The sequence below is a fragment of the Pelobates fuscus genome, chromosome 5 (assembly GCF_036172605.1).
Source record: "Pelobates fuscus isolate aPelFus1 chromosome 5, aPelFus1.pri, whole genome shotgun sequence".
In the NCBI taxonomy this organism is placed as follows: domain Eukaryota; kingdom Metazoa; phylum Chordata; class Amphibia; order Anura; family Pelobatidae; genus Pelobates; species Pelobates fuscus.
In genome coordinates this window covers 181852610-181924698 of record NC_086321.1, presented here as the reverse complement: position 1 = coordinate 181924698, position 72089 = coordinate 181852610, and the positions used below count along the sequence as shown (strand labels likewise).

The 72089-nt window shown below is 43.8% G+C and overlaps 2 protein-coding genes and 1 pseudogene across 2 annotated transcripts; all 3 read left to right on the top strand.

The window, feature by feature from the left end:
• The first annotated feature begins 6525 nt into the window (after positions 1–6525).
• Positions 6526–7464, top strand: LOC134612096 (olfactory receptor 2D3-like). The gene has a single exon (XM_063456473.1). The coding sequence runs from the start codon at positions 6526–6528 to the stop codon at positions 7462–7464; it is 939 nt and encodes a 312-aa protein (XP_063312543.1).
• Positions 7465–29734: 22270 nt separating this feature from the next.
• Positions 29735–30529, top strand: LOC134612095 (olfactory receptor 2D3-like). Its single transcript, XM_063456472.1, has one exon. It carries the CDS (start codon positions 29735–29737, stop codon positions 30527–30529), a length of 795 nt encoding a protein of 264 aa, XP_063312542.1.
• Positions 30530–56922: 26393 nt separating this feature from the next.
• On the top strand, positions 56923–57757 carry LOC134612094 (olfactory receptor 6Y1-like; annotated as a pseudogene).
• Positions 57758–72089: the final 14332 nt, after the last annotated feature.

The window sequence follows — 72089 nt, the reverse complement described above, 5'->3', positions numbered from 1 at the left end:
GAATATCACATTCATTTATTTATTTTAATTTATTTTATTTTATGTTGGGCTTACTGTTCAGCCCCCCCCCTCCCCCCCCCCCCCCCCCCCCGTCGGGGGTCTTTTCTACTGGGTTTTCCTGGTTTCCTCTGGGCATGTTTAGGGTTCTATGCCCCTGCCTGCAGCCTGTTTCTTTAATGCATGTTATAAATTTGCATGTCTTTGCTGTGGTCACCCTTACTGCATGTCCCCTGGGATATAAGTGGCTATAGTCGTTCCACTACAAACTTCCTGCATGGGACCCGCTTAACATCACTGTGCTGTCATTACACCCGGTTGCAGCCCTACACGCACTGTATGTCAAGATATACCCGCACGTCTGCCACAGAGACCTACGCTTCTGCTTCACATACCACTGGGCCAGTGATGCCCGTGCCAATTTAATGGCCTGCTTTTTCTGTGCCCTTATGATTGGCCTGCTTTGTCTGTGCCCCTTGATTGGCCTGCTTCGTCAGTGCCCCGTGATTGGCCTGCTTTGTCTGTGCCATATTACGCATGCTATTCACCTGACGGCTCCTTCCCCTGGAACAAGATTTGTTAAGCCTGCATGCCCCTACTGCCTGCTACTGATACCTGTTCTCTGTCTCCTTAGATGTCACATACCGTATCTCAGGCGTCATGGAAGCCGCTGCACAGGAGCAAAACTTGCAGGCATTGATTAATGCAGCTGTGGCCGCCTCTGTGGAGAAAGCCCTGGCGAGGGCTCTGCCTCAACCTCATACTGACAGGGGTGCAAGAGGAACCCCCCTTTTGGCAGACGACTCGGCTGAGTCAGACTCTCAGGAAAGAGAGCAGGCAAGTGCGCAAATGCGCTATTGGAAGGGTGAAGGCCCTAAACCACGCTCCCAGAAGGGCAAGACTCCGGCGAAGCGACATGGTTCGAGGTTATCAACCTCGCCGGCCAGGCGCCATCGTATATCGGGCGTAGGGGAGGAGGCCTCCTTACCCTCCCTACTATGGCCATGTTGGATGAGTGGCGGGCAGACCAGTCCCCTTCAGATGAAGATGGAGATTGGGACGAGGACCATGGGGATGGCCCCAGTTGGCGCTGGGAGGAAGAAGATGCGCCAGGGACAGAGGCCCCCTCGGCGGTGCCGGGAGACGACACTTTTCTGGATGCTACCGGAGAACTCCTGTTTGACCCTTGGTCTATCCGACACCCCAGGTCCTCAGAATGGTCGTTGCCCGACCACTTGGCACAGTTCGTTCACTACTGGGTACGCAGACCCCTTGAAGGGGAGGCCCGCAAGAAACTGAGGGCAGAATGCCCCAGGCCTGTCCTGCCGGACAAGGTGGCAGCGACCCCGGAGTTTGACCCATTGGTGGCCACGTATTTGACCCGTACGGGTCAGGACCCCAAGAAGGGGGTGGAGGGTAGCCTCCGGTCAGCGCAAGATAAGCAGCTGGATGTGCTGGGACCTTTATGCAGGATGTTGGCCTTAGCAGACAAGGCCTACACAGAAGGTACGAGCCTGGATCCGGCCACCATGCAGGACTGGGCACTACGTTCCATTTGCCTACTAGGCAATGCCAATGTGGCCCTCTGCACTGAGCGCAGGAAGACGGCTCTGTTCCGTATGGACAATAAACTATCAGAACTGGGCTCCAAAGAATTGGGCCCCATGGCTAAGGGCCTACTGCTCGGGGAACCCTTCATTAAGGAGCTACAGAAGCATGTCAACCTGTTTACCTCCCTGGATAAAGCTCAATCTTCAATTAAGAAGGTTTTTCGGCCACAAACATCCCGGGTTTTTGGACGGGCTGGACGACAGCGGGGTCGTGTCTCCAGCCACGGCTGGTCCTCGGGCCGCCACAGATCCCGTGGTCCGTCCTTCTTTCCGTCGTACCACTCCAGAACCCCCTACGCTCAGAGGACGGATAGAGGTCGCGGATACCGCGCCAGAAGACGGGCGAGATTTCCTGCAGGTGAGTGCACCTCCTACCACTTTCGTTCACCCTACTTTGCATGCGGGCAGACTGTTTCACTGCAGAGACAGGTGGCGGGAGGTGTCTTCAGATGTATGGGTCCTTCAGACGGTACGGGGTTATGTCATAGATTTCCATTCCCCTCCAACACAGGTTGGACCCCCAAGGGTCCCCATCATTGCAAGGGAACAACAGTCCTTGATAGATACGGAAGTTCGGGCACTGTTCGCCAAAGGCGCGGTTCAAAGAGCCCCGGATTTGGGGGGGTTTCTTCAGCTCGATTTTCCTAGTGAAGAAAAAGTCTGGGGAATTCCACCCAGTGATCAATTTACGAGAACTTCAAGATGGAGGGCATTCATCTTCTGCGTGACCTTCTCCGGCCGGGAGACTGGTTCACGAGACTGGACCTGAAGGACGCCTACCACTCCGTCCCGGTTATATTGTATTGACAATTCCTTTGCTTCCGATGGAAGGGCATTCCATGCCAATTTGCATGCCTCCCCTTTGGCCTCAGCTCAGCTCCTTGGTGCTTCACCAAGCTCCTAAACCCGGTGGTCGCCCGATTCAGGTCGGAGGGTGTCCGCTGCATAATATATCTGGACGACTTGCTGATCTTTTGCGAGGACCCCTTCAGGCTCAGATATCAAACTCGCTCTGCGATCTCCTTGTTGGAACACCTGGGGAACACCCAACATCACCTTACAAGCGGAATATCTTCCGGGGGAGTCGAATTTGACGGCGGACTGGTTCTCCAGACATTGGAGGGATGCCAGCGACTGGAAACTCATGCGATCCATCTTCCTCGAACTCGAGTATCAGAGGGGCCCGTTCACGTTGGATCTATTCGCCTCCAGGACGAATCACCAGACCCAGAGATACTTCAGTTGGCTCCCGGATCCGGCGTGCACAGCGGTGGATGCTTTTCTCCAGGTGTGGCATTCGCAGGGAGCATATGCGTTTCCTCCATTCGCTATGATTCCCAGGGTATTGCTACAAATTCAACGTCAGCGTGTGTCCTTGGTGTTGCTGACTCCGCTATGGCAGAGTCAAGCCTGGTTTCCAGAGCTCCTGGATCTCTCCTGTCGGGATCCTCTTCTTTTACCGTCCTCTCAAATGCTCCTCTCAGACTCCCGGGGCAACCCTTATCCCCTAGTGGGAGATGGCCACCTACTCCTGGTGGCCTGGACTCTTTCAGGGGTACCTGGAATGTCGAGGCGTTATCGCAATCGGTTAGAGACCTTCTCTGGGATTCCTGGGCTCCCGGGACGAGGAGGTGCTATCTCTCAGCATTGGGTTCCTGGTGTCGCTGGTGTTTGGAACGGGATACCGATCCCTTTACAGGTCCTGTATCTAGCGTGCTGAATTTCTTGTCTCATCTCTTTGACCTGGGTCGGTCATACCGCTCGGTTAACGTGGCTAGGTCAGCTATCTTGGCGGCGCATGTCCCGCTTAGAGGTTTTACCATCGGCCAGGATCCGCTAGTCTGCAGGCTCCTGCGTGGAATGAGGCTGGCGCACCCTACGGCGCCCAAGTACTCTTCCCTATGGGACGTATGTTTTTGGCGTAAGGTTTTGGCGTTCCTTTGGGATTGGCCTGATAACCAGGACCTTTCTCTTCGCCAGCTTTCAGCAAAATTTGCCCTCTTGTTGTGTCTGGTCTCGTTCAGACGTGTTTCGGATGACCGGGCCTTCGATGTCTACGCTTTCTCATTTTCTCCAGAGGGGTTCTCCTTAAAGGTGGTTAGACGTACCAAGTCGGATTCGACGGTTGTATCATAACCTTACTTCAAGGATTCGCCTAAGCTTTGCGTAGCGAAGGCACTGGCTCGTTATGTTGCGGTTACCGCTCCTTTGCGCTCTTATCATTCTGGACAGTTGTTGATTTCGTATGTCAGACCCCACAAGCCGGTCTCGCCCCCTACCCTGGCTCGATGGATAAGATGGCTTTTGGCTCTGGCGGGCGTGAATGCGACCTTCAGAGCGCATTCGGTTAGGGGCGCCGCAGCTTCCGGAGCCTTTATGGCGGGCGCTTCCCTTCAGGACATTTTGCATTTGGCGAACTGGTCCCGTGAAGAGACTTTTTGCCAATTCTACTTTAGACCGTCGGACCATGCTTCTTTTGCTTTGTTGTCGGAGCGTTAAAACAGCAAATATGAATCCTCCTGTCATGCTATAAAATTGTAGATTATACTAGCTTTAGTGTAACTATAATCTTAATTTTATTAATGACAGGAGGCGAATATTTCCCACCCAGTTTAGTTTCTTCCCCCCCCCCCCCCTTGTTTGGATGGATTGCATTGATTGTATTTCTGTTGAATTGTCTGGTTACCTGGGCTATGTCTGGTAGTCTGGGGTGATGTTTGGGGGAAGTTGGGGGAAGTGTCTGTTATATTGTATTGACGGTAATTAGTGATGGATTTCATGTCTTTTATTCTATCAGTACTGGATTGTGGGATTTATGTTTTATCAGTACTTTTCGTTCACTAATCAGTGTTTTTCGACTCTGTTTATTTCATTTCAGTTTAATGGTTCGACTTCAGTTCATAGAATCGGCTGTTTGGCAGGATGAAGATCAAGATCATCCGTTATCCGAAGTTTTTCCAGATGGCATTCATTGTTACGTTATATTTTTCCTTTATTTAGTTATTGTCATTGTTGTGTACGTTACGTTGTCGCAGCATGAAAGAGGAAATGGTGGCTTAGGAGGAGCCTTATATAGCTACCTTATGTTTTTGACTTTGGTGTTTATCTCTCTATGTTAATGTGCTGCTGTGGAAAATTAAGATTATAGTTACACTAAAGCTAGTATAATCTACAATTCACACACACAAAACATACACATTCATAGATTACAAAACTATGTGCAATATTACAGTCCAGCCACAATCTCAATTTACATTTTCTAAGTAAACTTCTCACAAATTGTATCACAGTTTTGCAAAAATGTATCATCCTACTTGTTGTGCTAATTATTCCCTGACTTCAGGTCATATTTTTCCTACGTGTTAAAATAAAATGCTGTTAGGTGCTATATGTATTGGGAATTAATTAATATAACAGGAAATATCTCAGGAGGTTTAGCATATGAACCACAGAGACAGGGGCATAGAATATATAAGCTTCTTTTAAACTAATCTTGTATCAATGGTGAATGACACTGAATGTAATTACATTTTATAATTTTTATAATTAGTTTTAAATGGACGCTTTTAGTGTACTTTGACTAACGTATTGCATTTTGTTCTGCAAATGAATAATAGCTATTATCTACCCTGAGGTAAGATTTGATTCTGTAGAATCACTGAATGCTGATGGTAAAGGCATCGGCATCTAGATGTTAAACACGTAACACTGCACATTTAAAACTAAATTGGTACTGAGGTTAGAGATATGCTAATAACATATTACTGATGTAACACGCACAGAGAGCTAAAACAATACTAGATGGACTAGCATAATATATATCATTATTAAATTATGATGTACTAAATTAATGAGGCAAAACAAGTTGGAAAATATGTATTCTTTACAGTCTTCTCACAAACAACCCACTTTAAAGGGACACTATAGTCACCAGAACAACTACAGCTTATTGAATTTGTTCTGGTGAGTAGAATCATTACCTTCAGGCTTTTTGCTGTAAACACTGTCTTTTCAGAGAAAATGCAGTGTTTACATTACAGCCTAGTGAAAACTTCACTGGCCACTCATCAGATGGCTGTTAGAGATCCTTCCTGGGTCATGGCTGCCTAAAAGGCATCCAAACATTCAGTATCTCCACCCTCTGCATGCAGACACTGAACTTTCCTCATAGAGATTCATTGATTCAATTAATCTCTGCGGAGATGCTGATTGGCCAGGGCTGTGTTTGAACCATGCTGGCTCTGCCCCTGATCTGCCTCTTTGTCAGTCTCAGCCAATCCTATGGTGAAGCATTGTGATTGGATCAGGCTACCACTTCTGTTGATGTCAGCAGACAACTTGCTATTCTGAGGCAAAGAGCATGCATATCTACAGCCTCAGGCTTGAATACAGTAAGATTTTGCTATATTTATGGAGGCATGAGGGGCCCAGGGGTGCTATATGCTGGTGTTAACACTAATGGGTAAGGAATACATGTTTGTGTTCCTGACCCTATAGTGATCCTTTAACATCTGTAATTGAAGAAAGAAACATGTGTTTGGTTAACCATTGTTTAATTTGGAAACAGTGTTATATTTTAGAAAGTATTAACAGATTTACTCTTTTTCATATATTAAAAATAGACTCTTCTTTACACACAATTATTTAACTTTTTTATTTGGTATAAGCAGATTTTTTTCATAGATTTGAAAAGCATGCAATCTCATGTTATATTTCTACTGGGTGCCTTTGCATACCTCGAGATTTATCAAAAAACATATACATCACAATAATATCATGTAATTATTTAATTTTATTTTAATACACATCTATCCAATGTCTATAGTGCTTGTAATCTTGATTCATAAATCAATGCTTGCATGGATATTTGAGTGCAGCCATATTTTTCTATATTTCCATATTTGAGTCTTAAATAAAAATGAGCAATCTCACCAATGTCGATGGGTTCATCCTTAATGCCTTTTCAAACAAAATGATGCCAAATACATTGTATTTTCTGTTGTTCCTACTAATTTACCTTATTACAGTGTTTGGAAATATATTGATTATTTGTGTTAGCAGCATTGATTTCCACCTTCGGACGCCCATGTATTTTCTTCTCAGTAATCTTTCTTTCATGGATGTATGTTACACATCTATCACTGTTCCCCAAGTTATGGTTATCCTCTTTTTGAACCCCCCAGTGATTTCTTTACGAGCATGCATAAGTCAACTATATTTCTTCCTTACCTTGGCAGCTTCTGAGTCATCTTTATTGGCTATGATGGCCTATGACAGGTATGTGGCCATTTGTAGTCCTTTGCGATATGCAGCGATTATGAATAAAGAAGCATGTCTCCAAATGACAGCAGGTACTTGGTTAATAGGATGTATTTATGGAGCCATTCACACCATTAATACTTTCAGATTACCATTCTGTGGGCCCAAAATACTAAACCACTTCTTCTGTGACATTCCTCCCTTGTTAAAGCTTTCTTGCATTAATACATACTCCAATGAGGTGACTATTTTTGCTGTTGGTGGCTTCCTTATGCTTGGATGTTTTCTCCTAATCTGTGGGTCTTACATGAATATCCTCTTATCAGTCTTGAAGATCCCAAAAGGAGAGGGAAGAGGAAAAGCATTCTCCACCTGTATATCTCATCTCATTGTTGTCCTGCTCTTTTATGGTAGTGGTAGCTTTATGTACATGCGTCCAAAGTCTAATATTCTGGCTGATAAGGAATGGATTCTCTCAATATTCTATACCAGCATTACACCTCTACTGAACCCACTTATTTACAGCTTAAGGAATAAGGATATTCAAAAAGCTATAGTGAAACAGATAAACTACAAAATAATGCACATATTTAGGTAGTCTAAAACAGATTCTCATAATCTCACAATGATCAAGGTATTAAGCACACATAAATCATGTACTAATGACTAAAATGTTGAGACATTGTTTGAGACATCTACTTTTTCATGGTGGTTACCAGGAATGAACTGTGAGGTTGATTCACTAAAACAAATTGCGGTGAGTTGAACATTGAATTTGCAAATATTAGGCTAAAAACGACAAAATGTAATGAAACAACCTGGTTTCTCTGTCTAATCAATTATTCTGATCCTGATTTTAACAAATGATATTCCTTTAAATTAATGAGCAGCTATTAAGTCAGATTGGCAGGGTCGCCTTTTTTTTTTTTTAATATTTTTTTTGTATGTATCTTTCTTCATCTACATCTGGGTGGCCTCACCTCTTGCATTGATAACTGCATTTGGAATTGGTCTTGACTGAAACCATTTTTTTCTTTATTCAGAACAATCTGAAATGTTTTATTTTTTGCTTTCCTTATACTTATTATTTTCTTATAATTTTGTATATCACTCTATTATCCTACAAGGAGAAATATTTATTTTGCTGGGGTGGCCAATTTATGCATCTAAAAAAGCAATTATTATGCCTACATTTTGTAAAATTAAAAAAGAGTTTACCACAAGAGTTTACCACAAGAGTTTTACCACAATGCATCATTCCTATGACCTGTAGGTGAGTTACAAAATGAGGAGGATTGTGTCATGAATGAAGTACATATATTTGAATGGGAGATTATATTAACCCAAACTCACACAGATTATAATACCTTTCTCAAAACTAGTCATGGGCTTTGCACTGCCTCTTAAAACCACCTCTCCAAGTACTATTGTTTTGTTTAGAGCCCTTGGTTTATACAAAAGGGTCTATTCACTAAACTAAAACTGGGTATTGTAGAGAACTGAAATACATGTGCCATTTTTTTTTACAAATATCTGACCTGGTAGAACACTCACTTCTTTTGTATTCACTTTTATGTTAACCCCTTGAATAATTAGTGATTATTGCTGGAGGGAGCATAAAACATTACACATGAAATGGCCTTTCTGCAAGTTCATGTAACAGAGTAGAATGAAAAACACAACATTTGTAACAAAGTACTGGCACTTCTCTATAGGTATTTGTAAGGAAAAGGTCGCCATTGTGGGAATTCAGATTCCCAAAATGTTAATGGAATTTAAAAATGTTTACTACTGTATTATACTGCATGTGGCTGCAATGACTGAATAAAATTGACTGACCAAGACCAATGATCACTATATAAAATGACATGTCAGGCAGAAATTGTAGCCTGTAAATTTGTTCTGAACTATTCCTTGAGGTCTAAGTGTGTCATAGTCTGTCTTCTCACCACTCTATCAGTCCTCCACTGGTAAGTGAGGACTGGACAATAATAGGGCAGCTAGTATCAATTCTTATACCATTAAGAGATGTGAGAAAATGTGAGCCACAGTAATGCCAGTGTGGAACACAGCATCCCCTTGTTCACCAATCTCCTAAAAATAAAATACAAATTAAATTACCCCTGCTGCTGTGGCTGCTGCTGCGCTCCCTTTTTTCAAATGTCTGGTTGTACTATTTCCAAATACCATTATCTGTGTAATGGTTTTGCCCTGCCTGGTTGATTTTTGCTGTGTGGCTTTGCCTGATACCTCTGCAGATGCAAAATGTCTTTAAATTGAAATATTTTTTCTAAATTTCTAAAAGTATTCTAAAAGGTGGTGCTAGTGGTGTATACTTTGTAATGGTTATACGTGCCTTCCATTCTAGTGTTTTTTAGAGGCATGTCTGCAGTGTAGCTATGACTGCTACCTCTAAAGGTGCAGTTGGGAATAGCTGATAGAGAACTATTTTTTTTTCGCACTGAAAGTCAGTCACTGATACTATAGACTGGATGTGTGAGAAAGCTTTGTCACGGTGGAAGGGGTGAGTGTGTGGTCCATTGCTCGCTGACATGTTTCTTTCATTTGTAGAAGCATACAATAGCGTTATTGGCAGCTTATGTCATGGGTGTTTGTGATGGAATGTGTCCTATCATTATTGAAGTGTTTGTCATGATGATTGACCACTTGGAGAAGAAACCCAGATGACACAATTAGTGATCTAAACAAGAAGCTCATCAACCCCAACAGGTATATTCTTATATTAAGAAATGAAGATGCATCTGTAGTTGTATAAATGTAGGTGAACTACAACAATCAACACTCATGCCTTCTTATGGAAGAGATTGCCTTTCCACCATGTCCATCATTAAAAAAACATCTCTGTCACCCTCCCCCCACCCTCCTATCCCCGCCTCTATCCAAAATGAGTATTCCATAAAGATAGACTTTTTATGAAATACTCATATTCATAGGCATGCGCAGCCTTTTGCATAAGGGTGTGCACCCTAAAGCACAAACACACATGCCGGGTGTATATGTATGTGTGTGTGTATATATATGTATGTGTGTATGTGTGCGTGTGTGTGTATATATATATATATATATATATATATATATATATATATATATATATATTTATATACACACACACACATATACAAACATACACTGCTGTGTGTGTGTGTGTTGTGTGTTTGAGGATGCTGTGTTCTGTGTGTGTGTGTATGTGTGAGCGAGTGCTGGTAGTGTGCTGTGAGGGTGCTGTGTGTGATAATGCTGATAGTGTGTATGAGGGTGCTGTGTTTGTGCAAGGGTGCTGTGTGTCTCAGGAGTACTGTGTTTGTGTTTGAGGGTGCTGGTAGTGTGCTGTGTGTGTGTGTGTATGTGTGTGTGTGAGAGGGTGCTGTGTGTGTGTGTGTGTGTGAGGGTGCTGTGTCTGTTAGGGTGCTGTTAGTGTGCTGTGTGTGTGAGGGTGCAGTTAGTGTGGTGTGTGTGTGTGAGGGTGCTGTGTGTGTGAGGGTGCTGTGTGCGTTTGTGTGAGAGGGTGCTGTTAGTGTGCTGTGTGTGTGAGGGTGCTGTGTGTGTGAAGGTGCTGTGTGTGTGAGTGTGCTGTTAGTGTGCTGTGTGGGTGAGAGGGTGCTACACAGGTTTCCCAGGACAACTTGCACGCACTTGGCTACGAAGGGGAGAGACCTCAGCTCTGCGCCAAGAGGAGCTGTTGGCAGTTAAGTACAGAGACAAGAAGGATGTGTACCTTCTTACCACCATCCACATTGTGAGGACTGTGGAGGTCTCTGTATGTGGCAGAGCTGAGAGCACAAGGAAGCCAGTGTGCAGCAAGGCCTATAACCGGCATATGGGTGAGGTTGATCTGCAGATCAGCTGCTGCAGCCCTACCTAATTATACACAAGACAAGGACCTGGTACAAAAAGGTTGCAATCTACCTAATGCAGATTGCAACCCACAACACTTTTTTGTTGTTCAACTGACTTTTTTACAGTTTCAGCTCCAGATAATTTCGGGGATTTTGTACTGTGATGCACCTGCTCCCAGGGCGGTGATGGGAGAGAGCAGAGTTGGGGCTATGCATTTTATTTTAAAAATTCCCCCTACTGGGGGTGGAGCTAGCTGCAGACCAGCAAAGACGCATGGTGAAAAGCTCCGTATCAAAATAAAGCAAAAACCCGATTAAATGGTGGAAATTGGGCACATTGCTTCCCTGAACCTTACCAACAGACTGAGGAGAGGATAATGGGTAAAAAAAATAAGAAGCCAAGAGCGGACAGAACCCCCCCTTAGCCACGACATCAGAGAACTCCTGCGGAACTCGCAAAAGGCTGCAAGTGAAAAAATGGCGCTGGGGGAGGAAGAATACTCCTCAGGAGACTTCTACCCGGACCTGGGAGAAGGCGCTCTGGCAAACCAGCCCGCAGGGCTCAAGCCCAAAACACCACCAGCAGAGGAACCGATTACAGAAACCCTGCTAACTAAAATGTTCACGGAGCTCAGAAAGGATCTAGCTACCGACCTCACACACCTCAAGGAGGCCTTGGAAGGGGCCACCACAAGGTTACTCATTTGGAGACAAAAGCAGACAATCATGACACAGGACTACACAATCTGGAACAAAAAATGTCGGCCCTCTACACACAACAAGTGGGCACGGCGGAGAAGGTGGAGGCCTTAGAAGACCAAAGACGGAGGACCAACTTAAAGGTCAGAGGGGTACCTGACAATATAGGGCTAGCCGACTTCCCACACTATGTGAGGCACCTAATAGCAACACTACTGCAACCCAAGCAGGCCAAACTCGTGAAGATTGATGCACTGTTCCGCTTGCCCAAACCAAACGGCAGACATTATAGTAAAATTCCAAACCCAACAGGACAAATCTGCAGTCATGGCAGCAGCCCGAGGGAAAACCCCTATATCATTTGAAGAATCTCAACTACTATTATTCTCCGATATAACGAGAGGAACTCTAAACTGGCGGAAATCACTCCAACCCAGTTTACTACTCCTGTGGTCCAACAACATCCAGTACCACTGGGGTACACCACGCCTCATAACCTTTACCTCCCAAGGAACTCTGTACCGTGCTAGGAGCCCACAAGAACTTGCCACTCACCTGGGCCAACTGGGCATGACAGCACCGCACCAAGAAACCCACGACCTCACCGTCCAGGCTGGACCCTACCACCGCAAGGGAATTCATACCCAGGTCATCCCAGCGTGCCAAACCAGCAAGCAACATCACCTGCACAGGCCTCAAGGCGAGCGCACCCCTCCTTCCACTGGGAAGCACCAGACTCCTAAAATCAGTGACTATACTCATCTAGTTAAAATTGTTCTTAATATAGCTAAAAACTGTTTCTTGCTTACACCATACTAATGTAAATTGTTTTCTGCTTACACCATACTAGCGTAAATTATTCTCTGCTCACACCATACTAGTGTAAACGGTTCATTGCTTACACCATGCCAGGGTAAATTGATCTCCGCTCACGCCATAGTAGTGAGAAATGCTCTCTGCTTACACCACACTAGCGTAAATTGTTTCCTGTTTGTACTATACTAGTGTAAAATGCTTCTGCCTACACCATGCTAGAATACAGCAAAAGAGACCAAGACCTTTTACCTTGGACACCCAAGCCCGTTAAAAGTTTTAGATACTCATCCCCACCTATTATGTGGCTACCGAAAATTGAATCCCATCTGGGCACTGGCCCTGACTACCCACCACCCCCCTCCATGTACAACACAGCCTAGCAATCAGTATGATCCACAGCCAAGTACCCTTGGAGGGGGACCCATCCCAAACCTGGAGCACTTCAGCACCTGAGAGTTAGGAATATTTACCAAACAACAGTATTACTCATGTGCCCAGGGGACCGGAGCTACGTTGTGCTGTAATAATGCCTTACTATGCCTACACAGGCGACCAATTAACACTCTAGGTCACCAGTTACCTGAATCATCTACACTTGTTGAACCCTTCATATGTTACCAATCATGATTTCTCAAAAAACAAAAGTGCAATGTTTCTTAAACCACACTAATGTTAATGTATGCATACATGTCTGTTTTTGCCAGCTGTCGTGGCAGTTTGAACAGGGTTGTTCACAATGTGCACAAATAAAATAAAGAATTTATCAAATTCCCCCTACTGCGGCAAAGCAGAATCCCTAAAAAAGATGCAGAGTCTGTTTTAAGAGGGGGCAGAGAAAATATACTGTGTATCACTGTCCTGATTACCCTGGACAGCTTTGACTCTGCATTGGGGACTGCTTCAAACGATACCACACACTGGTCCATTTTTTATTTTTTTAACATTTGCCGTTCAGTTCTTTTTGTGTTTTTTGTGCATGGGGGGCATGGGTGTACTAAGGAGGCCTTGCAGAAAACAACCTGGAGTGTTTTCTTGCAATAACCAACAACAGGCTCTCCTTAATCACAGCCAAAATGCAATGTGCGTGTAAAAATGAAAATTGAACAATTACCACCACGCACTTTCTCCAATTTTTTTTTTGGCTAAAACAGTTGCATCAAAGCACTCCATATACAATATCCTGGGGTTACCTACGTTTCAAATATATACACTTTCATGACAATAAATAAAACTGGGGTACATGATACGCCCCAAGCTAAAGATAAGCCTATCAGAAGAAATACTCTCAATTTCAACTCAAATTACAAGGCATACAATTGTAACTGGACCTTCCCAAAATCCTGGCAAACCTATGCATGGGGGGCATGGGATTACTAAGGAGGCCTTGCAGGAAACAACCTGGAGTGTTTTCTTGCAATAACCAACAACAGGCTCTCCTAAATCACAGTCAAAAAGCAATGTGTGTGTAAAAATTAAAATTGAGCAATTACCACCACTGGCTTTCACCAATTTTGCTAAAATAAGGTCTTTTAGCCCCCAGAGAAGCCGACACACCTATACATGGGTGGTATCGCTGTGCTCAGGAGATGTTGCTGAACACATATTGGGGTGTTCTTTGGCAGTGACCCTTAACTTATAGATTTACTAGCCATAACAGAAACCTGGCTCTCCCCCTCTGACACTGCCACCCCTGCATCTTTGTCCTTCGGTGGTCTCCAACTTACCCACAACCCAAGAAACTCTGAATGTAAAGGTGGTGGTGTTGGGTTTCTCCTCTCCCCTCACTGCTCTTTTAAACCTCTTCCCACCCCCCCTTCTCTCTCTTTCCCATCATTTGAAATACACTCAATTCGCCTTTTCAAACCCTTCTCTGCTAACATTGCTGTTATTTACCGTCCCCCTGGTTCCCCTCTTCTCTTCCTTGACCACTTTGCTGCCTGGCTACCCTATTTCCTCTCTTCTAACATTCCATCCCTAATTCTCGGGGACTTCAATATTCCTATAAACCCACCTTTGACCTCTGCAGCCACTAAACTACTTTCAATGACTTCCTCCCTCGGGCTATCGCAGTGGGCAAATTCTCCCACCCATGTAGCTGGCAATACCCTTGACCTAATCTTCACTTATGCATGTACAGTATCTAATATCTGCAACACTCCATATCCACTCTCTGATCACCACCTCTTATCATTTGCTCTCACATACCCCCTCACCCAAAAACCTCAGCCTAACCCCCCTCAACTCAGGAGGGACCTTAATTCTCTTGATCTCCAACAGTTGTCAGCTGACATTGATTCACAACTGCTGTCCGTCCATCCCTTCCCTCTCCTGTCCTTCACAGGCCATCTCCATATATAACTCTACTCTTACATCTGCCTTGAACACTGCAGCGCCACTCCAAACAAGCACCTCGAGGAGGACCCGCCCCCAACCATGGCATACTAAATCAACGCGCTACCTGCAAAGATGCTCCCGTTGTGCTGAACGCTCCTGGAGGAAGTCTCGTACACAATCAGACTTTCTCCATTATAGATTCATATTGTGTTCATACAGTGCAGCCCTTGCCCTTGCCAAACAGTCCTATTTTTCCACTCTCATTAGTTCATGTTCCCGCAACCCCAGGCGTCTCTTTCACACCTTTAATTCTCTTCTTCGCCCTGCTGTGGCCACCCCCAAAACTAACCTTACTGCTGATAACTTTGCATTTTACTTCACTGACAAGATTGAACAGCTAAGGAAAGAATTCTCCCCTCCTTGCCTTTCTGTTTCTCAATCACACATAGATCATGCCTTTCCTACCCTTCAAACATTCTCCCCAGCTACTGACCAAGAGGTGGCTGCTCTTCTTTGCTCCTCTCGCCCCACCACTTGCCCGCTCGATCCTGTCCCATCTCACTTTATTAGATCTCTCTCCACTTGTCTTGTGCCTTCTCTAACACACATATTCAACTGCTCGCTCTCTTCTGGCATCGTCCCTGCTGACCTTAAACATGCCACTGTAGTACCTATACTAAAAAAACCATCCCTCGACCCATCCACCCCCTCTAACTACCGTCCCATATCCCTGCTCCCTTATTCCTCAAAGCTTCTGGAAAGACTTGTCTTTACCCGTGTGTCTCATTTCCTCAATTCCAACTCTCTCCTTGACCCCCTTCAATCTGGCTTCCGCCCTCTCCACTCTACAGAGACTGCCCTTATCAAAGTTACTAACTACCTAATCGCAGCTAAATCCAAAGGCCACTACTCCATACTAATTCTTCTTGACCTCTCAGCGGCCTTTGACACCGTTGATCATGCTCTCCTTCTTCAAACTCTTCAATCGCTTGGTCTCTGTGACTCTGTCCTCTCATGGTTTTCCTCTCATCTCTCCCAACGCTCATTCAGTGTCTCCTTTTCTAATGATACCTCCTCCCCTTGCCCTGTCTCAGTTGGCGTTCCCCAAGGCTCCGTCCTTGGTCCCCTTCTATTTTCTCTTTATACTGCCTCTCTTGGCAAACTTATTACCTCTTTTGGATTTCACTACCACCTGTACGCTGATGACACCCAGCTATATCTCTCCTCCCCGGACCTCTCCCCTGCCGTCCTGCAACGTGTCACTGCTTGCCTTTCTTCCATCTCTGACTGGATGTCCTAACGCTTTCTGAAACTCAATCTCTCAAAAACTGAGCTCCTTGTCTTTCCTCCTCCTAATACTGATCCTCATCTTTCGCTCTCCCTCCAAGTTTGTGGTACCAACATTAGTCCATCCTTGCAAGCGCGCTGTCTTGGCGTCATACTTGACTCTGGTCTCACCTTTGAGCCTCACATCCAGCATGTTGCCAAATCCTGTAGATTCCATCTTAAAAACATAGCCCGCATCCGCCCCTTTCTTGCACCAGATACTACCAAGGAGCTTGTCCATGCTCTAGTAATTTCCCGCATGGATTATTGTAACCCTCTCCTGATTGGTCTTCCCAATAGCCGTACTGCACCCTTACAGTCCGTAATGAATGCTGCTGCTAGATTGATTTTCCTCTCTAGTCGTTTCTCTCACACCTCACCCCTCTGCCAGTCCTTACATTGGCTTCCTGTATGCTATAGGAGTCAATTCAAGGTACTAACTCACACCTATAAAGCACTGAACAACTCTAGCCCCTCTTATATCTCCTCACAGATCCATAGGTATGTCCCTTCTCGGTCTCTCCGTTCTGCCCGTGACCACCTCCTGTCCGTTGTCCACACTCGTACGGCCAACTCGCGCTTGCAGGACTTCTCACGGGCGGCTCCCTTCCTATGGAATAGCCTGCCTACCGCCATCAGACTCTCCCCTAGTCTTGCATCTTTTAAGAAGTGCCTTAAAACCCATCTCTTTAGGAAAGCTTATGGCCTCCAAGACTAACCCTTACCTCACATACCTGTCTCTTGCCCTCTCCTAAAGGGCATCCCACCTTATTTGAATGTAAATTCCTGTCCTAATGTGTTTTACACCCCACCTCCTATAGAATGTAAGCTCGTTTGAGCAGGGTCCTCTTCAACCTATTGTTCCTGTAAGTTTATTTGTAATTGTCCTATTTATAGTTAAATCCCCCTCTCATAATATTGTAAAGCGCTACGGAATCTGTTGGCGCTATATAAATGGCAATAATAATAATAATAATAATAATAATAATAATAACCCCTTAAGGACCAAACTTCTGGAATAAAAGGGAATCATGACATGTCACACATGTCATGTGTCCTTAACGGGTTAAAGTTCTCAGTACATATATTCTTAAATTGCTATGTCTCAAAAGAATCAACAATTATTATTATTTATTTTTTTAATTTGGCATAGATTGGTGGTAAAATGGCTGCATGAAAAGATTCAAAATACCCCAGCTTTAATACCTTAGGTTGTCTTTTTAAAATATATATATACATGTGAAGGGTTATTCAGGGATTCCTGACAGATATCAGTGTTACAATGTAACAATGTTAATTTTGAAAAAAAAAAGGTTTGGAAATAGCAAAGTGCTACTTGTGCTTATTGCCCTATAACTTTCCAAAGAAAGCTAAGAACATGCTAACATTGGGCATTTCTAAACTCAGGACAAAATTTTGAAACTATTTAGCATGGGTGTTTTTGGCAGTTGTAGATGCGTTACAGATTTTGGGGTCAATGTTTGAAAAAGTGTTTTTTTTTTTTACATTTTTTCATCATATTTTAAATTCTTTTATAGTAAATTCTATGATGATGAAAATAATGGTATGTTTAGAAAGACCATTTAATGGCGAGAAAAACAGTATATAATATGTGTGGGTACAGTAAATGAGAAAGAGGAAAATTACAGCTAAACACAAACACCACAGAAATTTAAAAAGAGCCCTGGTCCCAACGGTAAGAAAATTTAAAAACGGCCTGGTCACTAAGAGGTTAATGTAAGTCACTATTTATTGTACTGTATTCGCTGTTTCTTCCCAAGCTGGGGAACTGACATGCTTGACATGCTACCAATATTATCTTTAGGCTGAATGAAAGGTCAGTTTGTTTGGATAAAATTGCTATTTACTTTGGTGCGGCTGAAGCTTTGGTGCAAAGTATATAGGCAATCATGCTGGACATTTTTTCTTGAAAGATTTTAATTGTGTATACCCTTTTCTACACAGTTGACCCCTATTGCTTTCTATAGACCATCTGGCAGACCAAAATGGGCATTAGCAAAGAGGCTTGTCTGTCTGAATGGTTGACTTTACAGTAATGCTGTTGTGTAACTACTAATACTATATTATTATGTAGTAAAGTCTTACTATATTATTATGTAGTATAAATCTATCCTCTGGTTCATCTGCTTGTTCACCTAAAACCTCTTCCATTCCCTTGCTGGTTCGTCTATTTATTCACCTAAAGCCCCTTCCATTCCCTACCTGCAAAATGGCACTTCGGATACAGTCAAAGTGTTGAAGTAGTCGAACACATGGCGGCGGCCATCTTATTTAGTCGAACGTGTTGAGCGGTGTTTTGTCGTCGAGTTCATGGAACTCAAATTGGATACGCAACAGCACGAACACCGCTGAACTGCTGAACAGTTACCTTCCAGAGAAATGTGACTATTATTTCATATAGTCGAACCACGTTCGGTGAATTGAAGCCCACAAACAAGAGACACACTTTAACTATGGCCATTCACCATTCCATTCGGTAATTTAAATGCAATTCGACTGTTTTAAATAGACCGGCCTCACAGCCTAATTCTCTGGAACTATTTTGGGCATGAAACCATGCGTGAGGTCAGTCAAAAGAGACTTCCATGAATTTCCTGAACAACTGCTCTGATCTGGCTAAATTTTGGATATGTTGTTCATCCAGATCAGGGCTATCAGTGGATATAACTTACATTTATGGGGATATGTTACGTTTTGGGGTGCTTTCTATACTTTGTGTAAAAATGAGGTTTTTTTTGCAAGGGGATAATTACCGTATTTATCGGCGTATAACACGCACTTTTTCTCCCTGAAAATAGGGAGAAAATCATGGGTGCGTGTTATACGCCGATATCCCACATTTACTTACCTGTCTTGAAGCGTGGGCCGGCTTCACAGCGCGCACCGCGGAACTGGAACTTAAATTTCAGGTTCCGGTTTCCGGCGGGACTGAAAGGAAGTGTGCACACTATTGTGTGCACACTTCCTTTCAGTCCCGCCGGTACTGGAACTTAAATTTCAGGTTCCGGTTTCCGGCGGGACTGAAAGGAAGTGTGCACACTATTGTGTGCACACTTCCTTTCAGTCCCGCCGGAAACCGGAACCTGAAATTTAAGTTCCAGTTCCGCGGTGCGCGCTGTGAAGCCGGCCCACGCTTCAAGACAGGTAAGTAAATATGGGACAGAGGGAAAGTGCACTAGGGGACACTATGGGAGGGGGGGGACACACATTATGGGGGGGTGGAGAATAGTATGGGAGGGGGGGAAGAATACTATGGAAAGGGGGGGGACACTATGGGAGGGGGTGGAGAATACTATGGGGGGAGAGAATACTATGGGAGGGGGGGGGATTACTATGGAAAGGGGGGGGAACACTATGGGATGAGGGGGGGGAATACTATGGGAGGGGTGGAAATTTCCTGGAATTTCCTTCTGGAAATGAGGTGCGTGTTATACGCCGGGGCGTGTTATACGCCGATAAATACGGTAAGTTAGTACATTATCTACCTTAATTTTATCACAGGCAGAGGGGAGGGATTGTGTGCTGTATGTGGGAGTGTCAGACATTGTTATATTGTTCTTATTGGTCTGTACAGTTTGTAATGCGGTGCTCCATCAGGTCCAGGGGGTGTGCCTCTGGCCTGGGGAATTGTATATATTAAGCCATCCTGTACCATTAAACCTTCAGACCTCTTCACCCTCAATACTGAGTTCTGTCTCTTATTGTAGGGAGCTGCTATATCACTACCAGGGATTGCTATACTCGATATACCTTGGATAATCACTAACTCTTTTATGTTGTTCCTGTTTGTGACAGACCCATCCGTCTGGACTAAACTTATTGGGTTCGTCTGATTTGCCCAGTACTTATGGTCCCTGAGAGATCATGCGAAGGGTTGTGACTTTGTGCAAATGACATTTCAAATACAGTGGAAACAACAAAGCGCCAAAGCTACCAAAGTCCTCGAGGTGGCCGACATCGGACAAAGGACCACGTGGCGGCGGCCATTTTAACTTCGAACCCGCCGACCCGTACTATCGACGATACTTCGACACTTCAACGAAAGTCGAAGTACCGACCCACTTCGAACGGGACTTAGACATTTTTAGGCCAGCAAGTGACCGACCGCACAGCCCGAATCCAGGGAACTATTTTGGGCAAGAAAAGGTACCTGCGGTCGGTCGTAAACGGACTTTCGAGTAACTTTTTATTCACTGAAGGGATTGGTGTGATTTTTGAGAATGTTTATGTTTTAAGTATGCTGAATCTGAATATGTGCCTCTTATGTGAATATGATGGATGGGTTGGAAGTTATGAAAGTTGTATAAAAGTATATTTCAAACTGTATGTATAATGGGATTATGTGTCACACCAAGGGGAGGGAATGTGGGGGATGTACCATCGATGCCAGTGGTTGTTTTATGCCTCCCCTTGGGTGTGGCCTCTGTGTGTGAAATGCAAATAAAAGGCAGGCTGGCTGATCCAGTCCTGAGTTCATGTTTTACCCTCATAATGGAGCTTGGTCTCGTTATTGGGGGAACCGGGATTACAAGTGACTAAAGACTGTGTATGGAGCTCGGAAGGTGGTACCGTAACAACTGGTGGCAAGCGACGGGATGATCCTCAACGCCCAAAGAGACCACTACGACCAGGAATAAATGGAACTACAATACCAAAACCTGAGAAGAGCCACCCTAAAAGACTTATTGGAACAAAGGGGTGGACAGGCCAGTAACCTCAAGAAGAGGGACATTCTTACTTTATTGCTGGAAATGGATGGAGTACCAGCGGCAGAGGGAACCAATGGACCCAGCCCAGACGACAGAACCCCCGAGGAGGCAAGATTTGACCGGGCGGTAAGAATTAGGCTGGCCCATTATGGCCCCAACCCCTCCGCGGAGATCATCACCCAGGTTCAAGCCGCTGTGGAGGCCAACCTGCTACGCCAAAACGGTGCTGCAGCAGCCCCAGTCACAGCAAACCCGGGGGACAAACAGAAAGTGCCATTTGCGGCCTTCAAAGCCTTCAGTGAGACAGAAGGAGAGATTGACGGGTACCTTGCGGATTTTGAGCGGCAATGTGCCCTGCACAAGGTACCCCCAGAAGACTGGGTTGCTATACTGTCCGGCAAGTTATCCGGCCGGGCCAACGACGCTTTTCGGGCCATTCCGGATGAGGAGATCGGGGATTATGTGACCGTCAGGGAAGCTTTACTTGCCCGGTATGCCGTTACACCCGAGGCATACCGGAGGAGGTTCCGAGACACTGTGAAAACAACTGGGGACTCATACGTTGAATGGGCATGCAAGGTACATCGCACAGCCGCCCACTGGATGGCGGGGTGCCAGGCGGTGTCAGGAGAAGAGGTGCTGCAGATGTTTTTATTGGAACATTGCTTCGACAAATTGCCAACAGGGGTCAGAGAGTGGGTAAGGGACCGTAAACCTTCCACTCTACACGAGGCGGCTCGCTTGGCCGATGAGTACACCGACGCTCGCAGACTGGACAATTCCATCAACAAGGCCCCCGCCAGAGCGGAATACCAACCAGCCGCTGCCGCTTATCAGCCTCCCATAAACAGACCATCCGCACCCCCTCCGTCTGCCCAGTACCAACGTCCACCCCGGTTTAACGCCCGAGAGTACTCTGAACCCCTTCGGTGCTACCTGTGCAATCAGCTAGGGCACAGGCGACAGAAGTGCCCGATGAACCGTGCCAACAGGAACCAGTCCTGGAGGAAACCCACGGGGGCCCCTCCCCGAGCACCTCTTCCAGCAGCCCACTGTGTAGAGGAAGAGGAATGCTGGGGCATCCTACATGAGGCAGACCCTGTTCAGGCTGCCCACCAGGACAATCGACAACACCACCGACAGAGTGTAAAGGTCAACGGAAGGGAAGTCAGTGGGCTACGAGACACTGGTGCAACCCTGACTTTGCTCCAGAAGCACCTAGTGTCCGAAGCTCAACATACCGGGGATACCGTGGCAGTACGAGTAGCCGGGGGTGCAGTATTTCGCCTACCCGTGGCCCGGGTACATTTGGATTGGGGAGTGGGCGCTAGACACGTGAATGTGGGGGTCATTAAGGATTTACCCGCTGATGTTCTCCTTGGCAACGACTTGGCTCCCCTTGTTTCAGCCTTTGCTCCCATGGGCCCCGCTGCAGTGGACGCTGTCACGACCCGTGCCCAGACCCGTGCCGCTGAGGCCGGCCCACCTGCTGCTGAGACCCAGGTAAGACTATCTACCCCGACTTGTACCTTAGACCAGGCCCCGTTAGGCTGGGATACCCCAGAGATGTACGGGAAGGAAACTAGGGAGGACCTGACGTTAGCCAAGTACAGGGCCAGGGCCGACGCTGGGGAAGAAGGAGTAGGTGGGGAACACTACGAGTGGGTGGGGGATAGGCTGTACAGGATCCCGAAACCTTCCCCGAAACCGAATGCCCCTCCGCAGAAACGACAACTAGTAGTACCTGCAAAGTATCGGCAGGAGATTCTGCGGATTGGGCACGACGTGCCGTTGGCAGGTCATCTAGGTTCCCACCGCACAGCTCATAGAATCACCCAAAACTTTTTCTGGCCCAATTTTAACCGAGATGTGCGGATGTATTGTAGCACGTGCGACACTTGTCAACGGGTAGGTAAGCGGGGAGATCATCCAAAAGCTAGGCTACAGCCGATGCCTATCATTGGAGAGCCCTTTTCCCGCATAGCCGTTGACATTGTGGGTCCACTGGCCAGGGCTAGTCCATCCGGTAAGAAATATATTCTTACTGTGGTAGACTACGCCACCCGTTACCCAGAGGCAGTAGCGCTGTCTAATATAGAGGCAGAGACGGTTGCTGATGCCCTGGTTAAAGTCTTTACTAGGGTTGGGTTCCCTCAGGAGATCCTCTCTGATCAGGGAACCCAATTTACCGCTGTGCTCACCCAGCAGCTGTGGAAGGTGTGCGGCATCAACCCGCTACTTAGTTCACCATATCACCCACAGACTAACGGTCTCTGCGAGCGATTTAATGGCACCCTCAAACAGATGCTGAGGACCTTTACTGACACTTGCAGAGACTGGGAGCGATTCCTGCCTCATCTGCTATTTGCATACAGAGAGGTGCCCCAGGAATCGACTGGGTTCTCCCCCTTTGAGTTACTCTATGGGATAAGGGTTCGTGGACCCCTAGATCTCATTAGAGGACACTGGGAGGGGGAGACGGAGCAAGAAGGGACCCCCATAGTGCCATATGTTCTGGAACTCCGGGACCGCATGGAGAAACTATCCCTGATGGTAAGGGAAAATCTCCGGGCGGCCCAGGGGAGACAGAAGCGATGGTACGATCGGGGTGCTCGACAGCGGGTCTTCCAGGTTGGGCAGAAGGTTCTAGTGCTCAAACCTGTGAAGGCAAACAAGATGCAAGCATCTTGGCAGGGCCCGTACAAGGTGTTAGCTCAGGTATGTGATACTACCTATCTTATAGCCAGCTGTTCAGATGAAAGGGTACAACGATCCTTTCATGTGAACATGCTCAAGGAATATCAGGAACGACCCGAGGATGTTGCAGCAGTTTGTGCCCCAGCTACTGACGACCAAGAGAACTTACCTTTACCTGACCTGTTAGAAAGGGATCCCCAGACCGACCTTACTAGCCTCGTACAGCTAGGTGACCGACTAAGCCCGGCCGAGAAAACCCAGGCAAGACAGCTTCTGTGGGAGAAGCAGGCGACGTTCTCCCAAGAACCCGGGTACACCACCCTAGCTATGCACAAGGTCGAGACACCCGGACAGAACCCCCTACGACAACCCCCATACCGTATCCCGGAAGCAGTCCGAGAAGGAATGCGGAAGGAGATACAGGAGATGACCCGGCTGGGGGTTATTGAGCACTCAGATAGTCCGTGGGCGTCGCCCGTAGTCCTAGTACCCAAGAAAGATGGGACCACCCGGTTCTGTGTGGATTACAGGCGGCTCAACGAGCGGACTACCACTGACGCCTACCCGATGCCCCGGATAGACGAGTTATTAGACCGCATTGCCAGGGGGCGCTATCTGACCACCATTGACCTATGTAAAGGGTACTGGCAGATCCCCCTGGCCGAGGATGCTATCCCCAAGTCGGCATTCGTCACCCCGTTTGGCCTATACCAGTTTAGGGTTATGCCATTCGGGATGAAGAATGCTCCGGCTACCTTCCAGCGTATGGTGGATAGGCTCCTCGATGGCTTCCAGGGATTTGCATGTGCATACCTGGACGACATCGCGGTCTACAGTGAGTCCTGGGAAGACCACCTAGTACACCTAGTACACGTAGGGGTAGTGCTGGACAAGATTCGGGCCGCCGGCCTGACTCTGAAACCAGACAAGTGCCATTTAGGCATGGCAGAAGTGCAGTACTTGGGTCACAGGGTGGGTTGTGGGAGCCAGAGACCCGAACCTGCTAAGGTGGAAGCAGTAGCTAACTGGCCCACACCTATCACCAAGACCCAAGTGCTTGCCTTCCTAGGGACAGCGGGGTATTATCGACGTTTTGTCCCCGACTACAGCACGATTGCCAAGCCCCTGACTGACCTGACTAAAAAGAACCTACCTGTGGTCTCCAGCTTGTGAAGCCGCGTTTCAGGCCCTGAAGCAGGCTCTTGTGAATGCCCCTGTCCTGGCTGCCCCAGTCCCTAACAAACGTTTTCTTGTCCACACAGACGCTTCCATGTATGGACTGGGGGCTGTGCTGAGCCAGGTCGGGGAGGATGGAGGAGAGCACCCTGTCGCATATCTCAGCAGAAAGTTACTACCTCGAGAAGTGAGTTATGCGGCAGTAGAGAAAGAGTGTTTAGCCCTGGTCTGGGCACTGAAGAAACTGAGCCCTTACCTATACGGACAAGAATTTTCTCTTGTAACAGACCACAACCCCCTTGTCTGGCTTAACCGGGTCTCTGGGGACAATGGCAGACTGCTGAGGTGGAGTTTGGCATTGCAGCCTTATAATTTCACTATCAGCTACCGGCCCGGTAAGCAGAACGGGAATGCGGATGGGTTATCCCGGCAAACAGACGTCCCTATTCTCCCTAAGTCCGGTCATCCCCAAGTTGACCCGCCACAGGGTCAAGCCGGGTCTGCCGGAGTGTTCCACAAGGAGGGAGCCATGTGACAGACCCATCCGTCTGGACTAAACTTATTGGGTTCGTCTGATTTGCCCAGTACTTATGGTCCCTGAGAGATCATGCGAAGGGTTGTGACTTTGTGCAAATGACATTTCAAATACAGTGGAAACAACAAAGCGCCAAAGCTACCAAAGTCCTCGAGGTGGCCGACATCGGACAAAGGACCACGTGGCGGCGGCCATTTTAACTTCGAACCCGCCGACCCGTACTATCGACGATACTTCGACACTTCAACGAAAGTCGAAGTACCGACCCACTTCGAACGGGACTTAGACATTTTTAGGCCAGCAAGTGACCGACCGCACAGCCCGAATCCAGGGAACTATTTTGGGCAAGAAAAGGTACCTGCGGTCGGTCGTAAACGGACTTTCGAGTAACTTTTTATTCACTGAAGGGATTGGTGTGATTTTTGAGAATGTTTATGTTTTAAGTATGCTGAATCTGAATATGTACCTCTTATGTGAATATGATGGATGGGTTGGAAGTTATGAAAGTTGTATAAAAGTATATTTCAAACTGTATGTATAATGGGATTATGTGTCACACCAAGGGGAGGGAATGTGGGGGATGTACCATCGATGCCAGTGGTTGTTTTATGCCTCCCCTTGGGTGTGGCCTCTGTGTGTGAAATGCAAATAAAAGGCAGGCTGGCTGATCCAGTCCTGAGTTCATGTTTTACCCTCATAATGGAGCTTGGTCTCGTTATTGGGGGAACCGGGATTACAAGTGACTAAAGACTGTGTATGGAGCTCGGAAGGTGGTACCGTAACACTGTTATGCTCTCCTGGAGGAGAAATCTTTCCCACACAGTCCTGGATGTCAGCTACAGCGGTTAAGCTACAGCGGTTGTGGAGTCTGTGATGCTTAAGGTGTCCGGTGCAGTGCTTATAGTCCTCGGCGTCCGCTAGGAAGCATCCATTGACGGAAGTGCCCAGTCGGGATGCCAGGTGATCCGTCACAACGATCTCAGCCAATCCAGTGCAATGGAAAGCAATGGATTGGCTGAGATCGTCAAGTCTGATTATCTTAGCCAAGGAGGAGAAGCGAAAGACGGAGCCAAACACCATGCTGGCTCCACCAATCAGCATCACTTATGGCCACCCAATGGGTATCACTGAACAGGGGCTGTGTAGTATTGACCGGCTGGGAGGAAGTGACAGATGATCATTTCCTCCCATCTATGAGGAGAGCACGTCACACGGGAGAGTAGGTACAGGGAATACAGGACAGCCAGCAACACCTCAAGCAAGTCACCCTCCTACAGATAAAAGTTAAGCAAACAGGAGGGTGGCTGGAAATATAAAATTATGACATATATGTGTGTGTTCAAGTAAGTTTATCTTAACATAACCATGTAGAAAATATTATAACAACACAGAATATTAACCATCCATCATCTACTGGCGTTACCCCATCAATAAAGCCTGCATGAAGTTTTGTCCACCTCTAAAACATACTGTATGTAAAACTTCTATAACACCCTTTTACAATCTCCTGTCAAGATCAAGTTGCCTACAATGCCTAACTCTCTGGCTAAGCTGCTATTGGACATGCTGTTATGGTACTTTTTCAGTAAACCAAAATGTTTAAATGTCTATCTGTTCCTGTCCAAATTAAAAAGAATTGAATTGCGTATATACGCTGAAGTAATTCAGTCTGACACACGGAGTTCAGGTTAAAATAACTTCGAGGAAATTTATTGGCAAGTGAAGAAAGAGCGGGCGCGCAGGCCCTTTTAAGAGACATTTTCGTCATCATTGATTATCAAGATATCAGTGAATAAACATCATTAATTGGATTAATTGTTAAGTGTCTGGATTAGTATCCACCTATCAATATAATTAATTGGATCAAAAACTAAGTGGTTAGCTTCGTGTCCACCCACCAAGAGGTGGTATTATTTTAGACACGGGTGGGGACAAGGGGGTCTTGAGCGTCATTTTACACGATTTGTCACAGTATCAGGTTAAAATGGAGTTAGTGCAGTAATTCAATACAAGTACAATAAAGATTTTTTAATAATTCTACATCAGTCCCCCCTATGAAATGTTAAATTCTAAGAGATAGAAACTTTATTTGTTAATACCAGAAGATGTGTTAGCCCAAAGGCACAGAAACCCCGTGGCCGCTAGCTAGGTGTTAATGCAAAGTGCAAGTCTGTCCCTAATTCTGACCCTAATAGGCTAACTCATCTGTCAGTATGGCTCTCGAACACTTCACACCCATGGGTGGCCCATGGCGGCTAACCCACCACTTCTCCACACGGGGCCTTTACCATTCACTGACAGATGCTGTCCCTAAGGTGGTCCCTTCCTAGAACTCTCGCACTTTATCATCAAAAGGGATAGATTGCAGCGGCAAACAGGGTGAGTTGAGATCCTGGAAATCTTGGTCATCAATTTCAAGATGTGTGAAAGTGGGTGCCGCTTGGTCAACAGTCTTCGTAAGGGCTTTCCTCAGACAAGGGAAGACACAACAAAAGAGAAGAGCGAAGATAAAAAGAAAAATTAGTATTGCCATACCAATATGCAATAAAGCCTTTTGCCAACCCGTCATCCAACCAAACCATCTGTCCCAAGGATCTTTTATCCCAGAATTCCTTTTCAACTCTTCTGAGAGGTAATTTAATTTTTCTATGGCTAAAGTAACTTTACCATTAGGGCCTGTGTTTTCTGGGATGTAGGTACAACACACAAAATTATACACATTCATAGATTACAAAACAATGTGCAATATTACAGTCCAGACACAATCTCCATTTACATTTTCTAAGTAAACTTCTCACAAATCGTATCACAGTTTTGCAAAAATGTATCATCCTGCTTGTTGTGCTAAATGTTGCCTGACTTCAGGTCCTATTTTTCCTACGTGTTAAAATAAAATGCTGTTAGGTGCTATATGTATTGGGAATTAATTAATATAACAGGAAATATCTCAGGAGGTCATCACTATAAGAAGTATTTTTTTAGCATATGAACCACAGGGACAGGGACATAGAGTATATAAGCTTATTTTAAACTAATCTTGTATCAATAGTGAATGATACTTAATGTAATTACATTTCATTATTTTATAAATAATTTTAACTGAATGCTTTTAGTGTACTTTGACTAATGCATTGCATTTTGTTCTGCAAAGGAAGCATAGCTATTATCTACCCTGAGGTAAGATTTAATTCTGTAGGATCACTGAATGCCGATGGTAATGGCATCGGCATCTAGATATTAAACATGTTACACTGCACATTGAAAACTAAATTGGTACTGCGCTTGGAAATATGCTAATAACATATTACTGATGTAACACGCACAGAGAGATAAAACAATACTAGATGGACTAGCATAATATATACCATTATTAAATGATGATATACTAAATTAATGAGGCAAAACTAGTTGGAAAATATGTATTCTTTACAGTCTTCTCACAAACAACCCACTTTAAAGGGACACTATAGTCACCAGAACAACTACAGCTTATTGAATTTGTTAGAAACATAGAAACATAGAATGTGACGGCAGATAAGAACCATCCGGCCCATCTAGTCTGCCCAATTTTCTAAATAGTGTTCTGGCAAGTAGAATCATTACCTTCAGGCTTTTTTCTGTAAACACTGTCTTTTCAGAGAAAATGCAGTGTTTACATTACAACCTAGTGATAACTTCACTGGCCACTTCTCAGATGGCTGCAAGAGATTCTTCCTGGGTCATGGCTGCCTAAAATGCATCCAAACATTCAGTATCTCCTCCCTCTGCATGCAGGCACTGAACTTTCCTCATAGAGATGCATTGATTCAATTCATCTCTACGAGGAGATGCTGATTGGCCAGGGCTGTGTTTGAACCATGCTGGCTCTGCCCCTGATCTGCCTCTTTGTCAGTCTCAGCCAATCCTATGGGGAAGCATTGTGATTGGATCAGGCTACCACTTCTGATGATGGTAGCAGACAACTTGCTATTCTGAGGAAAAACAGCATGCAGATCTACAGCTTCAGGCTTGAATACAGTAAAATTTTGCTATATTTAAGAGGCATGAGGGGCCCAGGGGGGGCTAGATGGTGGTGTTAACACTAATGGGTAAGGAATACATGTTTGTGTTCCTGACTCTATAGTGATCCTTTAACATCTGTAATTGAAGAAAGCAACATGTTGGTTAACCATTGTTTAATTTGGAAACAGTGTTATATTTTAGAAAGTATTAACAGATTTACTCTATTTCATATATTAAAAATAGACTCTTCTTTACACACAATTATTTCACTTTTTTATTTGGTATAAGCAGATTTTTTTTCCATAGATTTGAAAAGTATGCAATCTCATGTTATATTTCAACAGGGTGTCCTTGCATTCCGCGATATTTATCTAAAAAAAAAAAAAAAATGTAAAAAATTATAAATCACAATAATGTAATGTAATTATTTAATTTTCTTTTAATACACATCTATCCAATGTCTATAGTGCTTGTAATCTTGATTCACAAAACAATACTTGCATGGATATTTGAGTTCAGCCATATTTTTCTATATTTCCATATTTTGTAAAAATGAGCAATCTCACCAATGTCGATGGGTTCATCCTTAATGCCTTTTCAAACAAAATGATGCCAAATACATTGTATTTTCTGTTGTTCCTACTAATTTACCTTATTACAGTGTTCGGAAATATATTGATTATTTGTGTTAGCAGCATGGATTTCCACCTTCGGACGCCCATGTATTTTCTACTCAGTAATCTTTCTTTCATGGATGTATGTTACACATCTATCACTGTTCCCCAAGTTATGGTTATCCTCTTTTTGAACCCCCCAGTGATTTCTTTACGAGCATGCATAAGTCAACTATATTTCTTCCTTACCTTGGCAGCTTCTGAGTCATCTTTATTGGCTATGATGGCCTATGACAGGTATGTGGCCATTTGTAGTCCTTTGCGATATGCAGCGATTATGAATAAAGAAGCATGTCTCCAAATGACAGCAGGTACTTGGTTAATAGGATGTATTTATGGAGCCATTCACACCATTAATACTTTCAGATTACCATTCTGTGGGCCCAAAATACTAAACCACTTCTTCTGTGACATTCCTCCCTTGTTAAAGCTTTCTTGCATTAATACATACTCCAATGAGGTGACTATTTTTGCTGTTGGTGGCTTCCTTATGCTTGGATGTTTTCTCCTAATCTGTGGGTCTTACATGAATATCCTCTTATCAGTCTTGAAGATCCCAAAAGGAGTGGGAAGAGGAAAAGCATTCTCCACCTGTATATCTCATCTCATTGTTGTCCTGCTCTTTTATGGTAGTGGTAGCTTTATGTACCTGCGTCCAAAGTCTAATCTTCTGGCTGATAAGGAATGGATTCTCTCAATATTCTATACCAGCATTACACCTCTACTGAACCCACTTATTTACAGCTTAAGGAATAAGGATATTCAAAAAGCTATAGTGAAACAGATAAACTACAAAATAATGCACAGATTTAGGTAGTCTAAAACAGATTCTCATAATCTCACAATGATCAAGGTATTAAGCACACATAAATCATGTACTAATGACTAAAATGTTGAGACATTGTTTGAGACATCTACTTTTTCATGGTGGTTACCAGGAATGAACTGTGAGGTTGATTCACTAAAACAAATTGCGGTGAGTTGAACATTGAATTTGCAAATATTAGGCTAAAAACGACAAAATGTAATGAAACAACCTGGTTTCTCTGTCTAATCAATTATTCTGATCCTGATTTTAACAAATGATATTCCTTTAAATTAATGAGCAGCTATTAAGTCAGATTGGCAGGGTCGCCTTTTTTAAAAAAAAAAAATTGGATGTATATTTCTCCATCTTCATCTGGGTGGCCTCACCTCTTGCATTGATAACTGCATCTGGAATTGGTCTTGACTGAAACCATTTTTTATTTATTCAAAACAATATGAAATGTTTAATTTATTTGCTTTCCTTATACTTATTATTTTCTTATAATTTTGTATATCACTCTATTATCCTACAAGGAGCAATGTTTCTTTTGCTGGGGTGGTCAATTTATGCAATTATTATGCCTACATTTTGTAAAATTAAAAAAGAGTTTACCAAAATGCATCATTCTTATGACCTGTAGGTTAGTTACAGTATGAGGAGGATTTTGTCATGAATGAAGTACATATATTTGAATGGGAGATTATATTAACCCAAACTTACACAGATTATAATACCTTTCTCGAAACTAGTCATGGGCTTTGCACTGCCTCTTAAAACCACCTCTACAAGTACTATTGTTGTGTTTGGAGCCCTTGGTTAATACAAAAGGGTCTGTTCACTAAACTAAAACTGGGTATTGTAGAGAACTGAAATAAATGTGCCAATTTATTACAAATATCTGACCTGGTAGAACACTCACTTCTTTTGTATTCACTTTTATGTTAACCCCTTGAATAATTAGTGATTATTGCTGGAGGTAGCATAAAACATTACAAATGAAATGGCCTTTCTGCAGGTTCATGTAACAGAGTAGAATGAAAAACACAACATTTGTAACAAAGCACTGGCACTTCTCTATAGGTATTTGTAAGGAAAAGGTTACCATTGTGGGAATTCAGATTCCCAAAATGTTAATGGAATTTACAAATGTTTACCACTGTATTATACTGCATGTGGCTGCAATGACTGAATACAATTGACTGACCAAGACCAATGATCACTATATAAAATGACATGTCAGGCAGAAATTGTAGCCTGCAAATTTGTTCTGAACTATTCCTTGAGGTCTAAGTGTGTCATAGTCTGTCTTCTCACCACTCTATCAGTCCTCCACTACCCCAGATTTATCCTTGGAATAAAAAGCTATTACCCTACAGTTGAAAATTTGCATAATTGAATATTCTATTTTTGCAAGTATGCATCTAGTTGCTGTTTAAACACTTATTTCCTGGCCATATCCATGGCAGTACAACGATGGGTAGCTCCTCCCTATCCCTAATTAGACAGGAACTAATTAAAATAAATGTATAAGTACCTCCTCCTATCCCCTCCTCCCTCAGTCTTTTTGTTCCTGTCCTATCCCTATAGGACATGTGTTTTTTCCTTGCAACTATTATTTTTATTTTATGGCTTACCTGGGGATTTGTTCCCCTGGCCCCTTGGGAGTTCAGCCTCTCTCCCTGGGGAAGTATCCAGTTACACGGCCCTGCACAAAGGTGATCCCCTGGAGAGTACCTCATTAGTGACCGTGGGTATGGTACTTGCTGTAACCCAAGGGGTAGCAAGCTGTTCAGCCTGGTTCCCTAATGCTGCAGTGACCCTATGGGTAGCAGTTGGCAGGTGAATATGGCCCCGGAGGTCTACCTTGCTGGTCTGGACTTCTCCCTGTTTCCGACTTCCCTCTGCCTTTTACGCCGTCCTTTTGAAGGGGTAAGTCCCTGTGGTTTCTTTCATTTTCACTTGGCGTTTGTTTTTTTGAACGCACATACGTTCGTATGGTTTGCTGATTGGTTTTGTGTCTATTCGTGCTTTTAGCCGTTTGCCTGAAATTTTAGCTGTTCGCATGAATTTTGGCCGTTCGCATGAATCTGGCAAACGTTCATTTGTTCACATGAATGGCTCGTTCGTCTGTTCGTTTGCTGTTCGTTAACCTGATTCACACAGGTGAAAGCTCTGTGTGTGACGTCAGATGCCTATTTAACAGCCCCCTGGTTCTCACACTCGTGGGAATCGTTCCGGCAAATGTTGCATTGCTTCCTCCTATCTCCTGCTGGATTTTCGCCTCACAAAAGGTCACAACCTAAGTCTTACAGGTAAGCCATGCTTTTTCTGGTTTGTTTTATCTGGTATTTATAAGACTGCAGATCACTGATACACTGTTCTGTCCCTATTTCTGCAGTTCTAAGCGGACTAGAGCTTCAGTGTCGTCCAAAGGGAAGTCGCCCAAAAGGACACAATGTGAATCCTGTGATAACAGAGGAGGTGAAACGTCTCTGTTTTTCTTGCCTATCTGTGACTGCAGGCCCATCTCAAAGGCAGTCCTCCATCCAATCTGCACCTGACATAATGCAGTATATTTCACAAGCAGTCGCTCTAGGCATTCAGGAAGCTGGGAAGTCCCGCAAGCGACCAAGGTGTTTGGAACCTTCGGAGGGTTCTCCAGACGTCTCTGATGTGGAGTGTATGACTATGGAATCTCTGAGAGAACTGGGTTCTTCTTCTGAGGATGAGGTGCTTCCAGCCCCAGATTTCCTAGACCCTGCTGATATTGACCATTTGATATCCAGGGTCCGCAAGTTTGAAGGAATCTTCTAAGGATGAGCCTTCTACATCCAGTCGCCCCTTCTCTGACCTCAGGAGGAATAGGGCGACTTTTCCAGCTCATGAGACTATAAAAGACCTCATCAAGGAGGAATGGTCCAGATCGGACAGAAAATCCTCTGCAAAAGGAAGACTTTCCAGACTGTATCCTTTTGAGGATGCTGACGCTGAAGCGTGGGATTCCGCTCCCAAGGTGGAGGCGGCCGTGGTTAGATTGGCCAAACGTACCACTTTGCCTGTTGATGATGCAGGTTCCTTCAAAGACCCTATGGACAGAAAGATGGACTTCAGTCTTTCCAAAGCATATGTGGCTTCAGGTATTGGCCTGCACACAGCAGTGGCCCTTATGTCAGTATCCAGGGCGCTTAAGGTTTGGATTGAGAATTTGGAGGAGAATATTAAGAACGCCAGGAGCCGTCCCTCCATACTGGACAGTCTCAAAGATCTGAAATTGGCTGTTGACTTTCCATCTGAGGCTGCGGTGGATCTGGTGAGGTCCTTAGCCAGAAATATGGCTCTTTCAGTTTCAGCCAGGAGAGTGCTATGGCTCAGATCATGGTCTGCTGATGCCTCCTCCAAAGGCAGCTTGTGCTCCCTTCCTTTTCAAGGCGACATGTTATTCGGTAAAACTCTGGTTGATTGTATTAAACGAGCAGCTGAAGGTAAAAAGGCCCTTCTGCCTCAAGACAACAGGCCCAAAGGTTCCTTTCGTGCATAAAGGGACTATTACCTGTTTTGAGATAGCAGATCCTACAGACTGGGTAAGGAATATGGGAGAAATCAATACTAGAGGAGCAGTCAACATGGTGCTAGAGGCAGCAAGTCCAAACCCTCCAAGAACCCCAGGAATCTGTGACAGGCTCATCTCCCTGTCAGACGGTGTTGGAGCTCCTTGCTGCAATTCCGTGTGGCGTGGGAGGAATCTGCATGCAACAATTGGGTTCTGGATATCATCAGAAGGGGATATCTTCTAGAATTTTGCAAACACCCTCCTTCCAGTTCCTTCCAAATCACAAAGTGGCTGGGAGACAAAGTAAAAAGGCTTGCTCTCCAGGTTTTCACTTCTCTACAAAAAGAAAAGTAATTGTACCAGTCCCGGAGTCAGAAAGGACTCACGGCTTCTATACACACTTATTTCTGACTGAAAAGTCCTTAGAAGGGTGGAGACCCATCCTAAATTTACACAGACTGAATCGATACTTGAATACCCGCAGATTCAATCTAAAGTGAAGGCTGTCTTTCCCAATCAGTGAATGTTATCAATAGACTTGTTGGATGCCTATTTCCACATCCCTATAGCCCTGTCACATCAGAAATACCTGAGGTTTGCAGTAGGGGAGGCTCATTTCCAACTCAGGGCCTTGCCCTTTGGTCTCAGCATGGCTCCAAGGACCTTCACGAAAGTGTTGTTGTTCTCGTCGCAGAACTGAGAAAACAGGGCATATCCATCTTCCATTACCTGGACGACATCCTGATTGTGGCGGATGACAAGGATACTTTGTCCTCCCATGCAACTGTTTGCCTTCAGTTCCTACAACGTCACAGTTGGAGGATCAATGTCAAAAAGAGCCATCTCTGCCTGAGTCAGTCCATGACATACCTGGGTGCTCTATCCGACACTTCCACAGGAAAGGTTCAACTCTCCCCAGAGAGGAACCTGAGAATACAGAAACAGGTTGTGGAGATGTTGGCATGCAAGGTGACTTCAGCAAAGAAGGCGATGAGTCTCCTGGGTTCCATGTCCTCCACGATAGGACTGACAAGATGGGCACAATGGAGTATGAGGAGCTTTCAGGCGAACTTCCTCCTCCAATTCTCCTCAAAGAGTCTAGTCCAGCCCATCAAGATTCTGTTGTCAGTTCACAATTCCCTGGTTTAGTGGCTGAACAGTGTCTCCTTAGCCAAAGGCTAATAATGACGAATGCCAGCCATTGGGGTTGGGGATCTCATTTGTTACAAATCGCTATTTGTAACTGGCCCTTTAAATGAGAAATTGCCCTGCTTCCCTGGATTGGGGAGAAGCATGTTTGCCAGCCTCCTGCCTCATGACTATGGCCCCTGGAAGATTGTGCCCCTGAAAACTTATTAACATTTATTGGGTGTGTATGGCCCTTTAAGAACCGTCTGGGGACATATTGTGACTTTGCTGAACAATGTCCCTTTAAGACTATGTCCCCAGACCTGTAAAATAACTTGCCCCTGGCTTTCTCCCACTTGGTTCAGTAAATAGGGCTTACTGAACCAAGTACCACACAGGCGGACCACCCAGAAGCTAAAGTGTGCAGGCAATTTACCTCCCAGGCTGTGAGGTTATTGCAGGTTAATTGCCGAGCGCTGGGTGGCCGCCATTCGGCAGCCGAACACGTGGCGGCGGCCATTTTAGTCATTCGAATGCGGTCAGCGGTGTATGCTAAAGATTCTGTGGAACCAAAATCGGCTACACATTCTGCCGAACACCGCTGACCCTTACCTTCTTCCATACTGAACTTGCAGCTCCAGAGACTAAGTCCCGTTCGAAATGGGACTTAGTCGTTTTTTCGCATGAAATTGACCGACCGCACAGCCCAAATCTATGGAACTGTTTTGGGCAGGAAATTGTGCTTGCGGTCGGTCATAAAGGGACTCCCAGCTAACTTTTGATCCACTGGAGGGATTTGGCTGATTTTTGGAAGTGTTTATGTTTGATGTATGCTGAGTCTGAATATGCAACTTTTATTGAAATTGAATGTATGGTTTTAAAGTTACAGTGTGTATGTGAAAACTGTATTTTTATTGTATGTAATAATTGGTTTAACTGTTTATCTGAGGGGAGGGAACCTGTGGGCTGTACTATGCTGTTATTGGTTAATTTCATCCTCCCCCTGGGAGTGTCCTGTGTGTACCTTATCCTAATAAAAAGCAGGCTGGGTGTTCCAGTCCTCAGACCTCTTCTGACCCTCAATACGTAGCCGTGTCTCGTTATTGGAGGGAACTGCTATATCACACTGGGGATTGCTATGCGCTGCATATTCCCCTGAGCTCTTAATCACTTAGCTCTTGTAAGAGCTTGTTCCGGATATGCTCTCCTGGAAGAGAGGTCTTCCCCACACGGTCCTGGAGGACAGAAGCCGATCCAGGGTGGAAGGAAGACGGCGCGGCTCCAGTTAAGCTACGGCGGTTGTGGAGCCTGCGGTGGTTGTGGTGTCGTCTGCAGTGCTTGGAGTCCTCTGAGAGGGCTAGGAGCATCCATCAACGGAGGGTACTCGGTCGGAGTACACGGAGCTCCGTTACATCATTGTCAACGCAACTTCGCACAGGAGGAGTGGAAGTTCCCTGCGGACAATTGCCTTCCAATCTCCTCGAACTCTTTGCTGTTCTCGAAGCCCTGAAACATTTCTCTCTGCTAATTTGTCACTGTTGGGTGAAGATTCGGTCAGACAATGCTGCGGTGGTAGCCTACATCAACCATCAGGGTGGCGCCAGAAGCTGCAGGATAATGGTGTTTATGCATCAGTTGATGTCAAGGTCACAGCAATTCGTCTTCCGGGGAAATAGAATCAGATTGCGGATTTCCTCAGCAGATCCAGAATTGATCTGGGAGAGTGGTCTTTGTTGGACGACGTGTTCCAAATGATAGTGGACAGATGGGGCCTTCCTCAATTGGACTTGCTTGTGACATGAAAGAACAGGAAGGTGGAGTGTTTCTTCACAAAGGACAACGATCCTCTAGCCATGGGGAGGGACGCCCTTTCCAGCAACTGGTGATTTCTAGAGGGGTATGCATTTCCCCCCTTTCCCCTGATTTTTTCCCATTCTAAGGAGAATGAGGATGGTTTGTGTCTCCCTCATACTCATAGCCCTGTTTTGGCTGCGCAAACCCTGGTTTCCTCTCCTGCAGAGCCTTTGTGTAGAGCCACACTGGAGTCTTCCGAGAGTCCCAGACCTTCTGTGTCAAGGTCCAGTCCTCCACCCAGATCCTTCCTCCCTCAACCTGATGGCATGGAGGTTAAAAGAGAAAGGCTGTTGACTAAGGGCTTCTCTCATGCGGTGGTAGACACCCTGCTCAGGGCTAGGAAGCGTTCCACTTCTAACACATACTATAGAATATGGGATGTTTTCTCTTCCTGGGCTTCCTCAAGGAATGTCTCGATCCAGTGTCCTTCCACAGGGAATATCTTAGACTTTCTTCAGTCCGGCCTCGAGAAGGGTCTAAGCTATAACACCTTGAAGGTTCATGTATCTGCCTTGTCGACTTTAACTAACCACAGATGGGCCTTTGATTTGGATGTGGCCAGGTTTCTTAACCCCTTAAGGACCAAACTTCTGGAATAAAAGGGAATCATGACATGTCACACATGTCATGTGTCCTTAAGGGGTTACAGTACTAAAAACCAGACCTCCGATTAAGCCGTTCGTTCCACCTTGGGACTTGTCTCTGGTTCTCCAAGCTCTAAAGTCTCACCCCTTTGAACCTTTGGATTCAGTGCCTTTTCATTTCTTCTCCATTAAAACTGCCTTACTGGTGGCTTTGGTCACAGGCAGAAGGGTCTAAGAACTTAATGCTCTGTCAGTCAAGGAGCCTTTCACAGTCTTCCATAAGGACAGGGTCGTCCTTCATAATATCCCAGAATTTCGGCCTAAGGTCACCTCGGCCTTTCATATTAACGAGGAAATTGTTCTCCCAGCTTTGCATACGGTTCCACAAGTAGATGGTTATGACAGAGATCTTTCCTCCTTGGATTTAGTGCGATGCCTCAGAATCTACATTGACAGAACAGCCTCTTGGCGTTCATCTCCAGGCCTCTTTGTCCTTTATAACAGATGTACAAAAGGGCAGTCAGGCTCCCAAATCTACCATTAGCAGATAGATTGTTTCAGCCATCATCCATGCTTATCAGGCCTCGAAATCTCCAGTCCTGCATGGACTCAAAGCTCATTCCACAAGATCCCTTTCCTCCTCTTGGGCCTCCTCTGCCAAGGTCTCTCCTGAACTGATTTGTAGAGCTGCCACTTGGTCCTCTGCCAATACTTTCATCAGACATTACCAAGTGAATGTCAGAGCCGGTCATTCGGACCAAATTGCTAAAAGTGTCCTTTCTGTATGAAACCTTTGATTCCTGAAGTTTGTCACTTGGTTTGTGGTATCAATACACTTTGCATATGATATTTTGGAGTCTGTGGTTTCTTTTTTTTATTCTTCCCATCCTTGGTTAATGATAGGGTATTACTCATCATTGTGCTGCCATTGATATGGCCAGGAAAAGGGAAAATGTATCCATACTATGTTGGGTAAGGGATACCAGAACAAAATCACAAGTCAAGGAACTAGCCAGGTCAGAACCAATATATGCGGAAATGCGCTTAGGGGTTAGAAAACTACAAAAGAGTACTGATCCAAAGGAGCTACGGTTTAAAATGTGATTAAGACCTGATGTCAACACTCTGCATTATTTGAATAAATAACACTACACCCTGCATTATTTGGATTACTTGGATGCACTCGTACCTATTTTGACACCACATCAACTCTAAGTCCATAAAGAATGCCAATGTCACAACATGCATCATTCTGAAATGAATAGTTTTAGAATGATGCATCTGAAGGCAGGAAGCAACAAAAAATATTATGTATATATTTTATTTATCTCAAAATGAGAAAAGACAAAGTGCAATCCAATAACATAACAATCAAGTAAAGTGCACAATGGAAAATGTATTAACTTATGTAATGTTTTCTGTGTGTAGTATTTTACATGGAGAGAATGCAAAATACAAAGTACATACAAATCCCTCCTCCCCTTTACAGTCCGTATATACCCCTATTTCTGTTTCCAGCTTCATTCCGATAGGTCCTTTTAATCTCCTGAGCTGTGTTCTATGAATTTAGATCTTTTTAGATCTTTTTCCTTTCCGCTTCTTCTGACGTCATCGCGACCTTGCACGATGATGTCATGCCTTTCTACGCATGCGTTCCACCGTAGCCGTTCAGGTATCAATGTAAATTTGTGTCTTTAAGTTCAGTGACGTCATCAAGCACACAGCATTCCAGAAGCATTCCATTTGGTGATTCCTGCCTGTATCTTCAGGTTTCAGACACAGTTTGTGAGTAATGTTCATTTCGGGTGATATCACAATTAAAGAGCCAGGAGGGGGAGACATGTAGGGATATACCATTATTAGTTATATATAAAACTTTATTTTTAAATTCAATGACTACAATTTAAGAAACAAAAACTTTAAGAAGTGCTTCCTTAATGTTAACTAGAATACCTCAAATAGATCATGATTATAATTTATAATTATGATTATAATTTATGATTAAGTAAAAATCAATATAACCATTGGAAGATGTATATTTCATATAGTGCTCTTAAATATTCTTCCTCACAGGTATTGATTTAAAGTCCATATGTACTAATAACAAATCTTAAATGAAATATCAATATAAATAAATGAGTAGGAATCAATATATAAATGTACAGATCAGTGTGTAAATAAAATTGAAAAATGAAATCTATACATGGAAGACAGGAAGAAATGTTGGTCATCTAGATACAAAACAGGATGTTAAAATACATATAAATACATAAAAAGACATATAGGAAACACAAAGAAGAAAGATGTAGAAAACCTACTCCTAATTATCAACTACCGTATATACTCGAGTATAAGCCGACCCGAATATAAGCCGAGGCCCCTAATTTTTCCCCAAAAAACTGGGAAAACTTATTGACTCGAGTATAAGACTAGGGTGGGAAATGCAGCAGCTACTGGTAAATTTCTAAATAAAATTAGATCCTAAAAAAAATATATTAATTGAATATTTATTTACAGTGTGTGTATAATGAATGCAGTGTGTGCGTATGAGTGCAGCGTGTGTGTGTATGAGTGCAGCGTGTGTGTATGAGTGCAGTGTGTGTATGAGTGCAGCGTGTGTGTGTATGAGTGCAGCGTGTGTGTGTATGAGTGCAGCGTGTGTATGAGTGCAGCGTGTGTATGAGTGCAGCGTGTGTATGAGTGCAGCGTGTGTATGAGTGCAGCGTGTGTGTGTGTATGAGTGCAGTGTGTGTATGAATGCAGTGTATGAATGCAGTGTGTGCAGGGCCGGTGCAAGGATATTTGCCTCCCCCCATATGTCCTGACCTCCCCTCCTCCTCCCTCAGTGGTCCTTACCTCCCCACCCCCGTGTTCCTTCACCCCCCTCCCCCAGTGGTCCTGACTCACCCCTCCCCTAGTGGTCCTTACCCTCCCCTAGTGGTCCTTACTTCCCCGTCCCCTCCCCTAGTGGTCCTTACTTCCCCCTCCCCTCCCCTAGTGGTCCTTATCCCCCCCCTCCCTCCCATAGTGGTCCTTATCCCCCCCTCCCTCCCATAATGGTCCTTATCCCCCTCCCTCCCATAGTGGTCCTTATCCCCCCCCTCCCTCCCTCCCATAGTGGTCCTTATCCCCCCCTCCCTCCTATAGTGTTCCTTTTCTCCCCCCCCCTCCCACAGTGGTCCTTATACCCCCTTTTTTTATTATTATTTTTTTTTTATTATTATTATTATTTTTTATTATATTTCTTATTTTATTTATTTATTTATTTTTCGTCCCCCCTCCCTGCTTGATATATGGCAGGGAGGGGGGCTCTCCTTCCCTGGTGGTCCAGTGGCAGTTCAGTGGGGGGGAGAGGGGGGCTGGCAGAGCTGTAACTTACCTGTTCTGCAGCTCCTGTCAGCTCTCTCCTCCTCTGCGCCGTCCGTGCAGCTCCCTCTGTCAGCTCCCAGTGTAAGTCTCGCGAGAGCCGCGGCTCTCGCGAGATTTACACCGGGAGCTGACCGAGGTGCTGACCGGACGGCGCGGAGGAGGAGAGAGCTGACAGGAGCTGCAGAACAGGTAAGTTACAGCTCTGCCAGCCCCCTCTCCCCCCAGTCTGTATTATGGCAATGTAAATTGCCATAATACAGACCTTGACTCGAGTATAAGCCGAGTTGGGGTTTTTCAGCCCAAAAAATGGGCTGAAAAACTCGGCTTATACTCGAGTATATACGGTAATTAAATAATAAATCAATATCAACATAAGGTCCCCCTTGTTGTAATGTTTTGAGGGTATTAATCCAATACGTTTCTTGTTGTGCTAATTTTTTTTTATTAAATTACCCCCACTCCAGTTGTTTTCTATTTTTTCTAAACCTATATGATAAAATTATTTCCAGTTGAATTTTGGACAGGTATTACAATGGATGGGGACAACGTGTTTATTTAAATGTTTCCTGATATTATTTTGGTGTTCTAAAATAGATTCCTTTAACTTTCTACAAGCTCTAAGTGCTTTTTTTTATATTTTGTTATATATTTTTATATCTTTTATTTTTCAAATTTTATCAAAATAATATTCTCTCTTTCAGAGAATATATTAAACCCAGAACATTGACATATTTATCGTACATAATTTTTTTATATATGAACTCTTAGTTGGGATATATATTTATTGCTTTCTTATCCTTTATTTGTCCCTTATATCCTCCCCTTTCATATTTATTGAGGACTTATACTGAGACATGTTTCGTCTTCTTTCTATTTCTTACTAACATCAATCTCCCATGTTTGCTTAGAGCATGCTATCTGATTTTCTTGGGATAATTTATCTAATATATTTGTAAGATGTCTATAAGTACTTTCCATTTATTTATTTTTGACAAACTGTAGGAATTATTTCTATTGATGCCCAATTCCATTTTAGATTACTATATATCGCCTGGGACTTAACTTTGTTCCATTCTGGAATCTTACTACTTCTCCAGTTTCTTGCTAGTACCAATTGTGAGGCCATAAGAATGTGTGTTATCATCATTGTATTCTCTTCAGTAGTGATGTCGCGAACATAAAATTTTCGGTTCGCGAAAGGCGAACGTGAACCTCCGCAAATGTTCGCGAACGGGCGAACCCGGCGAACCGCCATAGACTTCAATGGGCAGGTGAATTTTAAAACCCACAGGGACTCTTTCTGGCCACAATAGTGATGGAAAAGTTGTTTCAAGGGGACTAACACCCGGACTGTGGCATGCCGGAGGGGGATCCATGGCAAAACTCCCATGGAAAATTACATAGTTGATGCAGAGTCTGGTTTTAATCCAGATAGGGCATAAATCACCTAACATTCCTAAATTGTTTGGAATAACGTGCTTTAAAACATCAGATATGATGTTGTATCGAACAGGTAGTTTAAGGGTTACGCCCGCTTCACAGTGACAGACCAAACTCCCCATTTAATGCACCGCAAACAACCGCAAACAGTCCATTTGCACAACCGCAAACTCCCCATTTGCACAAGGTTGGATACCAAGCTAGCCATGTCCCGTTCCTTGTCCTCACTGATGTCATTGAAGGTCTCTCTTCCTCCACCCAGGAAGCGGGAAATGGAAAAAGATGCTTGGTCGGTCCTCCTACTTCAAATTTGGGGCACTGCGCGTGCAATCTAATGTGCCACCAGATAGGAGTAGTGTGTTAAGTAGTACTATTCTTATCAGTTTAATCCCTGTTACGTCCCCTATCAGGGGACGTGTATATAAGGCATAGATTTTAGGAAGCGGGAGAAGGAAAAAGATGCTTGGTCGGTCCTCCTACTTCAAATTTGGGGCACTGCGCGTGCAATCTGATGTGCCACCAGATAGGAGTGGTGTGTTAAGTAGTATTATTCCTATCAGTTTAGTCCCTGTTACGTCCCCTATCAGGGGACGTGTATATAAGGCATCGATTTTAGGAAGCGGGAAATGGAAAACGATGCTTGGTCGGTCCTCCTACTTCAAATTTGGGGCACTGCGCGTGCAATCTAATGTGCCACCAGATAGGAGTGGTGTGTTAAGTAGTACTATTCCTATCAGTTTAGTCCCTGTTAAGGCATCGATTTTAGGAAGCGGGAGATGGAAAAAGATGCATGGTTGGTCCTCCTACTTCAAATTTGGGACACTGCGCATGCAGTCTAATGTGCCACCATATAGGAGTGGTGTGTTAAGTAGTACTATTCTTATCAGTTTAATCCCTGTTACGTCCCCTATCAGTGGACGTGTATATAAGGCATCGATTTTAGGAAGCGGGAAATGGAAAACAATGCTTGGTCGGTCCTCCTACTTCAAATTTGGGGCACTGCGCGTGCAATCTAATGTGCCACCAGATAGGAGTGGTGTGTTAAGTAGTACTATTCCTATCAGTTTAATCCCTGTTATGTCCCCTATCAGGGGACGTGTATATAAGGCATCGATTTTAGGAAGCAGGAGATGGAAAAAGATGCTTGGTCGGTCCTCCTACTTCAAATTTGGGGCACTGCGCGTGCAATCTAATGTGCCACCCGATTGGAGTGGTGTGTTAAGTAGTCCCCCTCATCAGGCCTTTTTTAGTCGAATGTATCGCCCACTGTCAGTCCCTTCGGGATCCATCCCTCATTCATCTTAATAAAGGTGAGGTAATCTAGACTTTTTTTGACCTAGGCGACTTCTCTTCTCAGTGACAATACCTCCTGCTGCACTGAAGGTCCTTTCTGACAGGACACGTGAGGCGGGGCAGGCCAGAAGTTCTATCGCAAATTGGAATAGCTCAGGCCACAGGTCAAACCTGCACACCCATTAGTCAAGGGGTTCATCGCTCGGTCGAGTCGTTCTCTGAGGGTGGACCCCGAAGGGCTGTGACGATGCGTAGGACTTAAAAAGCTCTGCATGTTCTTCATCAACAACACGTCTTTAAAGCGTCCTGTCCTTGCCGGCGTGGTCGTGGGAGGAGGAGGATTACTTTCACCTCTTCCCCTGTTAGATTCCCGTTGTGCTGTGACATCACCCTTATACGCTGTGTAAAGCATACTTTTTAATTTATTTTGGAACTGCTGCATCCTTTCCGACTTGCGGTAATTCGGTAACATGTCAGGCACTTTCTGCTTATACCAGGGATCTAGTAGCGTGGACACCCAGTACAGGTCGTTCTCCTTCAGCCTTTTTATACGAGGGTCCCTCAACAGGCACGACAGCATGAAAGACCCCATTTGCACAAGGTTGGATGTCGAGCTACTCATGTCCTGTTCCTCGTCCTCAGTGATCTCTCTGAAGGTATGTTCTTCCCCCCAGCCACGTACAACACCACGGGTACCAGATAGGTGAAAACGAGCACCCTGGGATGCCTGTTGTTGTTGGTCTTCCTCCTCCTCCTTAAAGCGACATTCCTCCTCTGACTCCTCTTCCTCACAATCCTCTTCCAGCGTTGCCGCAGGTCCAGCAAGCGATGCTGATAAGGCTGTTTCTGGTGGTGATGGTGACCACAACTCTTCCTCTTCACGCTCATCTACGGCCTGATCCAGCACTCTTCGCAGGGCATTCTCCAGGAAGAAAACAAATGGTATGATGTCGCTGATGGTGCCTTCAGTGCGACTGACTAGGTTTGTCACCTCCTCAAAAGGACGCATGATCCTACAGGTATTGCACATGAGCGTCCAGTAACGTGGCAAAAAAATTCCCAGCTCCACAGAGGCTGTCATAGCACCCCGGTCATACTAATACTCGTTAACAGCTTTTTCTTGTTGGAGCAGGCGGTCGAATATTAGGAGTGTTGAATTCCAATGTGTCGGGCTGTCGCAAATCAAGCGCCTCACTGGCATGTTGTTCCGCTGCTGTATATCGGAAAAGTGTGCCATGGCCGTGTAGGAACACCTAAAATGGCCACACACCTTCCTGGCCTGCTTCAGGACGTGATGTAAGCCTGGGTACTTATGCACAAAGCGTTGTACGATCAGATTACACACATGTGCCATGCACGGCTCATGTGTCAACTTGCCCAAATGCAATGCCGCCAACAAATTTCTTCCGTTGTCACAAACCACTTTGCCGATCTGCAGTTGGTGCGGAGTCAGCCACTTTTCCACCTGTGCATTCAGGGCGGACAGGAGTGCTTGTCCGGTGTGACTCTCTGCTTTCAAGCAAGTCAAACCCAAGACGGCGTGACACTGCCCTATCCGGGATGTGGAATAGTACCTGGGGAGCTAGGGGGTGCCGTTGATGTGGAGCAAGACGCAGCAGCAGAAGAGGACTCAGCCAAGGAGGTTATGGAAGAGGATGGAGTAGGAGGAGTAGAGGAGGTGGCAGCAGGCCTGCCTGCAAGTCGTGGCGGTTTCACCAACTCCTCTGCAGAGCCTTGCATTCCATGCTTGGCAGCCATCAGCAGGTTTACCCAGTGCGCAGTGTAGGTGATATACCTGCCCTGACCATGCTTTGCAGACCAGGTATCAGTGGTCAGATGGACCCTTGCCCCAACACTGTGTGCCAGACATGCCATTACTTCCTTTTGCACAATTGAGTACAGGTTGGGGATTGCTTTTTGTGCAAAGAAATTTCATCCGGGTACCTTCCACTGAGGTATCCCAATAGCCACAAATTTTTTGAACGCCTCAGACTCCACCAGCTTGTATGGCTAATAGTTTGGACAAGCCAGCTGTCAGACGCTGGGCAAGGGGGTGACTTTCTGACATAGGCTTCTTACGCTCAAACATGTCCTTGACAGACACCTGACTGTGGGCAGATGAGCGGGAACTGCTCAAGGCGAGAGACGGAGTGGCAGATGGTTGAGAGGGGGCAAGGAGGACAGCAGTGGTTGACGTGGCTGAAGATGCTGGACCAGGAGGAGGATGGCGGCTTTGAGTTTGTGTGCTGCTTGTACTCATGTGTTGATCCCATAGGCGTTTGTGATGTGCGATCATGTGCCTACGCAAAGCAGTTGTACCTAGGTGGGTGTTGGACTTCCCACGACTCAGTTTCTTTTGGCACAGGTTGCAAATGGCATCGCTGTTGTCAGAGGCAGACACACAAAAAAAATGCCACACTGCTGAGCTCTGCAATGACGGCATTCTGGTGGTGGACACAGCATGCGTTGATTGGTGTGCTGTCGGGCTGATCCCGGGTGCCGATGCATGCTGTCTGACTGTGTCACTAGCTCCTTGCGACGACCTCCCCCTGCTTCCAACTCGTCTCCTCCTCCTCCTGTCTGTCTCAACATCTGAACTTTCGCCCTGTTCTTCTTCTTGCCGAGCGGGCACCCACGTGACATCCATGGACGCATCTTCATCATCAACCGCTTCACTTGTATCTGACAACTCAGCAAAGGAAGCAGCAGTGGGTACAACATCATCATCATCACACCGTATGTTTATGTGTGTAATGCTGCCTGCCTGAGACATATCCCTATTATCTATATCCTCTGGCAATAATGGTTGCGCATCACTCATTTCTTCAAACAGATGTTTAAATAACTCCTCTGACATACCAAGTGAAGCGGCTGTGGTGCTAGTGTTGGTGGTGGCGGCAGGCGGGTGAGTGGTATCTTGAGAGGTGCCGGAAGTTAAGCTGGAGGAGCATGGAGCGTCAAGGTTCCGAGCGGAAGCTGTAGAAGATTGGGTGTCCTATGTTAGCCAGTCAAATTTGTTCTCAGAACTTTTCAAGTTCAGGGTACGTGGCCTCTGAAAACTGGGCATTATTCTAGGGCAAAAGGGAATCACAGAACCACAACCACGATGGCCCCTGCGGGGTGGCCTGCCTCTGCCTGTCATTTTTTTTTGATTAGTGGTACTATGCATGCAAGCTACTGTGAGACCAGATATGAGTGGCACTGTGCAGTGGCAGAGGTTGGCAGAGTACACGCTGTAGGCCTGACACACCCGCTTGAAGACAACTAACTGCTATTCAATCTATAACAGTGAAAAAAGTTTTTGGGTTTTAAATGCACGCTATTGTGACACCAGATATTAGTGGCAATGTGCACTGGCAAGGTTGGCAGAGTACACGCTGTAGGCCTGACACACCCGCTTGAAGACAAGTAACAGCTATTCAATCTATAACAGTGAAAAAAAGTGTTTTGGTTTTAAATGCAAGCTATTGTGACACCAGATATGAGTGGCAATGTGCACTGGCAGAGGTTGGCAGAGTACATGCTGTTGGCCTGACACACAGACACTTGCAGATAACTAACTGATAATTAATCTATTACAGTGAAAAAAAAATTGTTTTTAAATGCAAGCTATTGTGACACCAGATATGAGTGGTGGCACTGGGCAAGTGGGCACAGTATCCACTGTGAGCCTGACACACAGACGCTTGCAGACAACTAACTGCTATTCAATCTATTATAGTGAAAAAAAATGTTTTGTTTTTAAATGCAAGCTATTGTGACACCAGATATGAGTGGTGGCACTGGGCAAGTGGGCACAGCATCCACTGTGAGCCTGACACACAGATGCTTGCAGACAACTAACTGCTATTCAATCTATTACAGTGAAAAAAAAGTTTGTGGGTTTTTAAATGCACGCAATTGTGCCACCAGATATGAGTGGCACTGTGCACACTGGCAGAGTACACGCTGTTGGCCTGACACACAGATGTTTGCAGACAACTAACTGCTAATTAATCTATTACAGTAAAAAAAATGTTTTGTTTTTAAATGCACGCTATTGTGAGACCAGATATGAGTGGTGGCACTGGGCAAGTGGGCACAGCATCCACTGTGAGCCTGACACACAGATGCTTGCAGACAACTAACTGCTATTCAATCTATTACAGTGAAAAAAAAGTTTGTGGGTTTTTAAATGCACGCTATTGTGCCACCAGATATGAGTGGCACTCTGCACACTGGCAGAGTACACGCTGTTGGCCTGACACACATAGACGCTTGCAGACAACTAACTGCTAATTAATCTATTACAGTAAAAAAAAAAATTGTTTTTAAATGCACGCTATTGTGACACCAGATATGAGTGGTGGCACTGGGCAAGTGGGCACAGTATCCACTGTGAGCCTGACACACAGACGCTTGCAGACAACTAACTGCTATTCAATCTATTACAGTGAAAAAAAGTTTGTGGGTTTTTAAATGCAGATATGAGTGGCAATGTGCACTGGCAGAGGTTGGCAGAGTACATGCTGTTGGCCTGACACACAGACACTTGCAGATAACTAACTGATAATTAATCTATTACAGTAAAAAAAATGTTTTGTTTTTAAATGCACGCTATTGTGAGACCAGATATGAGTGGTGGCACTGGGCAAGTGGGCACAGCATCCACTGTGAGCCTGACACACAGATGCTTGCAGACAACTAACTGCTATTCAATCTATTACAGTGAAAAAAAAGTTTGTGGGTTTTTAAATGCACGCTATTGTGCCACCAGATATGAGTGGCACTCTGCACACTGGCAGAGTACACGCTGTTGGCCTGACACACATAGACGCTTGCAGACAACTAACTGCTAATTAATCTATTACAGTAAAAAAAAAAAATTGTTTTTAAATGCACGCTATTGTGACACCAGATATGAGTGGTGGCACTGGGCAAGTGGGCACAGTATCCACTGTGAGCCTGACACACAGACGCTTGCAGACAACTAACTGCTATTCAATCTATTACAGTGAAAATAAAGTTTGTGGGTTTTTAAATGCACGCTATTGTGCAACCAGATATGAGTGGCACTGTGCACACTGGCAGAGTGCACGCTGTTGGCCTGACACACAGACACTTGCAGACAACTAACTGCTAATTAATCTATTACAGTGAAAAAAATGTTTTGTTTTTAAATGCAAGCTATTGTGACACCAGATATGAGTGGTGGCACTGGGCAAGTGGGCACAGTATCCACTGTGAGCCTGACACACAGACGCTTGCAGACAACTAACTGCTATTCAATCTACACGCTGTTGGCCTGACACACAGACGCTTGCAGACAACTAACTGCTAATTAATCTATTACAGTGAAACAAATGTTTTTGTTTTTAAATGCAAGCTATTGTGACACAAGATATGAGTGGTGGCACTGGGCAAGTGGGCACAGTATCCACTGTGAGCCTGACACACAGACGCTTGCAGACAACTAACTGCTATTCAATCTATTACAGTGAAAAAAAGTTTGTGGGTTTTTAAATGCACGCTATTGTGCCACCAGATATGAGTGCCACTGTGCACACTGGCAGAGTACACGCTGTTGGCCTGACACACAGACGCTTGCAGACAACTAACTGCTAATTAATCTATTACAGTGAAAAAAATGGTTTTTTTTTAAATGCAAGCTATTGTGACACCAGATATGAGTGGTGGCACTGGGCAAGTGGGCACAGTATCCACTGTGAGCCTGACACAGAAGCTGGCAGGCAGGCAGGCAACTGCAATTAGATTACACAAAAAAGCAGACTGATGTTCTAGCCCTAAAAAGGGCTTTTTGGGGTGCTGTCCTTACAGCAGAGATCAGATGAGTCCTTCAGGACTGTAGTGGACACTGAATTCACTAGCCTAGCTATACATTTCCCTATCAAATGAGCAGCAGCTACACTTCCCCTCCTCTATCTAAGAATGCAGCTTCAGAATGAATCTAAAATGGATGCTGTACAGGAGGTGGTAGGGTCTGGAAGGGCGGGTCTGCTTCTGATTGGCTGGAATGTGTCTGCTGACTGTGAGGCACAGGGTCAAAGTTTAGTCAATGATGATTAATAGGGGACATAGAAACATAGAATGTGACGGCAGATAAGAACCACTCGGCCCATCTAGTCTGCCCAGTTTTCTAAATACTTTCATTAGTCCCTGGCATTATCTTATAGTTAGGATAGCCTTATGCCTATCCCACGCATGCTTAAACTCCTTTACTGTGTTAACCTCTACCACTTCAGCTGGAAGGCTATTCCATGCATCCACTACCCTCTCAGTAAAGTAATACTTCCTGATATTATTTTTAAACCTTTGTCCCTCTAATTTTAGACTATGTCCTCTGGTTGTGGTAGTTTTTCTTCTTTTAAATATAGTCTCCTCCTTTACTGTGTTGATTCCCTTTATGTATTTAAATGTTTCTATCATATCCCCCCTGTCTCGTCTTTCCACCAAGCTATACATGTTAAGATCCTTTAACCTTTCCTGGTAAGTTTTATCCTGCAATCCATGAACCAGTTTAGTAGCCCTTCTTTGAACTCTCTCTAAGGTATCAATATCCTTCTGTGTACAGTACTCCAAGTGAGGTCTTACCAGTGTTCTGTACAATGGCATGAGCATTTCCCTCTTTCTACTGCTAATACCTCTCCCTATACAACCAAGCATTCTGCTAGCATTTCCTGCTGCTCTATTACATTGTCTGCCTACCTTTAAGTCCTCAGAAATAATCACCCCAAAATCCCTTTCCTCAGATGTTGAGGTTAGGACGCTATCAAATATTCTGTACTCTGCCCTTGGGTTTTTACGTCCAAGATGCATTATCTTGCACTTATCCACATTAAATGTCAGTTGCCACAACTCTGACCATTTTTCTAGTTTACCTAAATCATTTGCCATTTGGCTTATCCCTCCTGGAACATCAACCCTGTTACATATCTTAGTATCATCCGCAAAAAGACACACCTTACCATCAAGACCTTCTGCAATATCACTAATAAAAATATTAAAGAGAATGGGTCCAAGTACAGATCCCTGAGGTACCCCACTGGTGACAAGCCCAAGCTTCGAATATACTCCATTGACTACAACCCTCTGTTGCCTGTCACTCAGCCACTGCCTTACCCATTCAACAATATTGGAATCCAAACTCAAAGATTGCAGTTTGTTGATAAGCCTTCTATGTGCAACAGTGTCAAAAGCCTTACTGAAATCTAGGTAAGCAATGTCTACTGCACCACCCTGATCTATAATTTTAGTTACCCAATCAAAAAAATCAATAAGATTAGTTTGGCATGATCTCCCTGAAGTAAACCCATGTTGTCTCTGATCTTGAAATCCATGTGTTTTTAGATGTTCAACAATCCTATCCTTTAACATGGTTTCCATCACTTTCCCCACTACTGAAGTAAGGCTTACTGGCCTATAGTTGCCCGACTCCTCCCTATTACCTTTCTTGTGAATGGGCACAACATTCGCTAACTTCCAATCTTCTGGGACTATTCCTGTTAACAATGATTGGTTAAATAAATCTGTTAATGGTTTTGCTAGTACACCACTAAGCTCTTTTAATAGCTTTGGGTGTATTCCATCAGGTCCCATTGACTTATTTGTCTTTACTTTTGACAGTTGAAATAGAACCTCTTCCTCTGTAAACTCACGTGTAATAAATGACTCATTTATCCTTTTTTTTAACAGAGGTCCCTTTCCTTCATTTTCAGCTGTAAATACCAAACAAAAATATTCATTGAGGCAGTCAGCTAGACCTTTATCCTCATCTACATACCTTCCTTCTTTTGTTTTTAATCTAACTAATCCTTGTTTTACTTTTCTTTTCTCATTTATGTATTTAAAAAAAGTTTTGTCCCCCTTTTTTACTGACTGTGCTATTTTCTCTTCTGTGTGTGATTTGGAAGCTCTTATAACTTGCTTAGCCTCTTTCTGCCTAATCTTATAGGTCATTCTGTCTTCCTCACTCTGGGTTTTTTTATAATTACTAAATGCTAACTTTTTGTTTTTTACTATTTTGGCCACATCTGCGGAGTACCACAGTGGTTTTTTGAATTTTTTGCCTTCAGTAGTGCAGCTTTTAAATAATCCCATTTCTTTTGGACTCCATTTAAGTTGCTCCAGTCTGATAATGACTCCTTTACACATATTCTAATTTTAGAAAAGTCTGTTTTTCTAAAGTCTAACACTTTTGTTTTGTGTGGTGTGACTCAGTCACTGTTCTTATATTAAACCACACTGACTGATGATCACTGGATCCTAAACTTTCACCTACAGTAATATCTGATACCAAATCTCCATTTGTTAACACTAAATCTAGTATGGCCTCTTTACGAGTTGGCTCCTCAACGACTTGTTTTAGAGACAATCCCAGTAGGGAGTTTAGAATATGTGTGCTTCTGGCACAAGTAGCTATTTTTGTTTTCCAATTCACATCAGGAAGATTAAAGTCACCCATGATGATAACTTCCCCCTTCATTGTCATTTTAGCTATTTCTTCAACTAGTAGATTATCTAACTCTTCAATTTGTCCTGGGGGCCTATAAATCACACCTACACGAATTACTGTGTGATTACCAAATTCTAACGTAACCCAAATGGACTCTATGTTCGTCTCACTAACCTTTATTAGGCTAGATTTTATGCTATCCTTCACATACAGGACGGTTCGAACCGCGCATGTGTTCACCCGCCGTGGAAAACGCGAACATGCTATGTTCACCAGGAACTATTCGCCAGCGAACAGTTCGGTGCATCACTACCTGGCAGGCCCTGAAACGCACACGTGTGAAGGAAACTGACTGCTATTATTTCACAGTCAAATTTCTAGGTTTTTTTTAATGTACACTACTGTTACACCAGATGTGAGTTGCACTGGTGTGATACTGTGCCCTGGCAGGCCCTGAAACGCACACGTGTGAAGCAAACTGACTGCTATTATTTCAGAGTCAAATTTCTAGTTTTTTTTTTTTTTTAATGTACACTACTGTTACACCAGATATGAGTTGCACTGGAGTGACACTCTGCCCTGGCAGGCCCTGAAACGCACATGTGAGAAGGAAACTGACTGCTATTATTTCACAGTCAAATTTATAGTTTTTTTTTAAATGTACACTACTGTTACACCAGATATGAGTTGCACTGGTGTGACACTGTGCCCTGGAAGACCCTGAAATGCACACGCGTGAAGGAAACTGACTGCTATTATTTCAGTCAAAAAAGTTTTGTTTTTTTGTAAATGTACACTACTGTTACACCAGATATGAGTTGCACTGGTGTGACACTGTGCCCTGGCAGGCCCTGAAACGCACACGTGTGAAGGAAACTGACTGCTATTATTTCACAGTCAAATTTCTGTTTTTTTTTTTTTAAATGTACACTACTGTTACACCAGATATGAGTTGCACTGGTGTGACACTGTGCCCTGGCAGGCCCTGAAATGCACACGTGTGAAGGAAACTGACTGCTATTATATTACAGTCAAAAGTTTTTTTGTTTTTTTAAATGCAAGCTATTGTGACACCAGATATGAGTGGTGGCACTGGGCAAGTGGGCACAGTATACGCTGTGAGCCTGACACACACGCTGGCAGGCAGGCAACTGCAATTAGATTACACACAAAAAAAAGCAGACTGATGTTCTAGCCCTAAAAAGGGCTTTTTGGGGTGCTGTCCTTACAGCAGAGATCAGATGAGTCCTTCAGGACTGTAGTGGACACTGAATACACTAGCCTAGCTATCGATTTCCCTATTAAATCAGCAGCAGCTACACTGTCCCTCCTCTCACTAAGAATGCAGCTTCCGAATGAATCTAAAATGGATGCTGTCCAGGAGGTGGGAGGGTCTGGAGGGAGGGTCTGCTGCTGATTGGCTGGAATGTGTCTGCTGACTGTGAGGTACAGTTTCAAAGTTTACTCAATGATGATGAATAGGGGGCGGACCGAACATCGCATATGTTCGCCCACCGTGGCAAACGCGAAAAAGCTATGTTCGCCAGGAACTATTTGCCAGCGAACTATTCGGGACATTTCTACTAGAGAGCTTTCCTTCCCTCCTGTTTCTGCTCGTCTGGGGTGGGTTTCGGGATTCTGTTTACTGCGTCAATATTTAAGAAATGAAAAGTTTTAGAGAGTATACAGGATAATTTATCTTGCAATATTTCACACAGGGTTTGAAATATAAAGAAAAGCGAAAATGCTATTTTTCTCACATCACATACAGTAGGTGTGAAAAAACTATAAAACAAAATGGTCAAACATTTTGCTTATATGCATTTCCAAGTACTCTGAAGATATTACTAGCACTATAATTTACTGAAAATGGCAACAGAATGCAAAAAGAATGTCACCAGAACAACTACAGCTTATTGGATTTGTTCTGGTGAGTAGAATCATTACCTATAGGCTTTTTGCTGTAAACACCGTTACATTATATCCTAGTGCTAACTTCACTGGCCACTCCTCAGATGGCTGATACAGATCCTTCCTGGGTCATGCCTGCCTAAAATGCATCCACACATTCAGTGTCTCCTCCCGCTGCATGCAGACACTGAACTTTTCTCATTCGTTGATTCAATTCATCTCTATGAGGAGATGCTGATTGGCCAGGGCTGTGTTTAAATTGTGCTGGCTCTGCCCCTGATCTGCCTCCTTTTCAGTCTCAGCCAATCCTATGGGGGAGCATTGGGGTTGGATCAGGCCACCACTTCTGATGATATCAGCAGACAGCTTGTTTTTCTGAGGCAAACAGCATGCAGTGTTACAGCTTCACGCTTGAATACAAGTAAGATTATACTATTTTTAGGGAGGCATGAGGGTGACGGGGTGGCTAGATGGTGGTTTTAACACTATAGGGTTAGGAATACATGTTTGTGTTCCTGACCCTATAGTGCTCCTTTAATACAGTTAAATTAAATATTGCTAAAATAAAGGTATTTAAAACTTCTATTGTAATTTTTATCAAACTCTGAACTACTACCTCCCCCCTCCCAGCTCCCACCCTCCCCTATTCCCCATGCTCTCCCTTTCTCCAGAGCTCCCAAATCTGACGGCTCCTTCTGTGTGTAGGTACCCTGATATGGTATATCTGTATGGTGCATCTCAAGAGATCACAGGGCTCCCCAAATGACACCCGAGCGGTTCTACCTTATATATCCATGACTAATTAAAGTGTGTCTATATACTCATGCCATTGTTCCCATACTTTATTGAATGAGGGGAGGGTTCAAGTCAGTTTTATGAATGGGAATTCAGTGATTGGCTCAGTGGCGCCGCCGATAACATCACCCCAGCCACAGAATCTGTACAGAGTTGCAGGGAGCTTGGCAGTTCTTACAGGGCTGAGGATACACTTCAGGTATTCTTGTCAAGGTAAAAAATGGAAGGTTGGGTAAACCTCATTGTCTAAAAAAAAATGAAATAAAAAATGTGTATATGAATGTGTGTATTTATGTGTATTTCAATGTGCATGTATATGAATGTAAGTGTGTGAATATGAATGTGAATATGTAACTTCCATAAAGAGGTTGGTGGGTGCAAAATGAGACACAAAAAATAATTCTATGGCTCAAGGGAGGGGATACATTTCCACACTGGGTGCCAAGGTACTGCTGTGTAACAGCTTTTCGGCTGCTGAAAACATCTGCAGCAGTCCAATAGATGTGACTGCACACATGAGTGAGGCATGAGGGTAGAGGACCAGGGAGGATAAAATTATGTGTCCTGCATCATCTTTTGTGTAAGTGCAGAGTTTTATATATTTGGCTGATGTTGGTGGCTGCTGTGTACACTGATTGACAGTTATGAGTAGCAGATTTACATGGCAATGCACTTAATGGGAGCTGTGGTCAATTAGCTGGGGAGTTGCAAAAGGCTATTAGGCTATTTTAGACTAGATGTCAGGATCCTATCTTGACAGATAAGTCCTATGTTCATTTATTTCTGTTCCTTTAAACAAGTACCTGTTTCTCGCCTCTAGTGAACTCCCTAGCCACTAGTCACCTGAGTCTCTCACCTGCACAGCATGAATCAAGTCTGTTATAAAAGGCCACACTTGAGAAAACCAGATGGCTTTACAACTGAAGTTGATGTCTGAAAAGACTTCAGATCCTAGGTCTTGTGAAGCAACCTGTGATTTAGCTTCATTGATTCTGTCCTGATTTACTACCAACCCTGCTCCATACCAACCTGGATTGCTTACAACCCTGCTTTATCCTACCAACCTGAATTATACAAACCTGCAAAACCCATATCTGGACATTGCTGCTAACTCCTATTTACAAGGTGTTATTTCCTTACCCTGAAACCTTGTTGTTCTTTTTACTTGTCTTAATATTCTACCTATACTTGTATCTCTAGCTTTCTTATTATTTGCAAACATCCTGTTTATTTTCTATATTGGGCACATTGCCTAAACTTGTATTTCCATCACCTTCCTTCTCCCTATTATTTCAAGTTATCCTGCTGTTATGTCAATACCTACCAATAAAACCTCTTTTGTTAACTCTGGCCAAAACCTCTTATCTGACCTGCACAAGATCCTGACACTAGATTTTAAAATTCCCTTTCCCATTTACTACACATAAGCCCCTTATATTGTACTAAAATATATATATTTTTTTAATTTATCAGTTGATGGTCCAAACTGATTGTTTTATTGAAACCTCTTTTATTTTATTTTCCTTCAAAAAAAAGAAAAAAAAAAAGTTATTTAGATCAGGCAGTTGTATCGAGTTTTTTTTTTGTTTTTTTTCTAAAAAAACAACAACCCAATTTTTTTGTTTTAATTGCAGCATTGGCAATTTGAGGCAAATAAGTTGCTCATGTTTTGCAGTTTGGGCATTTGCGCTCAAAAAGGATTGACATTGTAGAGTATTCCTTTAAACACTGCATTGCGTTGTAAAAGTATTTAGAGACAATCTGGGTACTATATTTTTAAAGAATGTATGATAATCCTGTACAAGAAACAAAGGTTGATTTACATGATTATATAAATATCATAACTTAATATTTATGTAATCATATAGTCTACATTTAGACTGTTTTCTTCATTTTCTTTAATAGGTCTGGACTCACAATGCAACATAATGAAAACACCAGTGACATTGCTTTAACTAATTTCATCTTGCTTGGTTTTCAAACATCTTCCGTAATCCAAAGTATTTTGTCATTTCTCTTTTCTATCATGTATATAATTACTATCCTGGAAAATGCAGCCATCATTGTGATTGTTAGCTATGACTCCAATCTCCATACACCAATGTACTTTTTTCTCACAAAATTATCTTTCATAGAAGTAATTTATGTCTCTGATACTGTCCCCAAATTGCTGAGTGATCTTGTAACAGGTAATAAAATAATTTCGGTACAGGGATGCATTCTGCAATTATACCTTTTCTTGTCAATAGGATGTACTGAATGTTTCTTATTAGCAGCCATGGCCTTGGATCGATATCTTGCCATTTGTAAACCATTGCACTACCTCAATATTATGACCACTAAAATGTGTTGGAGTCTAACTAGTAGCAGTGTCTTTTTAGGCTTTCTCTCTTGTTCATTCTCTATAGGTTTGATAGCTCAGCTCAACTTCTGTGTACACAGAACTATTAACCATTACTTATGTGACATCTCACCAGTTATTAACCTGTCCTGCGACAGCATCTCAACTGTGGAATTAGTAGACTTCATAACAGCAGTGCTCGTTTTGATTACCTCTTTGATCCCTATTATAATATCGTATATTTACATATTATTCACATTAAAAAAAAATCCCTCTGAAAGAGGATGGAAAAAAAGCCTTCTCTACTTGTTCTTCACACTTGACAGTAGTTATTTTATTTTTTGGCACAGCTATATTTATGTATGCACGACCCAAAGCCATTGACTCTTACAATTTCAACAAATTAATTTCTGTGCTGTATTCTTTTGTTATCCCCATGGTAAATCCTGTGATTTACTCTCTGAGAAACAAAGAATTGAAGAAAAGTCTTCATAAAATGTTTGCAAATGTTTCATTCTAATGATAGGAAGAAAGCAGAGACATGAAGATAAAAATGAGAGTCCGAGAAGTAACAAGTCTTTAATAGATACCTGTAATCACACACTATTTATTTTAAATTAAAGGGTGCCAGGTATAACTTATGTTATGCATTAAATTCTATTTATACATTGTGCAGATTTGCTACCAAATATTTAGTTGGGAAAAGAATATTTAAAAATAGTCATGGAAAAAGAAACCCTTTTTGAATTCTATGGTTTTACATATCGAAACATTATAACAATCACATGTTCTCAGAATGTCTTAAAACTAGGTAAATACAACAACACATGACAAATTACATTGTGTCATAATTTATATCACAAAATAGAGCTAAAATACAGAGAAGCCATGTGTGAGAAATTAAGTACACCCTCACTGTTTCTATAGGAAAGTGGCTAAGTAGCACAAGTGCTGCTAATCGTATGCTCTTGATTAATTGATCATCAGCAAGTGTGACCACCTCTATAAAAGCTGAGGTGTTAGCAATATGCTGGTGTGGATAATTCAGGTGTGTGTTAGCACAATGTCAAAGAGGAAAGACATCAGCAATGATCTTAGAGAAGCAATTGTTTCTGCTCATCAAATTGGGAAGGGTTTTAAGGCTATTTCCAAACATTTTAAAGTCTGTTATTCTACAGTGAGAAAGATTATTCAAAAGCAGAAAACATTCAAGACTGTTGCCAGTCCTCCCAGGAGTTGACTTCCCAGCAAATTCACCCCACGATCAGACCCTGCAATGCTCAGAGAAATAAAATTAAATAAAATAAAAAACGTTACATCTCAGACTCTAAATGCCTCAGTTAACATGTTAAACATTACATTTCATGACAGTACAATTAGAAAAATACTGAACAAGTATGGTTTGTTCAGAAGGGTTGTCAGGTTGAATGCCTCTTCTCTCTAAAAAGAACACGGAAACACAGCTTAGATTTGCAAAGTTACATCTGAACAAACAACACGACTTCTGGAACAATGTTCTTTCGACAGACGAGACCAAAGTGGAGATGTTTGGCCATAATGCCCAATTCCACATTTGGTGAAAACCCAACACAGCATATCAGCACAAATACCTCACACCAACTGCCAAGCATTGTGTAGAGGAGAGATTATTTTGTTTGACAGCCACAGGACTAGGAACCTTGCAGTCATTGATTTGACCATGAACACCTCTGTATTCTAGAGTCACATGTGAGGCCATCTGTCTGAAATGCCAGTGAACCTCAATGAACTGAAGCAGTGCAGAGGAATTTAGATAGAATAGATGACTGGACACTCAAATAGCTGATTAAATTTGATGTAGAAAAATGCCAAGTTATGCACTTGGAGGTAAAGAATGTGTGTGATTTTCTACCTGATGATTTTATCAGAGTCTATACATGTGTTTAAACAGCAATTGGAAGTGCATTGTGAACCCCTAGCCATCTGGGGGATGGAGGGAAAAGAGGCTTAAACACTTAGCCAATGGTTGGGGGCAGGTGGTAAACACTAGGCCCTCCCCCCTTTGGTATTATAATTAAGGCCTTCACCAATGAATAGGGGCTGGCGAAGAACACTAGGTATCCTTTGGTAGTTGGTAGCTGGGAAGAGGACACTAGGTCCTCCTCACTTTAACATTATAATTAGGATACCCACCTGCTGGCCATATGTAGTTATCTGTCTACCACTTACTATTTATGTTAAAGCTAGGCTCACTGGCTTTGCTCCTCTTCCCAAGTTGTGTTTCAAAGCTGTTGTATACAGCAGACACATACTCCAAGGAATTCATGTATAAAGGGGAATTATGAGGCAAAAATGTAGTTCTTTGCTGAGCTCATTTGCATATGCCTACCCATAATCCCTTGCAGTAGTGAGAGCACTGTTAAAGTGAGATTTCTTTGGGAAAAGCAAGTCGTATGACTTGACTGGTGTGTGTATTTGTGTTTAGCAATGCATTAACTATATATATATACACACACACACACCACAACAGGTGAAGTAAATAACATTAATTATATCATTACAACACCTTTAAAGAGGTTGGATATAGTAGGCAGCAAGTGAACAGTCAGTTTTTGAATTGCATGTGTTGGAAGCTGGAAAAGTTAGCAGGATAAAAGATCTGAGTGACTTTAAGGGCCAAATAGTGATAAAAGACAACTGGGTCAGAGTATCACCAAATGGCAAGTCTTGTGTGGTGTTCCCAGTATGCAGTGGTTAGTACCTACCAAAAGGGATGCAAAGAAGGACAACCAGTAAACCGGCATGAGGGTCATGGGTGCCCAAGGGAAGCTAAGGTTAGCACATCTGGTTATATCAAACAACAGAGCTACTGTGGATCAATTGCTTAATGATGGCCATAATAAAAGGTCAGATTATACAGTGCTTTGCAGTTTGCTGCATAAATGGTTGCTTAGCCGTAGACCGATCAGAGACCATGATAATCCCTGTCCATCTCCGAAAGTGCCTCCAATGAGGACATGAGCAACATAATTGGACTATGGAGCTATGAAAGAGGTTTATGGAGCACATTAATAATATTAAGAAGGGAATAACCACACACTCTGTTCCAGTTCATTGCAATTCTTGCCCCCATTTCAATTTTAAATACTTCAAGTGTATGGGTATAGAGCATGTCTTATTACATTTGAGGGCAGGGGAGATAGATATTTAAAGATATCCCAACTTGAAACATACTGGATTCACAGACTTGAGATATATATATATATATATATATTTGTGTTAGGTGCTCATGATAGATAATACCATAATGAACGTAGGATGGTATAAAAGAGCAAGTCGGTTGTGGTTTGCCAGAACCGATGATGAGGTAGGCTAGAGAAAGAAGAGGGCCTACCAAGGAAAAAAGGAAAAGGAAAATAATTATTAATAATGTGGTGTTTAGGGAGGGTCATTCAACGCTGACCTCAAAAGGTATGGAGCCAGGTAAGGGTTGTCCCTTAAGTAGGCTAGGAGTGAATAACAAGCACCTCCCACATTTACAGGCCAAATGGCCTTAATACTTGTGTTAGGTGCTCATGATAGTACAGCGTAAAATACTATAATGAACGTAGGATGGCATAAAAGAGCAAGTCGGTTGTGGTGTGACGGAACTGACGATGAGGTAGGCCTGAGAAAGAAGAGGGCAAGATTAAATAATCAAATTTATTACAGACAACCAATACAAATACAAATATCAACCAGACATGTCTTTGAATGCATTTCTTAATTCTTGTACTGGGTTCGATATGTACCGTGAGTAAGCGGATGATTTCCAGCGCCCCAGTGCTTTTATAACATGAACTGGAATGTTAACACTGGAGGCTGTGGATGCTGCCCCTATGCGGAAGGAGTACCCCGAGTAGTTAGCTGGGTTGAAGCCCAGCTGAGTGAGTAAAGACCTGACGTAGGTCATGAAGGTTGTAGTGGTGAGTACCGAACTTTGTAAAATGAATAATGGTTGTGATGGTAGTGAGTTATGATGCTGTATGTATGCATCAAGAATCGTGACGGGATACCACCTGTTGTGCGTAGGATAGTGCGCTATTTTTACTGGTGCATGCTGACTGGTCTTGGAGTGAGGCAGAGTCAGGATGATCCATGTGTTTTGTTTAGTGGGAATAGAGGAGAATAGGAGTAGATTGTGTGGCGTTGGTCGTAGTGAATTCTCTAGGTCTTAGGAATCCATAAAAAGCTATGTAGATTGCTGCCTTGATGACAGAATTCGTGTTGGTGTCAAAAGGTTTTAAATCAAGCAGGTTAGACAATGCTTTGAAAATATGGTTGTCTATGGGTAGGCTCTGTGATGTACGTGTGGGTTCAGATCTCTGAATGCCCCTGAGGATAGTCTTAATCTGGTGAGAGGCCATGAAACGTGTGTTGTTTGGTTGTAAGGTTAGCATATGGTGTTGAATGCCTGTTAGATAAAGTTTAATGGTGTTGTATGACATCTTAAGTTTATGGTGATGTTATGTTCCAAAATGAATCTTTTGAATAATGTAAAGGCCCTGTCGTATGTTTTGTGCATATTGTTTGACAGTGCCAATTGGGACAGTGCCCTGCTATGATGCATAATGGCATCTAATCCAGTACTAGTTTCTGAAATGTTGGAGTAGTTGTGGCTGTGAGCGCGTCTGATGGGAGTACTTGATGGAATGCCTGGAATTTAAAACGAGACAAACTGTCAGCAGCTGTGTTACATACACCTGGAACATGGAAACAATATAGGAAGAAATTATGACAAGCAGCCAACCAAGTGAGTTTCCTCAGAAATCTCATGATCATAAGGGATTTGGAACGACCTTTGTTGATGATGTGACAGGTTGCCTGGTTATCTGAGTAGCAATGTACTGACAAGTCTGCCCATAAATGACCCCATGCTACTGCAGCCGCCACGATGGGATAGATCTCAAAGAGAGCTGAGGTAGTGAAAAAACCCTTCAAATCCTGAACTGCTGTAGGCCAGCTGCCCCAAAGCCATTCGTTCCCAAAAAATGCTGCAAAACCTGTGGTAGATGCTGCATCTGACCAAATGGTAGGTGATGAGTCAGTCAATTGAGGGAGGAACATACTTTTACCATTCCAAGTGGTTAAAAATGTCTTCCACATGCGTAAGTCTGCCGTAGCTTGGGTATCTAAGGACAACCTGTGTTTGTCGTGTAGGAAGAGTGGAAATAGATACAAGAGTCATGATATGAAGGAGCGGCCTTGAGGTATGATACGCATGGCAAAATTTAGAGAACCTAGCAGGGACTGTAGCTCTTTGCTGTTGCAAGTACCAAGCTGAAGGTATTGGTTGATGTAGGTAAGAATGTTTCCTATCTTGTCGTGTGGCAGGCTTGCTTGCATCGTGGTTGAGTCTAATTGAATACCCAGGAATGTGATGATCGTGTCTGGCCCCTCTGTTTTCTTTTGGGAGATTGGGACACCTAGCTGCTCAAATAGATTGATGGTAGCTTTGAGGATACTTGGAGGGGAAGTGTTCTCCTCGACCAGTAAGAAATCATCCAGGTAATGTAATACAGTTGGGCATCTGGCTATGTTCAATAGTAACCAGCACAATGCTTTGGCAAATGTGTTGAAAATAGCAGGGCTACTTTTGGACCCAAAAGATAAGCGGGAGAAAAAATAGTAGTTCCCGGACTACTTGATGCCATGCAGATGCCACAGTGTAGGGTAGGGTGTATTGGCAGCAATTTAAAGGCGTGAGTAATATGGGTCTTACTAAGCCATTTTATTATTATTATTATTATTATTGCCATTTATATAGCGCCAACAGATTCCGTAGCGCTTTACAATATTATAAGAGGGGGATTTAACTATAAATCGGACAATTACAAATAAACTTACAGGAACAATAGGTTGAAGAGGACCCTGCTCAAACGAGCTTACATTCTATAGGAGGTGGGGTGTAAAACACATTAGGACAGGAATTTACAATCAAATAAGGTGGGCTGCCCTTTAGGAGAGGGCAAGAGACAGGTATGTGAGGTAAGGGTTAGTCTTGGAGGCCATAAGCTTTCCTAAAGAGATGGGTTTTAAGGCACTTCTTAAAAGATGCAAGACTAGGGGAGAGTCTGATGGCGGTAGGCAGGCTATTCCATAGGAAGGGAGCCGCCCGCGAGAAGTCCTGCAAGCGTGAGTTGGCCGTACGGGTGCGGACAACGGACAGGAGGTGGTCACGGGCAGAGCGGAGAGACCGAGAAGGGACATACCTATGGATCTGTGAGGAGATATAAGAGGGGCTAGAGTTGTTCAGTGCTTTATAGGTGTGAGTTAGTACCTTGAATTGACTCCTATAGCATACAGGAAGCCAATGTAAGGACTGGCAGAGGGGTGAGGTGTGAGAGAAACGACTAGAGAGGAAAATCAATCTAGCAGCAGCATTCATTACAGACTGTAAGGGTGCAGTACGGCTATTGGGAAGACCAATCAGGAGAGGGTTACAATAATCCATGCGGGAAATTACTAGAGCATGGACAAGCTCCTTGGTAGTATCTGGTGCAAGAAAGGGGCGGATGCGGGCTATGTTTTTAAGATGGAATCTACAGGATTTGGCAACATGCTGGATGTGAGGCTCAAAGGTGAGACCAGAGTCAAGTATGACGCCAAGACAGCGCGCTTGCAAGGATGGACTGATGTTGGTACCACAACAAGCCATGCTCTGACCCCTGCCTGTATTATGCAATAAACAAGTGAATATACAGTAGTAAAATACGTGTGGTAGCCAAGAAATGGCTACAGACCACCAAGTGGGAACCCCTTATACCACTTATACAGAAATATTAGAAATACATACAATTGGTGGAACACACGTCTGATGATTTCTGACAAGTCTTCTTTTTACTGGAATAAGATCATCGATGCTCTTATCGTAAACGGTTTTCACCCGAAGCTGATGATCTGTGTGTCTTTTCAAAATGTGGTTTGTTTTCTGGTGAACTTTGTACAGAACCTCGTGTGTCTCGGGGGGTCGGTGCCGGCAGGTCCTGGAGGCGGCCGGGCGGCCGGGCGGACAGGATGACCAGGGCCCCCAGTGTGAGGAGACAGGAGACAGTTCACCAGAAAACAAACCACATTTTGAAAAGACACACAGATCATCAGCTTCGGGTGAAAACCGTTTACGATAAGAGCATCGATGATCTTATTCCAGTAAAAAGAAGACTTGTCAGAAATCATCAGACGTGTGTTCCACCAATTGTATGTATTTCTAACCTGCCTGTATTATAGCTGTAATGGCGTGATCTATGATAGTGTATTGCAGGGAGAATTCTTTGGAGGGTATGAGGGAATTGAGACTGGGGTTAGCCGATGAGTGTGGTGCAGACAGGTCAAAAATAAGTCTCTGTTTAAGGGAAGATTTCCCTGTGACAATACCAATGGGGTTAGTGCGTCATTCGTTGAACGGAGGAGACTGGAAAGGCCCCAATAAGAAACCCTCAGCACCTTCCTGGGCTATGAGAGTGTCAACAGCTGTGGGGTTGTGCTGTGCGAATTGTAGATTAGGGCATTCCAGAATCCCGGACGGTATGTGTAGAATACCTGTGTGGAAGCCTTCTGTTAAACCAGAGATAAGAAAATCTACCAAGTGTCTAGACGGGTGATGTGACAGAAATGCTGTAAATACCAAAATGTTAATGGACGTTAGGTATGGCTTAGGGTACATTTTATTTGGACACATGGTGTTGTCATGTGCGCTAAAACATTTTAAACAGATATGCAATAATTTACATCCACTATAATTACAAGACCCAACATTGAAATTATTACATATCTGGGACTTGCCCAGAAACTTGATTGGGCGTCCCAGTTTGTCTCTGGTCAATTTCTCTGAAACACCAGAGGAACTAGCTCCTTGCGTGGAAGCATGTTCGTCCGCCATGTTAGGACAGAAATTTGTCGTAAACACCGTAGAGGAGCAGTATGCACAAGCCGGTGTTCTTAGACCTGCAAAGTGTCTGCAAAAAATGACGGTATCAATCCTACCCCAGTTGGATCTTGTTCCATACTGGGAGAAGGCCCCAGACACTTTTGCAGAAAAAGACCTATGGTAGTCATAAAAGGCTGATCCACCATATTTGTTGCCCAGGTCTACCAGCTTGTGCATATAAAGATCAAACTCCTCTCGTCTATTGGGATAGACTGCATAGATGACATCCCGGTAAATACCAAAGGCCAGTACAAACTCGGGGATAGTCAGTTTCCTGTTTAGGCGGGCGTCCCTAGATCTAACCACAACAGACACATCCTCATATGCATAAGTCTTATTTTCCACGATATCCTGGGAGGCAATCAGCAGAGAAGCCAGGTTGATGTCTTTACCTTCCAGGATATCTCTTTTAAGGTGCTCAGGGATCATATGAGCAGGGCTAACTTTCTGGTCCTCCTGGGTGATGGCTGGAGCAACTAATAGCAAGTCGGCTGGTGCTGGGGAAGCAGCAGTGGGTGGCCCGGCTAGGGTAAGAGCCGTGGTGACCGACTCAAGCTTCTCCAGCCTGGAGGTGACCTTGCTCATGGACGCCATGAGTGATGACCACATGGAATGTATGTCTCCCGGGTTGGAGTGGCTGGGCCCTTCCCCAGCATCCATTTTGTTAGTTGAAGTGCGTAGTAATTTGAAAAGCTCTGCTTTCCTTGCTGTAGCGGGGTAGGGGATTTGCCGTCTCCTCAATTCAGTGGTTATACGAGGGATCGTCCAGGATCTGATCGATGTTGGACTGGTTACCTCTCCTCGTTGTGTAGGAGTAATTGCTCTAGCCGGGGTGCTAGGCAGGGAGAAATCCTCTACCCCTTCCTGAGACATACTAAAATAAAACAATTAATTAGTGTATGAAAACCACTGAGATTGTACTGGCAGGCTAGCTAAGCCGGATGGCGAAACATTAAACCTGTTTGGTGGTAGGTGAGGCCCTGCTAGTTGCCAAGTGGCTTGAGAGGCTCTATCTCTATGCGTTGGCGCGAGGGGATTCGAGGTCACCCGTCATAGTGGCAGGATTGTAGGCCTCTCGGTGACTGTAACACAGAAAACAGGGGAAGGGAGTGACAGGTGAGGCCCTCTCTATGCGACATGCAAGGCAGCTAGCTCATGTGTGGCCCGATGGGTGTTTGCCTCCGAACGTGTTGGCCTTGCGGGACCACTAACCGATGGCAAATGCCAAGAAGGGGTAAATACCTATTGGGGAGCCTGTGACCCTATTGCCAGTACTCTAACCTGGGGGGGGGGTGAAATGTATGTAAGAATACCACGTGAGCAGGCGTACGTACCTGGTAGTATGAGTATATCATTGCGAATTCGTATGGTGAAATATAAACCTGGAAAGCCTGAAACGGGTAAAAAAGGTAATATAGTGAGTGTGGTCTGTGTGGGAATGGTGTAGTCTGTGTAGCCCATACCAGAGGTGTTTTAAGGACTTGATTATGGAGATTAGCTGGTAAATGGCACGAAAAGTGTAGTGAATGCCATGACAACATAAATGTTACTAAAAGGCCAAGTGATGCAGTGTCTTCTAATGCCAGAATTCTGGCTAGAAACAGAGGGGATGTATGATGGGTGTCAAGTAAGAAAAGGGGGGGGGGGGGGGAGGCCACGGCCTATACTTAGATGAGCCATGCAAACATATAATTAACAACAAGGGGAAGGGGTGAAAACAATTCTCCAAAGTGATGATGTAAAGTTGTATATTGTATATGATATTACTGTAATGCAAAGACGTATGATTGGTTGGATCAGTGCGTGTGATTTACCCCTTGGTAAAAGGAAACCGTATCCTCATGTATATGTCGTGGTCATAGTTTAAAACAGAAATGAGGCCTCTAACTGTAGGCTGAAAAACGTGACTGAAATGGATAAGTATGGAAAAACCCCTGGAAGCGTGGGAGTCAAATAATCCATACAGATATGTGAACTGGTTTGCTATGGAAACCAATACAACCCTGATACCTTTAAACAGTAAATAGAATTAGTCTATATACAGTAAGCATAAAAACAAATCGTTTAACCGAATGGTATAGGCATGAAATGATGTATGTAATCCACAAAAAGGATTTATGCGAATACATGAACAAGACAATTCCCGAAACCCTATGGCAGGGGAAAAACAGAAATGAATCGAACAGCTTACACGTATGGAAACCCATGCGAACAGGCAAGCATGCTAAGCATATCACGAAAAAGTGCCGAAAGGTGAAATAACCGAAAGGATAGCTAATTTCGCTGAAAACACGGAACAGATTTAGGCGAAATGACAACCCTTAAAACCAATACAATGAAATTGCCGAATATTGCACAAAATGATTTCACGAACAGATTGTGCAATTTGCAACATAACAGGGAAAAAAGACCGTAAAGTGAGGACCGGACACCGTGGGAACTGATCCTGGCGTGACAGGTAGGTCTTACTTATGGTTTAGGAGTCCCTGGGACGCGATCTACGATGATGACCGGGGTCAAGAGAGGCTGGACGGACAGAAAGGCATGTAACAGGATTCCTGGACACAGCTTGCCGCGGAAAAACTTATGGATACTGAAAACCAAGATGGCGTCTGAGAGAACCTGGAAGTGGAGCCTCATTTAACGCTGACCTCGAACGGTATGGAGCCAGGTAAGGGGTGTCCCTTAAGTAGGCTAGGAGTGAATAACAAGCACCTCCCGCAATTACAGGCCAAATGGCCTTAATACATATAAAACAGTAAGAGTCCTTGCACTCAAATACTTAAATATAGCTGCACTCACGGTTGGAGATAAAATCTTCAATGCTTTATTCAATTCATTAAAATAGGATCGACGTTTCAGTCCAGCTTTTGATCCTGAGGAAAGCCCAGAGTGGGGCTAAAATGTCGATCTTTCTTTCTTTTTAATGTATATCTAATAAAGCTACTTTGATTATATACGAAGACCGAGGAGTACAGTCATCCCTATTGGATTTGATATATATATATATATATATATATATATATATATATAATTGTTCCTCAGTTGACGAGGTGTTGTTTTGGATATTCTAGGCATATCCAGGTTTTCATTTAATTTTATCTATTTATTTTCAATATTTTTTCCAGATATTTATTTTTTATTTTGATTTATTTTGGTTTTACTTTTTTTTTTTAACAGATCGCCTGGCACCCCGACTGGGCACCTCTGTTGACGGATGCTCCTAGTGCTTTCCGAGGGCTCCAAGCACTCCACTTGACACCATAAGCACTGCAGACCCCACGAGCCGCCGCAGCTTGGTTGGGGTCTCGCCGTCTCCTACCCACCCTGGAATTATGACGAGGCTCCAGGTTCCTCTCTTTCCCAAGAGAGTGAAGCAGGAACAGGAACAAGCTCTTACAAGAGCCTAGTGATTATTCAAGGGAGTGTGAAGAGCATAGCAATCCCTTGTAGCAGATTCCCCCAATAAGAGTCAGGACTCTAGATTGAGGGGGAAGTAGAACTGAAGGTTTATTGCCACAGCTTGGAATATATACAGTTTTTCAGGCCAGAGGCACACCCTCTGGACCTGATGGAAAACAGGGACACAAGGAACATAAACCAATGGGAACAATAATTAGCACTGTAACACTCCCACATACAGTCAGCAAGCCCTCCCCTCTGCCTGTGATATAATTAAGGTAGGTTCCACAGTCAGAAAATACACATTTTTACCCAAAGTACAGAAACACCCCAAAACTCCAACCTATCCCCACATCCCTGGATAGCCCTGATCTGGGTGAACAACATAGCCAAAAATCACCCAGATCAGAGCAGGGGTTCAGGAAATTCCTGGAAGTCTCTTTTGACTGACCGCACGCATGATTTCATGCCCAAAACAGTTCCAGGGAATTAGCATGTGTGGCCAGTCTATTTTCAGTGTCTAAGTTCTGTTTGAATAGTCGATGTTTGAATCATCAATGTCAAAGTGCCGTTCGACTCCCGTCGATGAGTCGAAGTTCCGGAGAAGCTAAAGTTCAACGGTGCTCATGCCATTGCGTTCCCGATTTGAGTTCCATGAACTCGACGCCAAAACACAGCTGAACACGTTCGACTAAAAAAAATGGCCGCCGCCACATGTGCGACAATACGAACGGCGACCACCCAGCCGTTCGTCAATTTGGCTGCGATTTAGCTCCAAGCTAAATTGGATGCACACTCCACTTGTGTGTGGTCCGGCTGTTCGGTAATTCGAAGTTCCACTTAGAAAGTTTAAAGGGGCATTGTGCCAAGTCCAAATATGCACAAATAGTGTTTTTAAAAGGCAATACATCCCAGGGGCCATAGTCACAGGGCAAGAGGCTGGCAAGCAGGCCTCTCCAAAAACCAGTGACGAGGTCACTTTTACATAGTTACATAGTTACATAGTTACATAGCTGAAAAGAGACTTGCGTCCATCAAGCTCAGCCTTCCTCACATATGTTTTTTGCTGTTGATCCAAAAGAAGGCAAAAAAAAAACAGTTTGAAGCACTTCCAATTTTGCAACAAGCTAGGAAAAAAAAATCCTTCTTGACCTCAGAATGGCAGTCAGATTTATCCTTGGATCAAGCAGTTATTACCCTACATTGAAAGATTATATCCTTGAATATTCTGTTTTTTGCAAGTATGCATCTAGTAGCTGTTTGAACATCTGTATGGACTCCTTTGCCTTAGACGAAATCTTCTTTCTTCTAGTCTAAAAGCATGACCTCGTGTCCTATGTAAAGTCTGGTTTGTGAATAGATTTCCACACAATGGCTTGTATTGGCCTCGAATATATTTGTATAATGTTATCATATCCCCTCTCAGGCGACGTTTTTCTAAACTAAATAGGTTTAAATTTGTTAACCTTTCTTCATAGCTGATATGTTCCATTCCTTTTATTAATTTTGTAGCCCGCCTCTGCACTTTTTCTAGTGCCATAATATCCTTCTTTAGAACAGGTGCCCAAAATTGCACAGCATATTCAATGTGTGGTCTTACCAGTGATTTATAGAGAGGCAAAATTATATTCTCGTCCCGAGAATGAATGCCCTTTTTCATTCATGACAATACCCTACTGGTCTTGGCCACTGCTGATTGACATTGCACATTGTTGCATAGTTTGTTGTCTATAACAATTCCCAAGTCCTTTTCGTGTGTTGTTATCCCTAATTTGCTTCCATTAAGGGTATACGTTGCTTGTGTATTCTTTACGCCGAAGTGCATAACTTTGCATTTTTCAACATTAAATTTCACCGGCCATTTGAGTGCCCAGTCCTCCAGTCTATCTAAATCCCTCTGCAGCAAAGTAATATCTTGCTCACATTGTATTATTTTACAAAGTTTTGTGTCATCTGCAAACACTGAAATATGACTTTCAATGCTGTCTTCAAGATCATTTATAAACATGTTAATAGAAGGGGTTCCAGAACAGACCCCTGAGGGACACCACTTGGTACCTCTGTCTAGCTTGAAAATTTACCACTAACGACAACTCTTTGTACTCTGTTTTTAAGCCAATGTACTACCCAAGAACAAGCATTTTCATCTAGACCGATTTCCTTGAGTTTGAACACTAATCTTCTGTATGGAACTGTATCAAATGCCTTGGCAAAAGCCAAATAGATCACATCCACTGCAACACCGTGATCTATACTTCTACTTACTTCTTTGTAGAATGCAATCAAGTTAGTTTGACACAACCTGTGCTTCCTAAAACCGTGCTTATTTTTGCTGATAACCATGTTCTTCTCAAGGAATTCTTGAATATTATCCCTTAATAACCTTTCAAATATTTTACCAGCCACAGAAGTTAAGTTCACAGGTCTATAATTTTCCAGTCAAGGATTTTGAACCCTTTTTGAATATAGGAACCACACATTTGCCACACTTTTCTTCTCATTTTAATCACATTTTACTTTTTTCATATGTTTATTTAGTGATGTCGCGAACACAAAATTTTCGGTTCGCGAACGGCGAACGGGAACTTCCGCAAACGTTCGCGAACCGGGCAAACCGCCATAGACTTCAATGGGCAGGCGAATTTTAAAACCCACAGGGACTGTTTCTGGCCACAAAAGTGATGGAAAAGTTGTTTCAAGGGGACTAACACCTTGACTGTGGCATGCCGGAGGGGGATCCATGGCAAAACTCCCATGGAAAATTTCACAGTTGATGCAGAGTCTGGTTTTGATCCATAAAGGGCAGAAATCCCCTAACATTCCTAAATTGTTTGGAATAACGTGCTTTAAAACATCAGGTATGATGTTGTATCGATCAGATAGTGTAAGGGTTACGCCCGCTTCACAGTGACAGACCAAACTCCCCGATTAACGCACCGCAAACAAACGCAAACAGTCCATTTGCACAACCGCAAACTCCCCATTTGCACATGTTTTAGTGCAAACTAGTCTAACTACTAATATAGTTGAAACATGCTACTTTTATTCATGCCATACAACCATGCAGGCCAGACTAACAAACATGCCAGGGCCAATCATAGTTAACCACCTCAGATAGTAACATGGCTCCCTCTATATACAGAGTAAACATGGCTCCCTCTATATACAGTGTAAACATGGCTCCTCTCTATATACAAAGTAACATGGCTTCCCTCTATATACAGTGTAAACATGGCTCCCTCTATATTCAGAATAACATGGCTCCCTCTATATACAGAGTAACATGGCTTCGCTCTATATACCGTGTAAACATGGCTCCCTCTATATACAGAATAACATGTCTCCATCTATGTACAGTGTAAACATGGCTCCTCTCTATATACAGAGTAACATGGCTTCCCTCTATATACAGTGTAAACATTGCTCCTCTCTATATATACAGAGTAACATGGCTTCCCTCTATATACCTTGTAAACATGGCTCCCTCTATATACAGAATAACATG

Bases quoted from the DNA above. Each gene is read 5' to 3' on its own strand.
- LOC134612096 (XM_063456473.1), top strand. From the start codon at position 6,526: ATGAGCAATCTCACCAATGTCGATGGGTTCATCCTTAATGCCTTTTCA.
- LOC134612095 (XM_063456472.1), top strand. From the start codon at position 29,735: ATGGATTTCCACCTTCGGACGCCCATGTATTTTCTACTCAGTAATCTT.